The sequence below is a fragment of the Abramis brama genome, assembly GCF_963993115.1.
Source record: "Abramis brama genome assembly, chromosome: 9".
NCBI classification, from domain to species: Eukaryota; Metazoa; Chordata; class Actinopteri; order Cypriniformes; family Leuciscidae; genus Abramis; species Abramis brama.
Window position 1 is genome coordinate 3,167,501 of NC_139971.1, and position 56,346 is coordinate 3,223,846.

At 38.8% G+C, this 56,346-nt stretch overlaps 4 protein-coding genes across 6 annotated transcripts in view; 2 read left to right on the plus strand and 2 right to left on the minus strand.

Moving 5' to 3' along the window:
* The window catches only part of ltbp4 (latent transforming growth factor beta binding protein 4), a 93,849-nt gene extending 84,605 nt beyond the window's left edge, over window positions 1–9,244 (plus strand). For both annotated transcript variants that reach the window (XM_084124978.1, XM_084124979.1), the window contains 8 exons: window positions 1,158–1,229; window positions 1,323–1,451; window positions 1,528–1,671; window positions 4,265–4,417; window positions 4,534–4,813; window positions 5,555–5,808; window positions 6,614–6,763; window positions 8,489–9,244. In XM_084124978.1, the coding sequence (XP_083981104.1) occupies window positions 1,158–1,229; window positions 1,323–1,451; window positions 1,528–1,671; window positions 4,265–4,417; window positions 4,534–4,813; window positions 5,555–5,808; window positions 6,614–6,763; window positions 8,489–8,625 (1,319 nt within the window). In that variant the 3' untranslated portion in view covers window positions 8,626–9,244. The remainder of the gene's footprint in view (window positions 1–1,157; window positions 1,230–1,322; window positions 1,452–1,527; window positions 1,672–4,264; window positions 4,418–4,533; window positions 4,814–5,554; window positions 5,809–6,613; window positions 6,764–8,488) is intronic.
* Window positions 9,245–15,984: 6,740 nt separating this feature from the next.
* esrrd (estrogen-related receptor delta) lies at window positions 15,985–28,567 on the plus strand. The gene is made up of 7 exons (XM_084124503.1): window positions 15,985–16,113; window positions 17,425–17,816; window positions 20,525–20,641; window positions 21,911–22,021; window positions 22,168–22,329; window positions 23,158–23,427; window positions 26,145–28,567. Exons 1-7 carry the CDS (start codon window positions 16,058–16,060, stop codon window positions 26,387–26,389), a joined length of 1,353 nt encoding a protein of 450 aa, XP_083980629.1. The 5' UTR covers window positions 15,985–16,057; the 3' UTR covers window positions 26,390–28,567.
* Window positions 28,568–28,632: 65 nt separating this feature from the next.
* shkbp1 (SH3KBP1 binding protein 1) lies at window positions 28,633–48,018 on the minus strand. The gene is made up of 18 exons (XM_084124500.1): window positions 47,825–48,018; window positions 47,512–47,565; window positions 47,246–47,291; window positions 47,043–47,116; window positions 46,868–46,926; window positions 46,703–46,783; window positions 46,448–46,615; window positions 42,465–42,555; window positions 42,192–42,382; window positions 41,660–41,775; window positions 41,449–41,536; window positions 40,601–40,717; window positions 37,865–38,035; window positions 36,267–36,422; window positions 35,277–35,373; window positions 34,419–34,603; window positions 33,285–33,411; window positions 28,633–31,672 (listed from the first exon to the last, which is right to left on the minus strand). The coding sequence occupies exons 1-18, from the start codon at window positions 47,875–47,877 to the stop codon at window positions 31,045–31,047; spliced, it is 2,502 nt and encodes an 833-aa protein (XP_083980626.1). The 5' UTR covers window positions 47,878–48,018; the 3' UTR covers window positions 28,633–31,044.
* A 2,079-nt stretch (window positions 48,019–50,097) lies between these two features.
* LOC311089635 lies at window positions 50,098–53,895 on the minus strand. 2 transcript variants are annotated; one of them, XM_084124501.1, is made up of 3 exons: window positions 52,842–53,895; window positions 51,855–52,052; window positions 50,098–50,983 (listed from the first exon to the last, which is right to left on the minus strand). In XM_084124501.1, the coding sequence occupies exons 1-3, from the start codon at window positions 53,440–53,442 to the stop codon at window positions 50,271–50,273; spliced, it is 1,512 nt and encodes a 503-aa protein (XP_083980627.1). In that variant the 5' UTR covers window positions 53,443–53,895; the 3' UTR covers window positions 50,098–50,270. The 2 variants fall into 2 exon arrangements, with proteins under 2 accessions (XP_083980627.1, XP_083980628.1); XM_084124502.1 differs by lacking the exon at window positions 52,842–53,895 and having other exon boundaries at window positions 50,123–50,983; window positions 51,855–52,778.
* Window positions 53,896–56,346: the final 2,451 nt, after the last annotated feature.

Below are 56,346 nucleotides of genomic sequence, written 5' to 3' on the forward strand. Positions count from 1 at the left end.
AGCGCCTCTACTTTTAAACAAACAAACAAACAAAAAAACAAACATTTTATTCTAGATTTATGCATTCTTTTTTTCCACAACACTTGAATGTGGGCATCGTGTTTTTGTCAAAGACTACATCGAGATCGGATTGAGAACGATGATCCAAACACACAGATGGAGTAGATGGAGTCCATCAGCGCCACCAAAGCTTCACAGTCCTGTAGCTCGTCCTGGGTCAACATTTCATTCAGTAACATTAGGCAGTTTTGATTTAATGTTGATGATCGCGTTATTGTACAAATGCACCTCATTACATATGATATCGCTCTATATTGTTTCTTCTACTTCTCCTGAGTTTTGATCAGGAGATTCAGAACTCTATCAGTAGATGTGTAATAGCGCCCCCTACCCTATAACAGTGAAAACACGGAAATCCGGAAAATTCCACCAATGGCGGGGAAAGAGTTAAAAGAGTGCTTATGGAAATAATTTACATGAAAAGAGTATGCTTTAGTGTGAACTGAATGCAATGTTTTCAGACACTTAATTTCATATAATATACAATTAAATTCAAGGTTATTATGGTTTAAGTTTATAATAGTTGAACTTTAGAGTGCTTTTGACCCACTTAAGTTGAACTTAAGTACATCTTTATATGTAATTTCATAATTGTCTTGGTTGAATATGGTTTAAGTGTACTGAATGCACTGACAAGCATTTATGATAAACTAAAATATACTTTAATGCCATTTCTATTGAAACTTGTATGTCATATATTTGAAAATATATTTTATACATTTGTAATTTAGTCCATTTATAATATATTAACTTTAAATGTAAGTACTTCACATGTGTGTTAGTATGTTAGTCAACACATTAAAATAAGTGTACTTTAAAGCATGACAGAAGATTATTAAAACATAATGATTTAAAAACACTTTAAATGTTTAATTTGGCATTACTACAAAGTGCACTTTTTAATAAACAGTTATGAAAATGTATCTCTTTAAATGCACATAAGTGGGCATTTTTACTTCATTAAAATTATATTATCTGTACATATAAGGACCGTTTTTAAACATACTTTTAAGATTTGAAGTATACTCTACAATTGCACATTCAACACAATTAAGAACACTTCTTTTTCCCTCCATCATCAATAACTCTCCATTTAGCCGAATTCCAATCGCTGTGTCCCAGCGGAAAAGGGTACGTCACCATGGAAACGGGAGCATTCAGCTACAAGGGTAAAACAAAAAAAATGCCACACAACAAAAAAAAAGTCCCATAAGTCTCTCAGTGTGTGTTGTTTCTAATCTGAGTGTGGTTGTTCCGGACAGATGTGGACGAGTGTAAGCTGTTCGATACGGAGGTGTGTAAAGGCGGTGTGTGTGTGAACAACATTCCCGGCTACGCCTGTTACTGTCCCAGCGGATACTACTACGACATGGAGCTGCTGGAGTGCATCGGTCAGGACACACACTCATGCAGTGATGCTCGATGAGTAGAGCGTGATGTTGTGACACTGTGTCTGTGTCTCTGTAGATAATGATGAATGCCAGAGTGAGGACACCTGCACTGGCGGTGTGTGTGTGAACACACCGGGAATGTTTTACTGTACGTGCGAGTCGCCGCTAGTGCTGGATGACACGCGGCGCAAGTGTGTCAACGCAAGTGGCCTCGCGGAGGGTAAGAGATGCAAACACACACACACAACTTTTCAAATAGCCAGACAGCAACATAGTGTCGGCCCGATCCGGCCCACATCTGGAACAGGCGCGGTTCTGAGGTCAGTGGATATTCGGGGCTTTAGCCCAAACTAAAATTGGGTATTTTTATTTAAAATAATTAATTAATTATAAAAGCGATTTAAGGGAATAAAGAAAAATAAAGTTTTATTGTATTAGTGAAATAATTGTAACTATTTGCAAATAATATTTGGCTACACTTTATTTTAAGGAGTCATTGTTACAGTGTAATTATATATTTAAGTACTGAGTAATATTAAGCAACTACATGTACTTACTATAGGGTTAGGGTAGGATTTGGTTGAGGGTTAGTTGCATGTAATTATGCATAATTTACTGTTATTACTATGGTAAGTACATGTAACGTAACAAGGATACTGTAAAATAAAGTGTTAACATTAGATAATGCATTAGCTCACATGGACTAACAATATGCAATGTATATTTTTATAGCATTTATTAATCTTGTTTAATGTTAGTTAATAAAAAATACAGTTAATTGTTTGTTCATGTTAAAATAAAGTGTTACCTAATATTTTATTTTTAATTATGCATGCATTCTCTCTAAATGAATCAAGGATATTATAGCATATTTTCAATTCAAAAAGGCAAAATTGAATAAATAAATAAAGTTGAGTAATTTGCGTCACTGGATACTGTCAGTAGTTGAACATTTCTATTGTAAAACAGTCAAATATTAAATGTTTATCTGCTTACATTTTACCAGGCATTCGTTCACTTCTTTAATCACTCTGACACTGATGAGCGAGACCGCTGAACTTTTAGTCTTCCTAACAACAAACCGAGCGGTGCGTAATGGAGCGATCAGAGCAGCATCAAGAATATCAAGTATATTGCAGTGAATTTGCATCTTAAGTTTATTGCCAATAATAATGACAGGTTTGCGAAAGTGTAGAACTCGGTGAGCTCGTGCAAAACACATCTTCAGCACAGCGACTCATTTAAACGCCTCTGATTGGCCGATGCGTTCAACAGACATGTCTGTGATTGGCTACAATGCTCAACGCTGCGAAAGCACGTCGTAAGGACCTTTAATGCAAAGGGAAAAATATCAATAAAACTGTAATATGCACTTTTCATGATTAGGTAATCGTGGCTGCTGTAATCTTATTCACATTTGTTCTGATTCTGATTAATTGTTTTGCTCTATGAATCCACGCGGATCTGGGCCGACGCTATGTTGCTGTCTGGGTAGCATTTGATGCCGGCCCTGTAACTCTTTTTATTTTAAAATATATATTTGTCCTTTTGATAAGGGAATTATATTTTATTTTACTACTGTATATTTTTAAATAAATTATAGCCTATGTTAAGTTTCATTTTAAAGGGACTGTACAGCTCACTCGGGGGAGGAGCTAAGCTAAAAGGGCGGAGTCCTTCAGCGGTCGTGGGCGGGGCCTGTGTAATCACTATTTATGATTTATGGGGATTAAAAAAGAGGAGTGGGTGGATGTTTACCAGTATACGGTGGTTGTGTACACACACTGCAGACACACATTTATGTTCAAACACCACGTAAAAGTGTATTTAGCATATTAGGTCCCCTTTAAGAAATGTGCAATGTGCAATAAAGTTTAATTATAATATTTTTATCAGCAAGTCTCAAGCGATATGTCAGTAAATATGTTAATGGATTTGTAGTATACTCTGTATTTTAAATACATTTTGCTAGATTTCTTTTTTTTTTTTTTTACTATGGATGTCATTCCAAACACATGATAATTTCATTCATTTTTGAAACACAAATGAAGATATTGTTTATGAATCCTGAGAGATTTCTGGCCCTCCATTAAAAGTCTATTTAACCAAAACTTTTACAGTAAAAAAAAAAGACATTGAATAAGTAATCCATATGAATCGAGTTGTTTAATCCGTGTGTTATGAAGAAACACAATGGATTTACTTTAATTTAGGCTTTTATTCACCCATAATCATTGATCAACACATTATAGCACTTGAGATGTGTTGTTCAATGGAAGCTCAAGCATACTTGAGGTTTTAAAGGCTATTAATATTCAGTAATATTATCATTTAGATGCACTGGCACTATTGGGAGAGAACAAAATTTGAACTGAATTGAGATGAATAATTTTTCCTCTAAACAGCTGAAATTAAATTTGTTTCATAATTTTATAACATTACCATTATTTTCTGTTTATTAATGTGAAGCTGCTTTGAAACAATCTGTGTTGTATTAAGCACTATATAAATAAATATGACTTGCCTTGCGTGACCTGCAACAACAAACCTCATTAGTTCTTGCGGAAGCATAAACATGCTTGTGTCGTGCAAATTTAAGCTTCAGTTTCATTAAAAATATCTTCATATATGTATTGAAAATGAACTAAAGTCTAATCGGTTTGGAACGACATGAGGGTTTGTAAATGATGATGACAGAATGTTCATTTTTGGATGATCTATCCCTTTAAGAATGCAAAAAAAAATGTTACTAGATGTGTTAAAGGACAACTTTTAATGTGTATCTGCCGTCTTTCTTTCTCTGCTTTTCTCAGACGAGAACTTGAACTTCTGTTGGCGTCACGTCACGGCTAGTCTGGTGTGTCAGAGTCCTTTGTTAGGATCTCAGCTGACCTTTACAGAGTGCTGTTGTTTGTTTGGTGAGGCTTGGGGTCTGCAGTGTGCCCTCTGCCCCCGCAGAGATGAAGGTACACACACACACACACACACACACACACACACACACACACATGTGCCCAACCGTGATGCACACATTCAGTTTCACAGTTTAACTCCGTCATATGTGTGTTTGCCTCCTGATTAGAGGCGTACGAGGCTCTGTGTAATGAGCTGGGTCCTCCTCCTTACTCCCCGCGTTATTATGAGCGCTTCAGCCCGGGAGGAGGAGGAGGAAGAGGAGGAGGAGGAGGAGGAGGAGGAGGAGGGTACCTGCCACCGTACGTGTACCCCGAAGCCCAGCCGGGACGCCCTGACTACATGCCCACTGATTACGAGGACTACAGCACAGGTGGAAGGAGGTCCGGGCTGAGAGAAAGACCCCCCGGTTCATACGGGCTCCCAGACGCCCCCTACAGGCCCGCCGGGTGAGGCTCTGCAACAATACTCTACTGACAGCACTGCAACTTTATGTTAAAGACAATAGCAATTACAAATAAAGATGTATTGAAGTCCTACTTAGGCTCAAACAATTGCATTTAATATCATATATTTTAATATGTAATTTATACTATAATATAATACAATTTAATTCGGCAGACATGCAATTAAGTGTCTGGAAACATTGCATTCGGTTCACACTTAAAGTCCCCCTGCAGTCAATAATTTTATCCCTTAAAACTCATCTTTGATAACCAAAATTACATATTTAAAAGTTTTTTTCTTTGAAAAAAAATTTGTCATGCGTTAAAATAGCTTGAATGTTACTCATCGACACCCTTGCCTCATTTAGTATGCGTGGCTCTATGAATATGCAAATGAGCCCCGCCTCCACTCTCTCACTCAGCTCAGAGATCCACTGGTTGACGATCACACGTTGATCTGATTGGTTACAAGGTCGATTTCAAAGCGTGTTTTTGAGACTGTCTTTGGTTCACTGCAGTTTTAAGGAGAAAATACTCAGCAATGGAGTCGACTTATGAATTTACACATGATGTGTCTTAAAGCAGATTAAAAACACCACATAGACATATAAACAACATTAAAAGCTTGATTCTCACCACAGGGGGACTTTAAGTATATTATTTTATTTCCGTAGTAAGTACTTTTTAAAAGTATGCTGCTACTTTTTCACAATTTGTGTGTAATTCTACTCAACTCGTTTCCAGTGGGAGTCGTTACTATGAGGAGGAGGATTATGAAAGCGCTCCCGGCCCTCCCTTCGGCCTCCCGGATCCTCGCGGCGAGCGAACGTTTGATGCCCGACCCCTGCCGCCCCGTCCTGACGGGCTTCCACTGAGTCTGGCTCCTCTTCCCGAAAACTCCCGGTACCACGAGGGCGAGGGGGAGGAGTCATGGAGAGCCCCGCCCCCTTTCCCAATGTTTCCTGACAGGCGGGAGGGGCCACAAAGAGTCTATGAGCGTGAGTCTGAGTGATTGAAACTGAATGCCTCTCTGCTGAGAAACACATCTGGTCTGTTGGCTGATTTTAGGAGGGTTTTTGGCCACGTAGATCATCTTAATCCTTGAAAATAAAAAATAAAAAATAGCACTTGATATACTTTGAAAGAATACACTTTTAAAGAACTGAATGTAATGTTTTCAGAAACTTCACTGCATCTTATTCACAATTACATGAAAATGTATAATATTTTAAAATGTATACCAAATGCAATTATCTGATGTTAAGTATGTTTTTGACTCAATTAAAGTACATATTTATGTGTAATTTATGATGAACTAAAATATACTTACAAGTTTCAATAGAAATGGCATTAATTTAAATATATTTGTATTTACACATTAGTAATGATGAAGTTGCAATTTAGTACATTTTAAATACAATAACTTTAAATGTAATATCAAATTACACAGTTACAGTAATTACAGTTAAAATTATAATGCTTTATATGTGCTTTAGTATGTTAGTCAACACATCAAAATGAGTGTACTTCTTTAAATCATGACAAAAGATTATTAAAACAATTTTTTTGGACATTATTACAGTGTACTTAAGTGTGTTGAAAACAGTCATGAACGTGCTTTTTATTTCATTATTCATTATATCAAATCATATTATTATATGCAAGTACAGTTTTAAATATAGCTACAGCTTTTAAGATTTGAAGTGCACTACATGTACACATTCAGTACAATTAAGCACACTTCTTTTTCACAAGGAAAGCATCTTGTAGCAAAGCAGAACCTGCGGCTCTTGTGTGTTTCAGGGAGATATGATTCATACGGCAGTCTGAGTTCAGAGGAGTGTGGGATCGTCCAGGGCTGTGAGAACGGGCGCTGTATTCGAGTCGAGGAAGGTTACACCTGCGACTGTTACGACGGATACCAGCTCGACATCACCACCATGACATGCATAGGTATCGCTCCCTCCTTATTCCCATGTTTTTCTCTTTCTTAAAGGGGTGGTTGATTATGATTTGACTTTTCTAACTTTAGTTAGTGTGTAATGTTGCTGTTTGAGCATAAACAACATCTGCAAAGTTACAACGCTCAAAGTTCAAAGCAAAGGGAGATATTTGCTTTTAAAGAAATCGCTTTTTAAGTACTACAACAAACGGCTGGTAGAGACTACACGGGTTATTGACATCACCAACCCTAGAATTTACATAAACCCCGCCCCCGGAACACGATTTATAGATTATCAAGACAGAATATGCTAATCAATGACTAGAAGATAACTACACATCAGCTTCATAAATTCATCAACTAACCATTCAAAAATGTCCTGTTGCTTCTACATGTTGTCACTTCTTCTCGAGTCTCTCCATCTTTGTCTGACTCCGGTTTGAACATAAAGGCTAAAAGTTGAAGAAATTTTCAGTGCATGTGTGTGTGAGGTAAAGGGACACAAGCTGTTGAAGCTCCGCCCCCTGTGCCGGGAGCAGCAGCTTATTTGCATTTAAAGGGACAGACACAAAACGGTGCGTTTTTGCTCACCCTCAAAAAGTGACAATTTTAACATGCTATATAAAAATATCTGTGGGGTATTTTGAGCTAAAACTTCACACACACACTCTGGGGACATCAGAGACTTATTTTACATCTTGTGAAAAGGGCATTACACCACCCCTTTAAAGGAGTAGTTCACTTCAGAATTAGAATTTTTTGATAATTTACTTAACCCCACATCATCCAAGATGTTCATGTCTTTCTTTCTTCAGTGGAAGAGAAATGAAGGTTTTTGAGGAAAACATTCCAGGATTTTTCTCCATATAGTGACTTCAATGGGGTCCAACTGCTTCAGTGAAGCTTCAAAGTCTCGACACGATCCCAGCCGAGGATTCGAGGAATAAGAGTCTTATCTAGACAAACCATTGGCCATTTTCTAAAAATAATATACACATAAACATAAAATAAACATTTATATACTTTTGAACCACAAATGCTCGTCTTGCACGTCCACGACTTCACACATTACGTAATCACGTTGAAAGGTCACGTATGGCATGAGCAGAAGTACAGATCTAGTGTTTACAAAGCGAACGTGCAAAGACCAAGTCAAACGCCCTTAACAAGAAAAATAAATAAAAATAAAAGGTGAAACAAAGATGTCGGACGATTTTGAAGTTGGAGGAGAAAATGAGATTTTCGCCCTACTCTACATTTTCCGCCTACGTCACGCTTGACCTTTCAACATGATTACGTAATGCGTGGCGCATCACAGCTAGTGCAAGACGAGCATTTGTGGTTCAAAAGTTATATTCATGTTTATTTTTCTAAAAAAAATGAGAGATGGTTTGGCTAGATAAGACTCTTATTCCTCGGCTGGATCGTGTCGAGACTTTGAAGCTGCACTGAAACTCACATCTGGACCTTCGACCCGTTGATAATCATTGAAGTCACTATATGGAGAAAAATCCTGGAATGTTTTCCTCAAAAACCTTCATTTCTTTTTGACTGAAGAAAGAAAGACACGAACATCTTGGATTACGTGGGGGAGAGTCAATTGTCAGGAAATGTTTATTCTGAAGTGAACTAATCCTTTATTAACCAATCACATGTGCTGTTGTATTAAAAAACAGAGCTGTTTAATTTTCCACACAAGCGATTAACGATGCAGCTGTGTGTGTGTTTGCCTGTAGATGTGGATGAGTGTGAGGAGGAAGACACACTCGACTGCATCAACGCTCGCTGCGTGAACACCGAGGGCTCGTACAGGTGTGTGTGTCTCAGGGGTTTCATCATGTCCCGAAGACCCAACCACTGCATCCTCGCTTGATCTCCATCGGTTCAGAGACTGAGAGACTTTTCCCGCCACATTGCTGTAAATTGTTGATTTCATGACTTTATTGACAATACCTGTGTGTATATCCAAAAGTCTAATACTGAAGCTTTACATGCTACACACACAAGACTCAATAATGTTGTACTAAAACGAAAAACGATATGCTAACTGAACATGACCTGGTGTTTGTCATTGTTTGGACTCGAACACAGGCCAGATGAGCTCGAGTGTCCGTCATAAAGATCCACGAAACCACATAAACTAGTGCTTATTTTTTATTTTTTTAAATCTTCATATTTATACATCCATATCAATGAAGGCAACTCCATGTATACTATATATGAATATATTTACATGAATAACTTTTTGTCATATAAATGTCAGAGAATCTCACCATGTTACTATTTGATACTGTAAAATCTCTTTTCCTGCCGTTTGTCTGTCACGTAACAAAATGCACTGTATCTGTGGGGGAAATGCGGTCCTGTGGGGTTTACACAACTGCTATTGTACAGTTTTAAGACATCTCAGATGTTTGTTACATATTTGTATGTGTACGTTTTTGATATCTTCTCTGACGAAGCTGTTTGAAAATATATTTGCACACATTCCATTTTAAGTGTTTCTTTGTTGCTAAGCTTCATCAGACTTGTATTTCGTTTGATTTTAAAGAGGATCTATTATGCTTTTTTTCCATGTTCATCTTTCTTTAGTGTGTAATGTTGTGTTTGAGCAATGTCCCTCCAGCGGGAGTTCTTCTTTATATCAGTGTCAGTGTTTCTGAACTCCTGAAACGCCTCCATTGTAGTCTTGAGTTTCTTCCGGGAAACAATATTCCTCATTTAAATAATTAATGCGCAGAATAAAGGGGCGGGGCCTGGTTGAGTTAGTTAGTAGTGTGTTAAACTGGCGGTTATGGTAAGGGGCGGGACATTTCCCAAACACACTCAAAGCGCTCGACCAATCACAACACACTGCTCCAGCCGACCAATCAGAGCACAGTGTGCTTTTCAGAAGGAGGGGCTTCATAGAGACAGGAACTGAGCGTTACTGACAAACTGGGAAGAGAGGAGCCACAACAATGGAGAATTTAGGGAAATAATCAACATTTAAGCATGAAAAGATTTTGTAGAAGGACATAATATGGCCTCTTTAATTTCCAGCTGGAGGAAGATCAGTTTTCCTTGTCCAAGATTGCACCCTAAACATGTCTGACCCATTGTTGTAATTTCTCAGGCAGTTTCTCTCTGCCTCCTCACGTGCTTTGTTTGAGTAGGTTTGTAACCAGCTTATCTCTGCGTGGTCCTAATATGCCTTGTGTTTATATGAATCCAGCTCATAAGTCCTTTTATAGGCCAATCCGCCCACATCACACACCCAAGCCGATTAAAAGGGTTCACTTCGCTCCTAATGTACTTCGGTGGATTGCACTGACCAGCGGAATATCAGCTTTCACTTCTCAGTGGCTCATGTTACAGCCAACAGTGTAGTGGAGGATTGCAGTTTTCCCCGTAAACTTCCTCTGATCCTCCTTTGTTGATAGTACTCCACTGTGTTCACTTTAAACACAGCCTGAACTGGACTGACATGAGTGCAAATCACTCACACACACAGATGCCAAATCTGAATTAGCTGCCGAATGTTTATAGTGGGAATTTTAGGTCAAAGTTCTTGGATTCAGTTAAGTTTCCACTGACGTCACCAAGTTGTGACACATCGATTTACAAGCTGTGGTTTACTGTGATGGATATATCTGATACGGGAGAATATTTAAGAAATGTCTGGGTCATAAGTAGTAATAAAATAAAACACATATATACATATAGGTATATATTCTATGTATGTATGTATATATATTTATATATATATATTTTAAATCATGCTACCATGAAAATACCATTACCATTAAAAAACACTACCATGATGGGACAGTACTTCAATGTAAATAGTATCACTTTTTCTATATTTTTCAACAAAATTATGAAGCAGCACAAAAAAAAAAAAAAAAAAACTATATAGGCATAATTTTAAAAAGTAATACAAACTAATAAACTAAATAAAATTAACTACTAAACTAAAGCTTAATCAGAAATAAATATTTCTTGAGCATCAACTCATCATATTAGAGTGATTTCTGAAGGATCATGTGACACTGAAGACTGGAGTAATGATGCTGGAATACTGGATTCAATTTTAAAACTAGAAAGTTTGTTGGGACAAACTCTTATGTTGGCTTGACAAAAGCCTTGTCTGAAAGTTTGAGAGTTTTATAAGCTTCCTTCCTAGACAGCAACATAGTGTCGGCCCAGATCCGGCCCACATCTGGGACATGTAATCCACATCTGGGCCACATCTGTGTCTGTCTGGGTGGCATGTTTATCATGTTGCACATCTTAGCATGTTTTAGCTTATTTTCTAGAATGATTTTGCAAGCATGTTTTTAGCATGTTGTTCGTTTTTTGCTAGCATGTTTAGCACATTGCTAGAATGATATTACCCAGATATTATGTTACTATCTGGGTAATAATATTACCCAGATAGTAACATAGTGTCGGCCCACATTTGGGACGTGTGGATTTTTTGATCAATTTAATACAGCCTTGGTGAGCAGAAGAGATTTCCTTCCAAAAAGTTAAAACGTTGTATGATATGGTATTGTATATTATATCATATTTTTATCCTAAATATATCACATTATCGACACACTGGCACAGCCTGATCTCACACACACTGCCACGCTTCATCAACTGGAGACAGAAGCGCCGCGTCATTGATCCCATGCATGTGTGTGTGTGTGTGTGTGTGAAAACACTCACACTATAGATGTTTGGAGACAGAAGTGCCGCGTCATTGATCTCGTACATGTGCATGATGTGCTATGGAAAGCGATCATGCCGTGCGTGTGTGTGTGTGTGTGTGTGTGTGAAAACACTCGCACTATAGATGTTTGCCCAAACGGCTGGTCTCCAATAGTTGCTGAGGAGGCCTTCCCTGGATTAAGGCCTGTGGGGAACGAGACAGGTGTTCCTCGCCGGCCTAGACGCTAATCCTCTCACCTGAGATGGACACCAGGCTTGCACTGGGTCAGAAATGGGTCAGTGTTCTGTAACACAGTGAAACAGGGTCAACACCTCATGCTCATACAGGGTCAACACCTCACTGCGTCTCACAGCTCAATATTTCTAGGAAGCGTTCTAATCCTCCTCAGCAAATGGATATGAGTTATGAAAGTATAAAGATCACGGTCCTAGATGTTGTCGAAAGGACATGAAAATGCTGTAATCATTATGTAATGCATAATGTGCAGCTGTTCATGTCGTGTTTATTCTGCGATAATGACCATCTGACTGTATATTATCCCATGCTACTTAATAAATAATAATAATACATATTTAAATAATAATAAATAATATACATGGAAGGAAAATATTGACTGCCAACAAATAAGATAAGAGCTATGCATAGTATAAGTGAGATACTGTTATAGTTTATATTAATATTTTCAAAATAATTTTATCTTTTTTTAATTATTTTTAATTAGATTTTAATATGTCTATGTAGTTTTTATTAATTTTAGTTCAGTTTTAGATATTTTAGTACATAAAGTTAAACTAAATTAAAATGAGAAATGTTTCCTTGGCAACTATTACATACATAAAAAGTTTAGGTTACACTTTATTTTAAGGTGTCTGTGTTGTTATTATACATTTAAGTGCTGAGTAATAATAATTAACTTAATGTACTTACTATAGAGTTATGGTTAAGGTATGATTTAGGGTTAGTTATGCATGTAATTATGCTTAATTTATTTACTATGTAAAATGTAACAATGACACTGTGAAATAAAGTGTTACCAAAGTTTTTTATATTTTATTTTGATGAAAGTTTTTGTTTTCGTTAACTATAAGTGGTCAGTTATACATTGTTGCCCGGGACAGTGGTCATTGTATTAATGTTTATATTATTTATTTGTTGTATAGCATATTTTAACTTGTATAACATTTTTATTTCATTGCTAGCATGTTTCTAGAATGTTTTAGCATTTTTCTACCATGATTTAACATGTTTTAACACATTGTTTACATTATTTTACATTTTGCTAGCATGTTGTAACACATTGCTAGCCTTATAATAGCATGTTGCTAGCACATTTCAAGCATGTTGCTAGCACATTTAGCATGTTTTAGCATTATCATAGCATGTTTTAACATGTTGCTAACATGAATTAGCATTGTAACACATTAGCAATGTAAAACATTGGTAACACATATTAGCATGTTGTTAGCACATTTCTAGCATGTTATTACACATTGTTAGCATGAATTAGCATGTTGCTAATACATTTTATTATGTTTTTAACACATTGAGAGAGAGAGAGATTTTCATTGAGTTTATTTTTCCAATTTATCCTAGTGTTTATTTGATTTATTTATTGAATTTTTAATGAATACATTTAAAACAAAGAAACATTATGCATCTTTTTTCTATGAAGATTACAATGAATGATAAACATTTGCGATTCTAGGTCACTAATCAAATTGATGGCATTGATCATGTGACTCTGCGCGATCGTCAGCTTGTACACAAACGTGTGAAGTTAAATATTTCAACTTGTGCTGATATTATCATTTGAATATGGTAATGACATTTGAAGAAAGGATCTCTAATAATGGAGTAATAGTGTTCCTCAGACGCGAGTCTATTGCATCACAGAGACAGTAATAACACTCACAGTAGGTCAGTGTGTGCGGTGTGCGGTGTGTGTGCAGTGTGTGTAGCTGAACACTGAAGCTCAGCACTTTTACAGCATCAGTAATCGCCACAAATCCTGACCTACTGACTGAACATCCCACAGCTGCACTCAAACACACACACGCACACGCATATCTGGAGAAATATCACACTGCACTCAAACACACACGCATATCTGGAGAAATATCACACTGCACTCAAACACACACGCATATCTGGAGAAATATCACACTGCACTCAAACACACACACGCATATCTGGAGAAATATCACACTGCACTCAAACACACACGCATATCTGGAGAAATATCACACTGCACTCAAACACACACACGCATATCTGGAGAAATATCACACTGCACTCAAACACACACGCATATCTGGAGAAATATCACACTGCACTCAAACACACACGCATATCTGGAGAAATATCACACAGCACTCAAACACACACGCATATCTGGAGAAATATCACACAGCACTCAAACACACACGCATATCTGGAGAAATATCACACTGCACTCAAACACACACACGCATATCTGGAGAAATATCACACTGCACTCAAACACACACGCATATCTGGAGAAATATCACACTGCACTCAAACACACACGCATATCTGGAGAAATATCACACTGCACTCAAACACACACGCATATCTGGAGAAATATCACACTGCACTCAAACACACACGAATATCTGGAGAAATATCACACAGCACTCAAACACACACACACATATCTGGAGAAATATCACACTGCACTCAAACACACACACACATATCTGGAGAAATATCACACTGCACTCAAACACACACACATATCTGGAGAAATATCACACAGCACTCAAACACACACACATATCTGGAGAAATATCACATGTGTTCCTGTGGATTTAACAGTGAGAGATTGATTGACTCTCAGCTCTGACCAGAATGCAACAGATTAGCCATTATCTGGCAACACTTTACAATAAGGTTTCATTTGTTAATAATGCACAATACGTCTACAGTACTAATGTTCATTTTAATATTTAATAATACATTTTTACATTTTTTAAAAACTTAATTTTTAAAACTTAATCAACATTAGCAGTGTTATTTTAGTTTTATTACTATTTTGAAATAGCTTTTATTTTTAGTTAATTTTTAGACATTATTTTATGTGCATTTTATTATTATTATTATTATTATTTAATATTGCTGTTTGGCTTTCATTTATTTCCATTTTAGGTAGTTTTAGTCTTTCTTTTTTTCGGTTAAGAATTTTAGTGCTTTTCTAAGTTTTTCAACTGATATTTATATTTTTATTTACTTCAGCTTTATAAATGTTTTTAATCTTTTTAGTTAACGATAATAACCCAGCACATTAGTTAATGCACTGTGAACTAACAAGAACAAACAATTAACTGTATTTTTTATTAACTAACATTAAAAAAGATGAATAAATGCTATAAAAATATACATTGCATATTGTTAGTCCATGTGAGCTAATGCATTATCTAATGTTAGGGTAACACTTTATTTTACAGTGTCCTTGTTACATTATGTAACATGTAATTACCATAGTAATAACAGTAAATTATGCATAATTACATGCAACTAACCCTCAACCAAACCCTTATCCTACCCTAACCCTATAGTAAGTACATGTAGTTGCTTAATATTACTCAGTACTTAAATATATAATTACACTGTAACAATGACACCTTAAAATAAAGTGTAACCTTTGTATTAAAGTGTAATTATGCATTTAAGTAATAATAATTAACTGCATGTACTTACCATAGAGTTAGAGTTAGGATTAGGGTTTGTTTTAAGGTTAGTTGCATGTAATTATGCATAATTTATAGTTATTACTACAGTAACTACATGTACTGTAACAATGACACTGTAAAATAAAGTGTTACCGGGTTTGGTTTAGAGTTAGTTGCATGTAATTACGCATAATTTATATGTATTACTACAGTAACTACATTTAACATGTGTAACTGCAAAACAAAGTGTTACCAATAATTGAACTTAAAGGTTTTATTGCAGTAGCTGAATTAGCTGAAATATTCTCTCCTTAACTTCACACCGACGTGGACTGAATTCAATCAATGAATGGAGTGGCGTGTGATTGGACTAAACCCCTCAGAGATCCTGTAATTCCAGTCGGAGAGCTCACATTAGCGGCTGTTTTGAGGGTCAACAGTGGAAACAGGGAAATGAAGCAGACTTGATGTTGCGGGAGTGGTTTGTTGGTGTTTGCAGTCAACTGCAGAGAAGGAATGTCTTTATATGTATTTACACACAACACTGAGTATCTGAAAACTTCAGTGGACTAAAAATGATGAAAATGTGCAATCACTGCTTTCATGATTGCATCTAAAGAACTCTCCGTTAGAAGGCATCCTGTACATATGTTGTTTTGCAGAACAACTGGCCTTGATGGAGTGATTTGCAGTTGGCCTGCTTGTCGTTTTCGAGGATTTGACCTGTCAGTTATGAGAACCCATCAATAGGGTTTTAATCAGCATGCATCTGGATTAGACAGCTTGACTCCTCCCAGCCCGAGCATCACTTAAATAAACCTGCTCCCCCTGAGGTCCTGTTCAGTCTCTCTCAGTCTCATCCGGTTCAGATCTCGCTCACAGACGCTTCAAACGCACAATCCCTGGGGAAAATAGTGATGGACCTGAAGGAGTTTTGCCTGAGTGAGAACTTCCAGTTTCTAAACCAGCACAAGTAAGTGTGGGACTATCATTGTTCCAAACTGAAATGTCTCTTTAAACCTGCGACACTGTAGAAAATGTTTCATTATTATCTTTGTTTACGTGTGATTTACGTCACAGTAATAATGCTTATAACTGTCACCATCATTTCAGCATAAGTTGAGTTTCATCTACATTTCTTCTTTTTAGCATTTTCATAGTAATTTCAAGTGAAATTAACGTGCAGCTTTACCACTTTTGCAACTCTGATTTAACTGTAAAATGGCAGTAATTAAGCTTCAGTTTACTGTTTTAATGGGCTGAAATGTTTGTGGTGTGCCGTTTGAACATTGCATGTCATTACAAATATGTAAATAAAGCTTCATTTGTCATTAGGTATCATACAATCACTATGCAATGCTTATGACAATTATTTGCTGTGAAATGTATCGTTACTGTATACTGGCATGATGATGTTAGCTGTGCAATAATTCATTTCTAATAATTTTGTACTGACTAGAATTGATGCATCCTTTATGCATGTTTTGGCATAATTCAGTTGTTTAATTAATTCAGTTGGCATAATTCCTTATTCATTTACACACTGTTGTGCCAGTCTGATATATATATATATACAAAGTGGCACAACATTCATTTACGAAGTGTGTCATGATAGTCAATGATGACTAATACTGTAAAATATTTTGGTTACACTTTAGTAACACTATTTTACAGTGTACTTGTTGCACATGTTGCATGTAGTTACTGTAGTAATTAATGATGCATAATACAATTAACTCTAAACCAAACCCTAATCCTAACTCTATAGTAAGTACATGTAGTTAATTATTAATATTCAGACCTTAAATCTATAATCACAAAGTAACTTGAACACCTTAAAATAAAGTGTAACCGTGTCCTTGTTACACTGTAATTATACATTTAAGTGTCCTTACTCTAGGGTTAGGGTTTTGTTTTAGGGTTAGTTGCATATACGTATGCATAATTTGTAGTTATTACTATAGTATGTAACGTGCAACAAGGACACTAAAATAAAGTGTTACCAATATTCTATACCTCTCTAGCCTCGGTCATTTATCTGACGGTAACACTTTATTTTACAGTGTCATTGTTACATATTGTAGTAATAACAGTAAATTATGCATAATTACATGCAACTAACCCTCAACCAAATCTTGATCCTACCCTAACCCTACAGTATGTAGTTGCTTAATATTACTGAGTGCTTAAATATATAATTACACTGTAACAATGACACCTTAAAATAAAGTGTAACCAAATGTAGTTCCAAACTAACACTTTAAACTCACTCCATCCTTGTCAGCCTCTTGGATCCGTCCACCTCTGATGACCCGCCATCCCCGACCGATGCGCCGCTCAAAGCCGACCCGCTGAGCCCCTCGTTCGGCCTGGACAGCAGCGCGACCCCGTTCAGCCCCGGGAGCGCGTCGGACAGCAGCGGCTACAGCGTGTTCTCCCGCAACCCGTCTCTGCACCCGGACTCCCCGGTGAGCTCCAGCTCCATCTCCAGCACCAGCGCCCCGGCTCTCTTCCACCCGACGGGACACACAGAGTCTCTCCTCAGCGACTTCATCCCCTCGCTGAACCCCGGGCCCAAGCGCCTGTGTCTGGTGTGCGGAGACTTCGCGTCCGGGTACCACTACGGCGTGGCGTCGTGCGAGGCGTGCAAGGCCTTCTTCAAAAGAACCATTCAAGGTGAGCACAACCGCCACAAAACATTATCATATTCACAAGACTAATAAAAGTCAGTATGAACTTATATGAGTGTGCATAATGTTAATTCTTCTTCAAAAGAACCATTCAAACACAGCTGTCACAAAAAAAAAAAAAAAAAACATTTTGGTTGCACTTTATTTTACAGTGTCATTGTTACATATGTTACATGTAGGCCTATGCAACATAAATAAAAGTAAATTATGCATAATTACATGCAACTAACCCTCAACCAAATCCTAATCCGGGTTAGTTGCATGTAATTATGCATAATTTATAGTTATTACTATAGTAACTACATGTAACATGTAACAATGACACTGTAAAATAAAGTGTTACTAACATTTTACTATATTCACAAAACCATAAAAGTCAGTATGAACTTATATGAGAATGCATGATGTTAATAACTTAATAATGAAAATGAGTGCTGGAGTGTGTGAGAGAGGGGCTTATGCTGTTAATGAATACATGCAATGATCAATATCACACGAGTTAACTATCTGTCTGACATTGATTGGTGTGTGAAGACTCAGTGTGCTGTTTTAATCAAAGCACCTCAGACGCCGTGCTCAACACATTTGACATGGTTTTGGTTATTTAGGATGGTTTTAAATAAGGTAACATTTTATTTTACAGTGAGTAAAGCTCAAAATCCTTATAATAGCTTTTATTTCAATACACGCAAATGCATTGGGAACACTTCACTTCTATTTTGAAATCAAAAAATGAAGAAAAAATTATCAAATTTGTTATTACTTAATAGAAAGGGAAGAAAAGGGAATATTAGGCTGTTCAAAAAAAAAAAAAAATAGCAGTGTCTGCATTTTTCTTTACCAAGTCAAACATTTACTGTATAAATTGAAAATGCTTGAAGATTTAGCTTTCTTGTGAATCCCTGAACTAATGTTTAGTTGTGTAAGCTCAGTTTCTGCTCTCTGCTCCTCATGGAGTCGGCCAGCTCCTGTATTCCAGCCCAGGACGACTGCATTAGACCACAGTTCCTCTGCATTTCATGGTTTTGCCTTAAAAAACATAATTTGTGATGTCACTCCACAAGTCCTCTACTGGATTAGGGTCCGGGATTGGGCTGGCCACTCCATAACGTTACTCTCGTTGGTCTGGAACGAGATGCTGCGCTCTTATGGTGTGTTTGGGGTCGTTGTCTTGTGGAAACTCCCGTCTCAAGGGCATTTCCTCTTCGGCATAAGGCAACATGACGTCTTTCAGTATGTTGATGTACTCATCGCGTTGTATACGATAAATAGGCCCAACAGTAAGAGAAGCATCCCCATATGATGATGCTCGTGCCACCATGCGTCACTCTTCAGTGTACTGTGGCTGGACATCAGTGTTTGGGGTCGTCTGAACAACAGTCTTGCTTTCATCAGTCCACAAAACTCTTTAGGCCAGTCAGTGTGTTCTTTGGCAAACTGTCCCCTCTTCAGCACGTCGTATTTCCAACAATGGGACTTCTTGCCGATAGCTTGGCTTCACAGATGCGTCTTCTCGTTGTTCCAGTGCTCACGGGTCAGATCTCCTTCGCTCACCCTGGAGCTGATCATTGTCCAAGTCTTTGCCACTTTGGCTATTCTTCGATCCAGTTTTCTTCCACGTCTTTCTGGTTTTGGGTTGCCATTTCAAAGCACATGATATCATTTTAGCTGAGCCGCCTAGCATTTTCTGCACTACTTTATATGTTTTCCCCTCTCCAGTCAACTTTATAATCGCTGTTCTTCTGAACAATGTCTGGAACGGCCCATTTTACTCAGATTTTCAGAGAGAAATGCACTATAACCAGCATGTCCAGTCCAGTACGGCCTTCGTCCTGAAATAAGGGCCACTTGTTTGACACCAGTTTGAATAACCTCACTAATTGAACTCCACACTGCGACCCTTTCAATGAATGATTCAGTTACACAGAATCAGCATTATGCATGTCATGGCTGTCGTGACTGTTGTTTTTCTATTACTCTACTACACCTACTAATACATAATTTGCCATGTAGAAATATAATTTCTACCAACAACAGTGATTGATCCGGTTGGTGATGTTGGACTGCTATTATTTTGAACACAACTGTATATAATTAGGCTTCTGACAGATGGATGATTGTATTGGCTTTGGCCTTGGGCAGACAGAGCACAAGTGTAAGCAGTGTGTGTGTGTGTGTGTTAACATATCAATATATTGATAAAGTGTTCAATCACATAATGGATGCTCTAATCACACAGAGTCTTGTCCAGTGTTGTGTTTTACACACATCTATTGATCATACTTAACTGTGGAAATGGGGGGAAAAAATGCAGGATTTGCTTCTCTGGCTTTAATGGGTGTTGATCAGTCGTCAATACACTCGCCTCTGGGAAAACACAAACTTTCTACTTCTTGCTATGATTATTAAATTATGAGGCAGTGCAAATCAATAGTTGAGCTCTGTCTGGACTCCTATGGATTTCTGTGTGAAAGCTCAGCTTGTGAAGCGTGGACTTTATGTTTGATTAAACAAATATATATAATCTCACTCAGCGAGTGTTACAGCTCTCAGTGTTGTGCTTTTTATTGACGATCCACTAACGGCGTGTCCTGAAGAGAAGTAGATTGCTGTAGAAGTATTCAGAGCCACAGAAGAAAGCTTTGTCCAGCACTATGCAGAATATAACGAGAGTTTGATGTGTTGTTGTTTCAGGAAACATCGAGTACAGTTGTCCTGTGGTGAATGACTGTGAGATCACCAAGAGACGGAGGAAGTCTTGCCAAGCCTGTCGTTTCCAGAAGTGCCTGCGTGCCGGCATGATGAGAGAGGGTCAGTCCAACATGAGTCGGATAGATTTGAACAATGACTTTTATTTTAGCTTTAGATGTGTGCTTTGCATTTACATTTACATTTATGCATTTGGCAGACGCTTTTATCCAAACATCGACATTCTTAACAATTCTTGCTTTCCCTGGGAATCGAACCCATGACCTTGGCGTTGCAAGAAAGCTCATTTTGTTATGCAATATTTCAAAAGATATTTGCAGCAAAATAACCTGAGTGAATATTTAGCAAATGTGCTTATATGAAAATATTTTACATTAAGGCTCCATTAGTTAACATTAACTACATTAGTTACAGTATTTAATAATTATTCACGTTGGTAAATTAAATACAGCTGTTGATTGTTTGTTCATATTAGCTCAGGTTCATTAAATAATGTTAACAAATGCAACTTTGGATTTTAATAATAAATAAATATTAACTAAGATTAATAAATGCTTTATAAGTCATTTTCATTGTTTTTCATGTCAACTAATGCAGTTGTTAATAAATAAAGTGTTACTGCTCATATTGAAATTGAACACAATCTTAAATTATTCTTCATTTTATGGAATGAGGTTTCTTTGTTTTGCATATGCAATTTTTTTTTTCAGATTAAAATTTGATGTTCACTCCCAGATTTGTATGTTTCTGTCCACCTATTTATATTTGCATTTTGGGATATCGCATAAACAAACTCTGGATGCATAAATTCAGAAAATGCGCATAAAAAACGCAAGGCACATAAACACATTTACCGAATAAATCCCTGGATGCGCAACACAAACTCCCGTGACTTTGCCTCAGCAGAGGCTGTGATTGGATAACCGGACGAACCAGCGGACCAATCGCATCGCAGCATCTCAGATGTTGGTTTGGTGGTTCTGAAACGCCGGAGTCGAAGTGTGTGATCAGGATGATTCGGTTTAATTCCCTCCAGAAGCGTCTCACACGATTGTGTTCCCGAACACCAGCATCCGGACGCTAGAGACCATGACAGCTTTATTGCGATATCATGCAGATCTTGCCCGATTGCAGCAAACATTTTCATTCCAGATATTTTGTGCCAATTTCACAGGACGGTTTTTGTTCTCTTGAACACATGAGATGGAAACGCTGCTTTAATCGCAAATGTTTTATGTAATATTTAAATTTGCAACTTTTGATGGAAGCATGTCTTTTTATTTTTTAGCAAAGGTGTCTTGACAAGAATAATAAACAAGTAGAACTATTGATTTGGCTTAAACAGGGTGTTGTTTGCCCGTACCTGTTCAGGTGTGCGCATGGACCGCGTGAGAGGAGGCCGACAGAAGTACAAGCGCAGAGCCGACTCAGCACTTTCTCTCTTCACCAAAACACCTTACACACATCCGAGCAAACCAATCAGTGAGTCTCAACATTCATTACAATAGCCTTTGCTAACCACTTTTACATCTTTAACATTAACAACGTCAGTGGATTATGTGTGGTTGAGGATTGAACATGATTAAGGGTTTAACTTCATCAATAAAGCATCATCTTTTCCTTTCCAGGAAACAAAGTGATCTCTCAGCTTCTGGTGTGTGAGCCGGCTCCTCTGCGAGCCACCCCTGACCCCGCGACCCCTGACAGTGACCTTAAAACACTGATGACCTTATGTGACCTTTTAAACAGGGAGCTCCTGGTGATGATTGGCTGGGCTAAACACATACCAGGTACACATTTAGATGTTGTTGAGCTCAATATATCAGGGTTCGTACAAGGTTTCTTAAAGGGCTTGAGTTTGGCTTTTATGAAATTTAAGTCCTGGAAAATCCTTGAAAACAGTCATATTTACTTAGAAGGTACTTTAAAAGTGCTTGAATTATTGAAAGAATATATATTGATATATAGAGCCATTTCACATGTCTATGAGTGTGATGTTGCTCATATAAATATCCAAGTATATGATACAGCTTTTCATTCTTCAGGTCAATCATATATTCATGAGAAAATAAAGCAATAATCCCCGCAAATCCGTGTTTTACAGTGAATTTAGAACAGCTAAAACAAGGCTTCATGCTTTTATAAAACGGTTACTCCATTTATTTTATTCATAAAATAAACACCAGCAACAAAAAATATCACGTTATAACACATTTATTCCTCCGCCAAGAAATGTAGTTCCAAAGAGGTTGCTAAGCAACACATGCGGTCACAGGTGTGTGTGTTTGTTGAGTAATTTACAACGGCTTCGAACGTGGCTCAACCAATCAGAATCAAGGACCGGAACTATCCGTTTTATAAAAAATCAGTTTGAATAAGAAAGCGATATCTTTGTCATAGTGTCCTTTCAATGGTTAAAGTTACCACAGTCATTGCATCCGCTGCACTTTATTTGTTATTTTTATTTATCCATTCACCATTTTTAGAATTTGAAAGATAATAAAGATATTATTTAACAAGAAGTCCTTTAAACCCAAGAAAGTAGTGCTTGAATTGTATGTGGCAGTGTCTGTCTGAAGCCGGATACACCCCTGTAAAGCCAGCTCTCTCCGCTCCAGGGTTCTCCGGCCTGTCTCTGGTGGATCAGATGGCTTTGCTCCAGAGCGGCTGGATGGAGACGCTGGTCCTGAACGTGGTTTGGAGATCTCAGGCCTCGGCCGACGAGCTTCAGTTCGCGGAGAACCTCCGCCTGAGCGAGAGCCAGAGCCGAGCCGCGGGACTGCAGGATCTCTACACGGCTCTCAGACACCTGACCCTCAGGTACCAGCAGATGAGCCTGAGCCAGGAGGAGATGCTCGCGCTCAAAGCCATGGCTCTGGCCAACTCAGGTATACAGCACCAATAACACACACACTTCAACAGATGCTTCCGATATAAAGCGATTTAATCGATAAAGCGATATTGAATTTCCGATATAATTTCAACTTAAAAGGTGAAACTAATATATTATATAGACTCATTACATGCAAAGTGAGATATTTCAAGCCTATAATTTTTATGGTTATTATGGCTTACAGCTTATGAACATTTTCAAAATTTCTGAGATTTTGAATTTGGGGTTTTCATAAGCTGTAAGCCATAATCATCAAAATTATAACAAATAAAGGCTTGAAATATCTCACTTTGCATGTAATGAGTCTATATAATATACTAGTTTCACCTTTTAAGTTGAATTACTGAAATAAATGAACTTTTGCACGATATTCTAATTTTTTGAGTTTCACCTGTATATAAATTCAATATTATAAAATATAATACAAAGCTAATTATAGATAAAACATAATTCAAGTAAAGTTATATACAATACAAAAATATTAATTACATTATTATGTATTATCATAAAATAATGCTATACTATGTTATATTATATTATATATAAAATACATAAATATTAATTATATTATTAAACTCAACTAAATAATTTTATAAAAAATATATATATTTTATTACATTAAGTTTTATATATACATATATAATAGAAATCTCTCTCTCGCTATACATATATATATTAATAGAAATGCATTATTATAATTTTATATCATTATACAAAGCTAATTATCTAATTATAGATAAATAATAAAACTGTTATATTTTATTTTATTATGTTATATATAAAAATACACAAAAATGATATACTATTATAATATTTATATTATTATACATGTTATAAAAGTATTATAATAGTTATACGAAACTACATTTCTATATTCATAGAAAAGCGTTATAATATAACATTATTTTACAAAACTATTTTCAAGCACTGAAGCGAAGTCTGTAGATCAGAAGGTTATATATACAGTTATAAGTTCTGTATAAACAAATTCAGCACGTCAGAAGTGTGACTAGTGGATATATGAAGAGGTTATGTGTTCATTACCTGTGTGTGTGTGTGTGTGTGTGTGTGTGTGTGTGTGTGTGTGTGTGTGTGTGTGTGTGTGTGTGTGTGTGTTTATGGTTGTATTGATGCTGCTTAAGAAGCGTTCAGGGATTGCTTAAACTCTCTAAATCTGCAAGTTTGTTTGATAGCAATTCATTCTACTTCATTTTAGTTCCCATTTCCAGTCTCAGACTCAAAAACAATCAATAGGGATCTAGCCGTGCGGAGCGCAGATCAATAAACCATTAGCCGTGTCTCCCAGCTTGCCTCTGACCACAGGGCAGATTCGAGTCGGACAACACTGGGAAACTATTTTGCTCTCGACACAGAAAGATCTGGAGAGCGTACGCAGATCGACGTGCTCTGTGTTCTGCTAGTCCATCAACAATAGGAGTCGCCACCGTGTCATCGGCACTGAACCAGACTTCTGACCTATAATGCTGCCTGAATAATCATAATCATAATCATACTCTGTTTGCTCGTTGGCCAGAGGAGAACTGAGTCTGGTTTCTCCAAAGGTTTTTTGTTTTCCTCCATTCTGTCACTTCTTTCACTTTTGTCTTTTGGTTTGCTTAATTGGGGACATTTAATTTAATATTAAACAATATTATTGATGTGCCTGCATTGACACTATTATATGAGAACTGAACTGAGCTGGACGATGAGAGCGGCTATAAATATATAAATGAACTAAATTAATAACTTTTTTACAACAAAAATGAACCATCACTGAGCTTACTTAAGCTGTGACGCTATTTTCTTCTGGAAACAAATTGTGTTGCATTATTTTCCTGTTATCTCTGTAAAGCTGCTTTAAAACACTCTGTATTGTAAAAAGCGCTATATAAATAAAGGTGACTTGACTTTAACACTCAATCGGATGTCGTACATGACCTTGCCGATGGTTTGGCAAATAGATGTGACTGGGAAAACTATTGTTTTTGCTCTCGACACAGAAGGATCTGAAGAGCGTAATAGTCCAGTCATTTTATGAAAAAAGGTTGAACAAATTGCAACAGAAGCAAACTCAACTGATTTTGTATCCTCAATATGTCCCTAGTAAGGAAAAAAAGTCCCGAAGAATCCCATTAGGGGAAGTTTTGAAAAAGACCCAAATATAGCCTATTCACACGCCTATTCATTATTTTTCATGTGAATAGGGTAAACATTTTAACCTTTAGATATCACCATGAAAATTAGTGAGTTGATTACTTACATCAAGACAAACAAAAAATGTATTACAAGTTTTTTTAAATGGTTTGTTAACATGGACAAACGGTGCATAATCTAATTACGTATGTGCTAATTTGCATAAATACCACAACAGATCTATGCACCGTTTAGATCAGGGGTGGGCAAACTTTTTGGCTCAAGGGCCACACTGGGTTTTAAAATTTGACAGAGGGCCGGTGTTGTGCCGAATTTCGACCCCCTGCCAAATTATTACCCCCCTAGTATTGGTAGGTTTAGGATTAGTTGTGGGGGAGGGGTAGGATTAGGGGTTCAAGGTTGACCCCCATTTTGGCTTAAAATGACTGGACTAATAGCCGTGCTCTGCTAGTCCATTAAGCATTAACAATGGGAGTCGCGCAGATTTAAGCAAACACAACAGAGTGTTTAACACTCAATCGGATGTGGTATGTGACCTTGCCGATGGTTGTCTTCCAGACGCGGAGAACGTGGAGTGCGCAGACGCAGTGCAGTGTTTCCAGGACGGGCTCCACGAGGCGCTTCAGGAGTACGAGAGCGCGCAGAGACCGGCGGAGCCGCACCGGGCCGGGAGACTCCTCATGACGCTCCCGCTGCTCCGACAGACGGCTCACCGATCCGCTCGCTGCTTCAGCCGGATACACACGCAGGGACGCGTGCCCATGCACAAACTCTTCCTGGAGATGCTGGACGCCAACATCTAGACTCGCACACTGTGGACTGAGAAGGGGCGCTGACAGACAGTTTGGGCCTTATGAAAGAATATGAGGATGGGCTCGTTACACCCGTTCCAGTAATAAAGCCGCGTTTCCACCCGGAACAATTTGTCCCAGGGACTTATTCCCCCAGACCTGTTGCTGTCTGTGTTTCCACCGCGATCTAAAGTACCGTGAAGATTAGGCAAATTAGTCCGGTGACGTAGGACTGCGCGCGACTTCACAGTTCGCGCTTAATTTAAAGGTGCTGTATGTAACTTTCTAACTCTATTAAAGCATAACAATACCTCAATATGTTTGCATATATTGAGGAAACATGCTAAGTTCACACACTCGTTTATCTGAAAAACACTTCTACAGCCAGTTATTTTACTTTGAAACGTGCGTTTCCGGGCTGGAATGTTTGTTTTTGTTTTGGTCAGTGTGATGCTGAACATTGCCAATTTTCATTGTCCAATGCGCTCGTTCCTATTGCGTGTGCTCAAACTGGCGACCCGCCGTCAAGTCTGTGGAGGCGGGAGAAACAACGATCTCAGATATTTAGAATTTGGACTGCAGTACCTATTTCGACCACTAGTTGTTATTCTTACAGACTGCACCTTTAAGCTTAATAAAGCCTGAACCTCGTCATCGGTCCATCGGTCGTATTTTTTAAACTCTATTGCTGATTCGAATAGCAAACAACTGTTACTGCACGAAACCAAACCAATCAAAATGCGGCATGAACTCGACCAATCAGCATGTTCAGTGGGTGGGACTTGGGCACTGAACATGCTGATTTTGATTGGTTGGTCGAGTTCATTCCGCATTTTGATTGGTTGGTCGAGTTCATGCCGCAATTTGGTTGGTCGAGTTCATGCCGCATGTTGATTGGTTGGTCGAGTTCATTCCGCATTTTGATTGGTCGGTCGAGTTCATTCCACATTTTAATTGGTCGGTCGAGTTCATGCCGCAATTTGATTGGTTGGTCGAGTTCATGCCGCATGTTGATTGGTTGACTACACGCAGCATTTTATTTCCACCTTCTGTTGCGTTGCGTGCAATAACAGTTGTCTGCTATAGACCTTATTCACAACAGCGCCATCTTTGATTTTAAATGGGAATGACAGCGAGGCTGTGAGGGACAGACATGCATCTCTTCAATGGGTTGTACTGTTATTTCATGTGTTTTGGGATTGTTCTGATCATGAAACACTGGAAAAATATCTTTCCAAGAAATTTCAGTTGACAGAAAACTCCCGACAATATAAGCCGTGGAAAATTGCAAGTAATCTAGGAGCTTTATACCGCTTTTTACAGCGGATGCCATTGGAAACACGGCAAGTCTATCCCTCACAGCCTCGCTTTCGTGGCGCTGCTCTGAATAAGGTCTATTCAAATCAACGATGGAGTTTAAAAAATACGACTTATGGGCCGACGACGAGGTTCAGGCTTAATTAAGCGGATGAAATCCAGCGGGAACTGTAAAGTCGCGCTCAGTCCTACATCACTAGACTAACTGCCTAATCTTCACGGCAACAGGTCTGCGAGGAAAACAGTTCCTGGGACAAATTGTTCCGGGTAATTTCGGTGAAAACGCGGCTAAAATCGATCTCTGGGGGCCAAAAGTGCGAAGGCCCTTAGAATAATCCTAACTTCCCTTGGCGGCGCTCCTGATAAGGCTCTGGGATGCTGTTATAAAGCAGAAGAACCTTCACACAGAGGTCAAGGGTCACGTTTAACACAACAAAGCAGCTCTTCGGAGTTTGGCAGCTAAACTGCACTTGAAGACGAGAGGTTAATATCTCTCTCTGTCTCGCTGAAGCACAATCTTTTACTATTTATTTGATATGAAATTCATGGAGATTATCGTTTTATAAGGTGTTGGCGATAGTTTAGATGAAGCAATTTCGTTTTTTAGCATTTTACATGATATATCAATTTTTTTTTATATATATATATAATTCTGTAGTTTTTTTTTTTTTTTTTCAGTCTAGATTTGGGAATTTGGTTAATATTGAAGACGTTATACAACAGTTCCAGCGCTCAGCATCATAAACTCTCAGCGTAACACAAGTATAGTCGGCAGGACATCGTCAAGCTATGGAGCCTTTCTATTTATTGTCTAATTTATTACAAGTACCATCTGCTGTTATTTATATGAAAATAAATTATTTTTGGGGGGAATTTTCAAGAGTGCTTTTTTCCTGATATTGCTAACTGAATGAATGCATTCACATACAATAACACAATAACATAAAAAGAGTTTTATTCAGTGTTCTAGAAGGAATACAGTAAAAAAATAATAACTTATCAAATGGTTCATGTTCAACACAACAAGATTCGTTGAATTCACAGCGTCCGAGTGTCACAATCATCACCATTCAGTTTACAGATCACAACTATAGCAGAATTATATCTGGCATTGATACCACATTTTCAAGCATAACCATAAATGGGGTAAAATATATTTTTTTTTTAGGTTTTAAGGTTTTTAACAAAAAAAAAAAATCTGATAATATGAACACTGATCATTCAGGACTGCAGCTTTCTGCATGTTTGAGGTTCATATTCGGCCACAATCAAATTCAAGCCGACTTTAAGGAGTAATTGAGGATTTTACTATAGTAACAGCCCATTTCATAGGCAGACTGAGCCTATACAGCAGTGAAGACTGTTCACATTCACCCAGAACACACTCTCCGGTGTGACACAAGCTGCCAGATCTACTGGATCAAGAGTCGGACTGGTGGGAATTGCACTGAATGTTTGCTGAAAATATATATGAATATATATTATATTACTGTCCTCATTAACTCACGTCTACACTGGCTTACACATGGTTTTGTTAGTTATTGACATAAATGCATTTTTGTGGTAACACTTTACAATAAGGTTTCATTTGTTCACTACTTTAGTTAAAATTAATTAAGAATGAACAATACTTCTACAGCATTTATTAATATAAATTAATATTAATTTCAACATTTACTAATACATTGTTGAAATTAGGGCTGCATGATATTGAAGAAAATTGTGATATGCGATGACTCATCGATATTCAATATGATAATGCTTAAAGTGTGTAAAATAAACTTAAATTATCTTTAAAATATATTTTAAATTATATAACCTACATACGTGTTTCACAGTCTTTATGTGACAAGAAAACATTATTGTTATTTTAACATCAGTGTAAACCTCGGGGTTCAGGTTATCCTACATTAGGGTTATTAAACAACAGAAACTCAATAATCAAATGTAAAAATAAAAAACTGCTTAGTTTTCACTGTATGAATTGAATATATCCTGATTCTTATTAAAGCTACAAAAGTGATTTTCTCTTCGTCTTTAGTTCATGTTATTGTAAGCGGTTGCGATATGCATATCACGATACACACATTTGCGATATTTCGATATATTGTGCAGCCCTAATTGAAATCAAAAGTTGTGTTTGTTAACATTAGTCAATGCACTGGTAACTAACAAACATGAACAAACAACTGTATTTATATGAACTATTAACAAAGATGAATAAATACTGTACAAATGTTTTGCTCATTGTTAGTTTGTTAGTTAACAAATGAAACCTCATTGTAAAGTGTTACTATTGTTTTTACATATTCAAATAAATATGTATATATAATTTTTTTTTAGAAGAACTACTTATTCCAGACATCAACAAATTGTTTGATATTTTATGATTATCGTCATTAGACAATATAGTGTCTGTTCCAAATTTGACCAGTGGGACTTTTTTGTTTACAGATACTTTTAGTGAATTTTGAGTAAGTATTACATAAAATAAGTATTCATTTAAATTCATCTATGTTTTGTACATCTTATTTGCCACCACTAAATATATATATATATATATATATATATATATATATATATATATATATATATATATATATATATATATATATATGTCCACCCTGCTCTATAGATATCAGTATTAGCACTGACTATTAAAAACAAAATTAGCAGTCGAGCACAATTGAATAACCCTGTTAATCTGAACAATGTTCACAGATATTTGCGTTATATTATATTTGATATAACAAAATAAGATATTTGAGAGCTCATGCTGTAATATTAACCAGAGCTCAACTAACCAGCATGACGTACTAAACAACAAAGCCTTGAGAAGCTGAAGTGTGTAATCACCAGATGGAACTGATAAAGCAATCAATAATTCAGAGGCTGAATAGACACACCCCTGATCTGCCATTGGCTGGCTAAACACACAGTCCCGCCCCCAAACTCACTCGATTGGTTGAGCCAGTGTTGCTGATGCTCAAGGAAACGGGCCAATGTTTTGAGAGCTCTAGAGCCACAGTGTTCCTACGTTTCAGTGATTTTCAGTTGTCTTCGCATATTACGCTTGGGAAGTACATACTCACGCAAAAACATAATCAGCTTTAAAGCTAGTCCATTTTTGTATAACAAGATTAAACAATCCTGCCTTCACATTAACATGACCAAAAAGTGTCAGGAGTAAATATAAATCACTTCCATGTTTCTTTGTTCAAAAGAAAAAGTTACGGAATGTGAATATTCCCCTCATTTACATGCGATATACATAATCTCATAACTCCACATTAAATATTATAAGGCACCCTGTGATACTGATATTTTGTGAAGTATAATACATCTCCCTCTCAGAAGCTGGTTTCATTCATGTGAGGTTTAGGGCTGGTGGAAGGAGGAGAGGCGGGGCTTTCTGGCCCGGGTGCGTTCTCATTGGACGGGCTCTCGCTGGTCGGAGAGGTCAGAGGTCGCCTGGGAGACGTGGGCGTTTGTGATCTAACTGGACTGAGGGATGAAGGAGACGCGTTTGGTGCCGCAGGAGCTGGTCTTCTCATGCATGGAGCTGATGATGATGAAGATGATGATGATGGTGGTGTTGAGGATAAACATGGCGCTGGCAGGGCTGAGAACGACGACGGTATTCTGAGTCCGAGCCGAGCCTCGAGCTCGCTGCACGCCGCTAAGCTCCGCCTCCCCGGGTCCAGGCCGCCCACGTCCGAGCACTTGGCTCGTTCCTGACAGCGCTCCACGAAGCTGCCTCTCCGGATGGCGCCGAGGCCGTCCCGGTCCCGGCCCGGATGAGGGCTGCTGCTGGCGCTGCTGGCCAGAGAGGACTGGCTGAGGCCGAGGTGGGCCGGCAGCTCGCGGGGTTTACTGAAGGGAACCAGAGGGACCTGACGAGGAAGACTGCCGGAAAGAGGAATCGGACCCCGGAAACCAGCGCCAGCTCGAGTGCTTTCACTTAACTGAGACTGGAGGCTGTGGGAAACACAGAGAGGTATATTACTGATGCCGGCATTATAAACGGTTCATTGGTTAATGGAAAGTTCCTTAAAAAACTGTAATAGATCTAATGGGATATTTTAAGTAATTCTACAGCAAATATTATTAAATGCATAGACTTTGGAAGCAAAAACGAATGATTATCGTATAATTTACAACAAAAAATTAAAATACCCTAACTGTATCCACATGCTTGCTTATTTGGGGACACTTAATATTCAACAGTATTATTGATCTATTGCATTGACACCATTATATGAGAACTGAACTGAGCTGGACGATGACATCACGGTTTTCTCCAGAGCGGCTTATAAATTAACTAAATTAATAACTCTTTTACAACAAAAATGAACCATCACTGAACTTAAGCGTGACTGTGACGCTATTTTCTTCTGGAAACAAACTTTGTTGCATTATTTTCCTGTTATCTCTGTAAAGCTGCTTTAAAACAAAGTAAAAAGCGCTATATAAATAAAGCTGACTTGACATACAGGACATGCAGAGAATATACACGTTTAATAATAGAACTTCACTCTGTGTAAAATTGTTCAATTGTTTCTGCAGGTTTTATGAAGGTAAATTTAAGACTTTTTAAAGACCCTTTTAAGACTAAGTAAAGAAAAGGCAAGGAATAATTGAAGGCAACAATTACATCAATATGTTCTCTGAAGAGTTGCTACTACATCTCAATGTGTTTCTCCGGCAGAGTTTGAAAATACAACTTCCTACAGATATGCATTCACTCATTTTACAAACTAGCAGCTTGAATCACTCTATTCACAACCAACAGAATATGGAAATAACTTTTACTCTGATCACTCAGCAGAAAAATGTTTTCCATCCTCCAGTGTGTTTCCCAGTGCAAATTTCTAAAGATTCTGAAATCAATACACATTTACTGGAGATAAAATATGAAGTCTTGTTTTATGCTTAATTGATCAAAATGAAGCACGTTTATGATTAAAACAAGAACAAATATCTATCAAATATCAAAAATCTATTAATATCAAACATCTATTTCTAAAAATCTAAAAAAGTATCTTGATTTAAAGTTGTATTGGAAAACAGGACAAAAATACTGAGGAAGATATATTTTTATTTGCAATCTATGCAACATTTAATGCCATTTAATGACATTCTGCTCTTATTTAAGACCTTTTTAACACCCGCAGAAACCCTGAATTATAATATACCCTATAATCTGGGAAAAAGTCACACCTGAATATAAGTTGCAACGAGTCAAAACTGCATTGTTGGAGAGAGAGAAAACCCCAGATAAGTTGCATTCTATTATTACATTCAGAGTAAAATACCAGTATGTAAAATACTGATGAATAAAACAAAACATTTGCACATTTTTAATGTTTAGGTTAGTTCCCCTAACTCTACAAAAATCCTTTAAATTTAACAGAATACAGAATAAGAATGAAAAATGTAAGTATAAATTAAATGGTTAGCTCACTTAAAAATGAAAGTTCTGTCATCATTTTCTCATCCTCAAGTTGTTTCAAACATGTATGAATTTCACAAAGGAAGACATTTTGAAGAATGTCAGTAAGTGTGGGAAGGTGTGTGTGTGTGTGTGTACCTGCACATAGAGTTGCGAGAGGAGTGTGTGAGAGAGGCTGCGGGACTCATGTCTGGCGTTCGGGTCAGAGCCAGATCACACTGGTCCAGAAGCTCCAGAAGCTCCTCTTCAGTGGGACCGCCCAGAGCTTCAACACACACAAACACACACTTATGATTACAGCACATACACTGCATTTCACATTCATTATTACAGGCTCTGTGGAACACTTGATTCTGATTGGTCAGTCGCTCCATCCAGCGGTGTGTTATTCCTCTATAACAGCCGCTGAGAACAGAAGCACAGGCTCATCCGGGTCACTGGAGTCAGCAGCGCTACACACTCGCTACACACTCGCTACACACTCGCTACACACTCGCTAGGAACGGGTTTACTTCATGGAAGTTTTGCTTTTGGTGAGCTAATAAAATATTCAAACTCAGTCGAATCAATATTTTGTGTACAGTTATTTAATTATGCCATGCAGTATCATGGACTCGCTCTCTCTCGTTTCATACAAACGCAGCGGCGGCCATTTTATGACTATTGTTTTGTTCACTGTTGGATTATAAGATACAAACAGGAACGATTTTAAAACAGTTTAATCTGAAATCATTATCTCTGATCTCCATAATTATGCGTGATAGTGTACATCCAGCCGGTTGTTATCTCAGAATAAACCCCTTCAGGTGTGTGTGTGTGTGTGTGTGTGTGTGTGTTTGTGTTTGTGTTTGTGTGTGTGTGTTCTCAGAATAAACCCCTTCAGGTGTGGGTGTGTGTGTGTGTGTGTGTGTGATCTCAGAATAAACCCCTTCAGGTGTGTGTGTGTGTGTGTGTGTGTGTGAGATCTCAGAATAAACCCCTTCAGGTGTGTGTGTGTGTGTGTGTGTGTTTGTGTGTGTGTGTTCTCAGAATAAACCCCTTCAGGTGTGTGTGTGTGTGTGTGTGTGTTTGTGTGTGTGTGTTCTCAGAATAAACCCCTTCAGGTGTGTGTGTGTGTGTGTGTGTGTGTGTGTGTGTGTGTGTGTGTGTGTGTGTGTGTGTGTGTGTGTGTGAGAGATCTCAGAAGGCTGATGAAGACCCCGTGGATCACCCTGTCAGGGTTTATTCTGAGATAACAACCGGCTGGATGTCCATTAACGCTCCCATGCTCACCTTTGATATCCACTTTCCCTGCGATCTCCATTGCCGTGGTGAGGTCCCACATCTGGATGCTGCCGTTGCTGTGTCCGCTGAAGAGATACCGACGGGGCCTGGAGCCGATGCGACTCGATCCCTCACACTCATGCACCACAAACGCTGTGATGGACGTCCCGTCAACTGAGCGCACCTCACACACCCTTCAAAGGGGAGATCACGTTTAGCACCTCCCACAAGTGTTGCTCAATATGCAGTCCAAGGATGTTTTCTAATCAGTTCATTTAAAGCGTAACTCTCGCCAAAATCGAATCTAGGCTCTTTTTGTGAATCTACCCGAGGCAAACTTTCGTGTAAAAGCATAATTAGGATGGAAACGCCACTTTTAAGTTTGACCGTATTTTCGTTTTCGGTCAAATTGCCTTTTGAATGGGAGTGTTTGGGGCACGACTATGATAGCATCAAAAATCGCTATTTTTAAAACACTAAGAAGGCTCGACACAACATGAAACTGTGCTGGAAGTGTCACCAGGGGCTCTACACATGAACTCCAGCATTGAGAACAGTGTGTGTGTACACAGAGTTCACTAAAGAGAAAGGTTTTGTATGACTCACTTTATCAGTTTGTGTTTCCGGTGGCTGGAATTTTGTCAGTCAAAAGTAGTCGATCTCCGAATGCAACGTAAGATGCTCCTAAAGCTTGTTTCCATATAAATTCACAGATATTTTTTAATCTAAAAATCATGCTTTTCATTGAGATTACAAGTTCATGACATTTCCTCATAGGGAGTCGGTTCATTACATTGCATTCGGAGATCGACACGTACCGGTAGTTTGTGTAGAACAACAGTTTAATGGTGGTTATATTACACTGACCTCTTCCCATTGGAGGAGAGCCTTACGTAGAGTTTATCAGTGTCAGGAACCACACGCTGGATGAACACCTGCTGCTCGTCGCGCTCCCCGTACGGCCCTGCAGGAACAAGCGGCAGGCACACATCTGACCCATGACCAGTGCAGCACATAAATACACATCACTACCAGTCAACATCTGGGAATAATACGTCTTTGAAAGTGTCTTCTGCTCACCAAGACTGCATTTACTTGATCAAAAATAGAGAAATCAATAATAGTGGGAATTCGTTTTATATTAGTTATTTTAATATATTGTAAAGTGTAATTTATTCCTGTGATCAAAGCTGAATGTTCAGCATCATTACTCCAGTCTTCAGTGTCACATGATCCTTCAGAAATCACTCTAATGATGATTTGATGATCAAGAAACATTTATGATTATTATCAATGTTGAAAACAGTTTCTGCTTCATATTTGTATGAACTGTGATGCACTATACAATTTAAAAGTTTGATATAAGATGTTTTGTATAGGAAATGAACACTTTTATTCAGCAGGGACACATTAAATAGATCAAAAGTGACAGTAAAGATTTTAATGTTACAGAGGATTTTGTGTTATTAAATAGATGCCGTTCATGCAACTTTCTATTCTATATATATATATAAAAAAAAAAATGCAAAACCGGTTTGTAACATTGATAATAATAAGAACCATTATTAATAATCGAGTACTGATCATAATTGATAACTGAGAAGCAAATCATCATATTAGAATGATTTCTGAAGGATCATGTGACACTGAAGACTGGAGAAAATGCAGCTTTGATCACAGGAATAAATTACATTTCACTATACATCACAATATAAAACAGTTGTTCTAAATTATATGAAATAATCAAATAAATCCAGCCTTGGTGAGCATAAGAAACTTCTCCTGAAAGATCTTAATTATTCCACACGTTTGGTCCTAAAGGAATGAGGCCGTTTGAGAATGGTCACTTCATCGTACCGATTTCAGTCCCAGCAGCGCAGCCTCCATGGCCGTCGATGTCGTCCAGTGAGAGGATCTTGAAGGAGGTGAGAGGAGTGGAGCCAGGCTGGGTGGAGATCATGCCTCGGAAGCGCGTCACCGTCCACGTCCGCACGTGATTGTTGTCTGCACACACTGCATGGAGGAAGACATATTTAGGGGTTCAAGCATGAAGTGCTGAAACCCTATTGTAATTGTAAGGATTTGTAAAACGCATCGTGCAGGCCAAACCGTAAGGCCTAGAGACTTGAAACCTGGCCAGATGGTAGGCCTCAATTTGGGGAGAACCTATCAGAGTATGACCCCGATTGGCCCATAGGTGGCACTACAGCAACCAAAAGTCGCTCATAACTCTTAGACCGTTTGTCCCAGGATCAAGTGTCTTATATCGTTGGAATCCTTGGCTCAAGTCGGACAGAATGGCTATTCTTATAAATTTTCTGTTATGTCGAATTTTGTCCAAAACCTACTTTTGCGAACTAGTCCCTGGTTTTTCGCCCGATCGGAACCAAACCAGTCTAGGACAATTCTCTGGACTCTCTAGATCAATAATTATCAAAAAAAAGTTGAACTTTGGCATTTGGGTGGCTGTAACAGGGTCATTTAGAAAAGGGGCGTGGCAAAATACACTCAAAAGCCTATAAATCCCAAAGGAAAACTCAGACCTTCACAAAAATTGACGAGCATATGTGTCAGAACACGGTGAGGAGGCATGCAGAGTTTCATGGAGATCGGACAATAGGTGGCGCTATAACTGGCAAAAAGCCTTCATTCTTATTAGGGGTTCAAGCATGAAGTGCTGAAACCCTATTGTAATTGTAAGGATTTGTAAAACGCATCGTGCAGGACAAACCGTAAGGCCTAGAGACTTGAAACCTGGCCAGATGGTAGGCCTCAATTTGGGGAGAACCTATCAGAGTATGACTCCGATTGGCCCATAGGTGGCGCTACAGGAACCAAAAGTCGCTCATAACTCTTAGACCGTTTGTCCTAGACTCTAGTGTCGTACACCACTGTGATCCCTGGTGATTCAAGGCGGACAAAATGTGTATCTCCAATTTCGATTTAGAAAAATTTTCTGCTATGTCGAATTTTGTCCAAAACCTACTTTTGCGAACTAGTCCCTGGGTTTTCACCCGATCGGAACCAAACCAGTCAGAGTGTCTGGACTCTCTAGATCAATAATTATAGAAAAAAAGTTGAACTTTTGCATTTGGGTGGCTAACATTTTATGGAGATCGGACCATAGATGGCGCTTTAAAAACCACATATTTCATTACATGCTTGAACCCCTAATAAGAATGAAGGCTTTTTGCCAGTTATAGCGCCACCTATGGTCCGATCTCCATGAAACTCTCCATGCTTCCTCACCATGTTCTGACACATATGCTCATCAATTTTTGTGAAGTTCTGAGTTTTCCTTTGTCTCGCCTTAATATCCTAATGATTTTTGGCATAAAAGAAAATCAATAATTTTGACCCATACACTGTATTGTTGGCTATTGCCACAGATAAACCCGTGTGACTCGTGACTGGTTCTGTGGTCCAGGGTCATGATCGAGGCATGGCCTCCTCACCAGAGATGAGGTGTTTCTCAGACAGCATGATCTTGGTGACAGGACTGCGGTGAACGGAGAAGGTCTGGAAGAGCTGTGGACCGGATCCCACCGTCTCCGGATGCTGGACTATGACACGCACTGAGCCTGAACTGGTGCCGTACGCGATCTCGATCCAGTTCCCGCTGTCACCTGAACACACACATTCAGCACACACATGAAACAGCACTGTGAAGAAGAAGTGTGCTTAATTGTGCTGAATGTGCTTGTGCTTCAAATCTTAAAAGTTTATATCTAAAAAAAACTGTTCTTGCAGATAATATAGTATTAATGAAATCACTTTAGTACACTTAACTACAATGATAAAGATAGTTCTACAAATCGTTCTAAATATAAAAGAATAGCAGAGTCCACAGCACAACTATAACGATAATTCCCAGATAAAAACGTTGACAGCCAATCAGAATCCATCTGGCTTTAAAGAGCTCGAGCATTTAAAGCGGCAGACGACAAAACTGGTGTGGACGCTAATATACCTATCAACTTGGTGTGAACGGGCCTCTGAGGCTGGTGTGTGTGTGTGTGTGTGTGTGTGTGTGTGTGTGTGTGTGTGTGTGTGTGTGAGGATATCTGAGGCTGGTGTGTGTGTGTGAGGATATCTGAGGCTGATGTGTGTGTGAGAGTGTGTGTGTGTGTGTGTGGATATCTGAGGCTGGTGTGTGTGTGAGAGAGTGTGTGTGGATATCTGAGGCTGGTGTGTGTGTGAGAGAGTGTGTGTGGATATCTGAGGCTGGTGTGTGTGCGTGTGGATATCTGAGGCTGGTGTGTGTGTGAGAGTGTGTATGTGTGTGTGGATATCTGAGGCTGGTGTGTGCGTGTGGATATCTGAGGCTGGTGTGTGTGTGAGAGTGTGTATGTGTGTGTGGATATCTGAGGCTGGTGTGTGCGCGCGTGTGTGTGGATATCTGAGGCTGGTGTGTGTGCGTGTGGATATCTGAGGCTGGTGTGTGTGTGAGAGTGTGTATGTGTGTGTGGATATCTGAGGCTGATGTGTGTGTGAGAGTGTGTGTGTGTGTGTGTGTGGATATCTGAGGCTGGTGTGTGTGTGAGAGAGTGTGTGTGGATATCTGAGGCTGGTGTGTGAGAGAGTGTGTGTGTGCGTGTGGATATCTGAGGCTGGTGTGAGTGTGTATGTGTGTGTGGATATCTGAGGCTGGTGTGTGTGCGTGTGGATATCTGAGGCTGGTGTGTGTGAGAGTGTGTATGTGTGTGTGGATATCTGAGGCTGGTGTGTGCGCGCGTGTGTGTGGATATCTGAGGCTGGTGTGTGTGCGTGTGGATATCTGAGGCTGGTGTGTGTGTGAGAGTGTGTATGTGTGTGTGGATATCTGAGGCTGGTGTGTGCGCGTGTGTGTGTGGATATCTGAGGCTGGTGTGTGTGTGTGTGGATATCTGAGGCTGGTGTGTGTGCGTGTGTGTGTGTGTGTGGATATCTGAGGCTGGTGTGAGTGCGTGTGTGTGGATATCTGAGGCTGGTGTGTGTGCGTGTGTGGATATCTGAGGCTGGTGTGTGCGTGTGTGTGGATATCTGAGGCTGGTGTGTGTGCGTGTGTGTGGATATCTGAGGCTGGTGTGTGTGCGTGTGTGTGTGTGTGGATATCTGAGGCTGGTGTGTGTGCGTATGTGTATGTGGATATCTGAGGCTGGTATGTGTGTGTGTGTGTGTGTGTGTGTGTGTGTGTGTGTGTGTGTGCGCGTGTGTGTGTGTGTGTGTGTGTGGAGATCTGAGGCTGGTGTGTGTGCGTGCGTGTGTGTGTGAGTGTGAGTGTGAGTGAGGATATCTGAGGCTGGTGTGTGTGTGAGTGTGTGTGGATATCTGAGGCTGGTGTGTGTGTGCGTGTGTGTGTGTGTGCGTGTGTGAGTGTGTGAGGATAGCTGAGGCTGGTGTGTGTGTGAGTGTGTGTGGATATCTGAGGCTGGTGTGTGTGTGTGCGTGTGTGAGTGTGTGTGAGGATAGCTGAGGCTGGTGTGTGTGTGTGCGCGCGTGCGTGCGTGTGTGTGTGTGTATGTGGATATCTGAGGCTGGTGTGTGTGTGTGTGTGTGTGTGCGCGCGTGCGTGCGTGTGTGTGTGGAGATCTGAGGCTGGTGTGTGTGTGCGTGTGTGTGAGGATAGCTGAGGCTGGTGTGTGTGTGTGTGTGTGCGCGCGTGCGTGCGTGTGTGTGTGGAGATCTGAGGCTGGTGTGTGTGCGTGTGTGTGCGTGCGTGTGTGTGTGTGAGTGTGTGAGTGTGAGTGTGAGTGTGGATATCTGAGGCTGGTGTGTGTGTGAGTGTGTGTGGATATCTGAGGCTGGTGTGTGTGTGCGTGTTTGTGTGTGTGTGTATATCTGAGGCTGGTGTGTGTGTGTGCGCGTGTGTGAGTGTGTGTGAGGATAGCTGAGGCTGGTGTGTGTGTGTGCGTGTGTGTGAGGATAGCTGAGGCTGGTGTGTGTGTGAGTGTGTGTGGATATCTGAGGCTGGTGTGTGTGTGTGCGTGTGTGAGTGTGTGTGTGTATATCTGAGGCTGGTGTGTGTGTGTGTGTGTGTGTGCGTGTGTGTGCGCGCGTGTGTGTGTGTGAGTGTGTGTGAGGATAGCTGAGGCTGGTGTGTGTGTGTGTGAGTGTGTGTGTGTATATCTGAGGCTGGTGTGTGTGTGTGTGTGTGTGTGTGTGTGTGTCTGTGTGAGTGTGTGTGAGGATAGCTGAGGCTGGTGTGTTACTTGTTTTGGGCGTCAGGTAGACACTCAGAGCAGTTATAGCATCTTCAGTGGGATCTCGGTACAACTCAGTCACCAGCAAATCATTATCCTTCATCCGCAGCGGAAACTTCTGGACATCTGAAAGATGACGGATGATGATGTCAGTGATCAGCGTGATCATGAACACACAGTGACAGTAGAGCTGGATGCTATTCTTTAATGTATCCCAATAAACGACAGCTTAAGCAAGTATAAATCAAGCTAACGGCATCCAGTACATCACAATATTACTGTTTTAGCTTCACATTCAACAATAAACTGTTTATATTTTTTATATTTTATAACCCTGTAGAAATGCCTTTATTAATGATTACATGTGAATAAAAGCCTAAATTAAACATGTTAATCATATAAAGCGATCGTGTCTCTTCAGAAGGCTTGAATTGAACCGTCATAATTCATATGGATTTATTTATTACAAATAATGGACTGTCAGTGGAGGGACAGAAACCTCTCAGATTTCATTTAACATATCTATGTGTAAGATGCTAATCAGGGCATGGCCTTGTTTTATATGATCTTGTTTTATATTGTTAGTTGTATTATTTGTGTTTTCTGGTCTTTTACTCTGTTAGCGCTTCGGGTGTGAGAAAAGCGCATAATAAAATAAAATGTATTATTATTATCTTCATTTGTGTTCTGAAGATGAACGAAAGTCTTACGGGTTTGGAATAACATTACGGTGAGTAATTAATGACACAATTTACATTTTTAACCCTTTAAATAGTGTTTGATTATTTGATCTGATTATGCATCAAAACTTGATAAACAAAAAACAATAGATTATTCCGGTTTGATCGTCACTTTACCTATATAGTAAATAGATCCATTATTACATCCCAAAATGAGGAAAGATCCGGCTGTGTCACAACTGTTGATGGGAACAACATCCTGGTTCTGCACAGAATGGTGAAGACATCATGAAGTGAGCACTTCCCTTAGTTTAGATGCATCAGACGTAATGTGAACAAATGCAGAAAACATCTACTGAATCCCGAACGGTCCTGGAGCTCGACGTACCTGCCAGTGTTTGGTGACGGCGTTCCAGACTCCCACTTTACCCGTGTGACTGGTGGCAATCAGCTGATTCCCCACGAAGAACAAAGCCTCAACCGGCACATTCAAGCTGAACACACCTGTGGATCAGGACACACACACACAGATCAGGAACTCTGCTTCACAAACATTTACACAAAAAATAAAATAAAAATATGCATTTATTTGATTTAATTGAAGTTTATTTCTAGCAATAAAAATAAATAAAAATTATATATATATATATATATATATATATATATATTTTAACACAATATATATATAAAAAAAAAAACCATAGCACAGTTTATCTCCCATATGCATATATAAATACATACACACATATACATTACAAATAATAACTATACACATACACATATATATACATATACACGTGTACCTGTACACACACACACATTACAATTTTGATACACATATCCACATACATTATTTACACTAATAATTATTGCTCGAAAGGGAGTGGAAAAAAGTATAACTGAATGAAATAAGAACATACCAATTTCATTGCCATTGCCATCAGGGCAGATCGCCCACAGAATGATCTCAGTGCCCGACGCCACAGCAACCATCTTATCGTTGTCTCCCAGTGACCCGCCCATGACCTTGGCATTCAGAGCCACCCTGTCAATCACCCAGTCCAGTCGAGGGCTGGTGAAGACCTGCTGCCATCCAGTGGACTCTTTAACCCTGAGCGTGAGGGAGGCCGTATTTCAATGTGTGCATCCAAATCATTTCTATTGGTGACGTGTCGTTCACATAGAAACCCTACCTGTAACAGACCACAAACTGGGCATAGCCCACAGCGATCCAGTTATGATGACCGCATATGATCCTGACCATGCCTGGATCCGAGACCGGACCTGAACAAGAGCACACGAGGACAGAGATGAGCATTTTAAACTGATATGAACTAACGGTGCACACCTTAAAGGAACACTCCACTGTTTTTTGAAATAGGGCTTATTCACATTCTTTCATACATTTAGATAGGTGGGCAAATGCATTTTTGTCTCAGTGCATGCATTGTTTTAGTTTGACAGGGTCGGCGCTAGCTTAGCTTAGCATAATGAATGGAATCCTTTGTTGCCAGCTAGCATGGCCCGAGTAAAAGTGATAAAAAAAATATAAAAAAACCCCACCTAATTACTTCTTCTGTAATATGCGTATTCACAACGAGTACAAATAGCGATGCAGATTAACACTAGGCGATTTCCTAGGCAGATATTGACTTGGGACTATATTATGGGGAAGCACAGGCGAAGCACGGCTACTTGGGCGCAGAGATATCACGCAACACATGAAATCCCACGACTTCCGTCAACATACCGGTGTGCAGCACGCCAAAAAAACGGAAGAACATCATACCGGCGTGACCTGCACCGAGTGTCTTCGCTTTTGGATTGTTTTTTTTGAGAAGTTACAGCTATAGTTACAGCAAACATGATAATTACCTGCGTAGCAAAAGGTTGTGAGAACAAGCAAAGGACATACACGAATGTAATGTTTCACAGAATTCCATCGAATGTGGAACTGAGAAATAAATGGCTAGCAGCTCTGGAGATCTGTACTTCAACGCCTCTTTACAAAATTAAACAGTATCGTGTTTGTGAAGAGCATTTTGCACCGGAGGACTACTTTGAAAAAATGGAATATGGGTCCAGAAAGACGGTACTAAGTCTGAAAGATACGGCCGTCCCCATCCATTTTCAAAGCACAGGCAGAACAAAGTGCACATGTAAGTTGTCTTTTATTACTCTTCCTTATGTTAATCTGTGTCTTTATTCGGTTGTAAGATAGATGCTGAGAAGTAGGGCTGAACGATATTCTGTTTTAACATCGACATCGCGATGTGCGAATGAGCGATAGTCACATCGCCGGAACATGCGATGTGAAGGGTAACGTTACGTTAGTAGCACCCATACTGTAAGAGAACGGTAGCACCAGGGTAGCACACAGTAAACACAAGTTTGTTGTATGGCTTTTTGCTGGGGTGACGTACGCGTTCCGCGTGCCTGCACAGTGAGGATCTGACAGGAACGCGCTCACCGCTCACAGCCAACATTCACTGGCAATCCTATAGCTAAAAATGCGCGACGAGGATCCGCCGCAAAAAAGTCAAAATCCGCTATTTGGGACTAGCCTATTTCGTCTACAAAAAGGAGGATGTTGACCAAAAAGAGGTAGGCTACTTTGTAGGCTAAAAAGTCGTTTCGTGTTCGCATTTATGAGGAAAAAACAATGTTACGTGACATTACGGACTCGTCACGCGACCGTTATGAAAGCTGCACTAAAAGACTGCTTTAAAACTTTCACAGAGACCTCAAACAGAAAGCACAAAGCCTTTCTTTAAAACGAATTTCGTTTTGTATTAATTGTATCTTAATTTTAATCAGCATTTCATTATCCAATTTCCTGGATTTAATAAATAGCCTAAAAATTAAATATAGCAGCCAGCGCCTGAACTGGAGATTAAGCTATCATCCATGAACCGAAACTCAGCATAAAAGGTAGCCTACTCGCCTCACACACCTAAAAATAACAATAATAATAAAAAAATAGAAATAACTATTATCTACAGAAGAACCATTAAAAAAAATTAAAAATGAATCTGTATGAAAAGTGCATTTCTCCCGATTACTGCTGCGAAGATCGCGAGTCATTGTCAACTTCATCTTTACAGAAAACACTTGTTTATTAATAAACAATTAAAATGTCTCATTATAATATTTTACATACTATTAATCATTACTTTTGCTGGTTCTAGGTGCCGTTTACATGAACGCGTCACTGAATCAGAACAGAAAACATAATTTTTCGGGTCCTAGAACCTGAAGAACGTTAGGTCCTGTGTACGTTCACCGAATTCTGAGAGAAATATGTTTCTGGAATAAAATATTAAGTGGCCTTTTTGTCACTTGTAATGAAGCTTGCTTATTAGTGAAATTATTAATAACATGGAATGGTAATTATTGACTTTAGCCTGGATTGATGGGTCGCAATATCGCGATATATATCGTTGGGAAAAAAATATCGCAATGTAATTTTTTTTCCAATATCGTGCAGCCCTACTGAGAAGCTGTATATAGACTACGGTTCAAATAGCCTCCTCTAGTATAACCTCATGTTGAATTCAACCTGTTTAGCATGAACAACCAAGCTACTATTCACGCTGGTATGTTGACGGAAGTCGTGGGATTTCATGTGTTGCGTGATATCTCTGCGCCCAAGTAGCAGTGCTTCGCCTAAGTAGCCGTGCTTCGCCTGTGCTTCCCCATAATATAGTCCCAAGTCAATATCTGCCTAGGAAATCGCCTAGTGTTAATCTGCATCGCTATTTGTACTCGTTGTGAATACGCAGGCCACAAGAAGTAATTAGGTGGTTTTTTTATATTTTTTTATCACTTTTACTCAGGACATGCTAGCTGGCAACAAAGGATTCCATTCATTGTGCTAAGCTAAGCTAGCGCCGACCCTGTCAAACTAAAACAATGCATGCACTGAGACAAAAATGCATTTGCCCACCTATCTAAATGTAGGAAAGAAGGTGAATAAGCCCTATTTCAAAAAACGGTGGAGTGTTCCTTTAAATGAGTAAATGAGTCAAATATAATGGATTAAACCACAAATGAGTAGAGTAAATCAGAGTAGAATAAACTAGGGTACAAATTATTTGAGTAAAAAAGAATAGAATAAACCAGAGCTGAGTATATAAGAATGACTAATTGAGTAGAAATTTGTAAAATATAACAGAACTGAATACAATAAAATAGAATAGAACAAATCTGAGTAGAAATTTGGAGAGTAAAATAGAACCAACCAGTAGAATAAAACAGAATAAAATAAAGCATAGTAGAAATGAGAAGAACAGAGTATAATGGAATAGAACTGATTAGAGCAGAACTGAGTAAAATAGAATAGAATAAACCAGAGATGTAGGACTGAAGAGTAGAAATGTGTAAAGTAAAATAGAAATGAGTTGAGAATAAAGCAAATCAGAGTAGAAATTAGGAGAATGAAATATAAAAGAATTGAATAAACTAAACCAGCATAAAAATGAGAAGAACAGAGTATAATGGAATAGAACTGATTAGAGCAGAACTGAGTAAAATAGAATAGAATAAACCAGAGATGTAGGACTGAAGAGTAGAAATGTGTAAAGTAAAATAGAAATGAGTTGAGAATAAAGCAAATCAGAGTAGAAATTAGGAGAATGAAATAGAACAGAATTGAATAAACTAAACCAGCATAAAAATGAGAAGAACTGAGTATAATGTTACAAAACTGTTCAGAGTAGAATAAAAACAAATAGAATAGAGCAAATCAGAGAAGAGCTGAACTGAGAAGAGAAAAACAGACTAAAAAAAGAATAGCCAGAACAAAGTAAAATAGAATAAAACAGAACAGCATAGACCATGCATAGAAATTAGTAGGATAGAATGAAAGTGAGTAGAGTTAACCTGAGTAATAGAATAAAATAGAATGACAGAATAGAAATGAGTAGAATCGAGCAAAATAGAATTGAACCGAGCAGAATAAAGTAAAATAAAATAGAATAAACCACAGAATAGAGTAAATCAGAGGTGGAAAAGAACAAAATAGAGCTGAGTCGACCACAGTTAATCAGTAGAATAGAAAATAGAATAGCTAAACGTAAACAGAATAGAACAAAGCATGTCAGAGTAGAAGGGAATATAACGTTATGTGGAACAGAATTGAATAGAGAAGTGGAGAATGTTGCAGTAGAACAAACACCTGGCACTCGCTCCTCGATGACCGCTTTACCCAGAATGCCAGAGTTGCCCAGGTTCGGTGGCATTGTGTTGCTCCTCCTCACAGGGGCTCTTTCCACCGGCGCCGAACGGCCACCCATGAACTGGGGTCCTGCCACGCTGTGCCTGTTCCTGCGCTTCACTGGGTACACTGTAACACACACACACACACACACACGTCTTCACGACTGAAAGATGCTGTCCTGTTATAGGACCTCAGGGTTGGTGTGTTCTGTACCTGGAGGCGGCAGGTATCCATTAAACAACACGTTCCCACAGGAGGAGCGATCCAACTCATCACACAACTGCAGCTTTCTCACTGAGGACGAAAACACACACACTAACCTTCATTTCCTTTCATAAACATATGAATAAAACCATGAGAATGATGGCCTGATCTTACCCAGCGGCGTGATCCCATAGAACTCTGCCTCGTGCATTAATAAGTGAACCTCTATGGACCTGCCATAAAAACAGTTTCTATAATAAGAGACTTCATTTCATAGTGTTAAATAATCCATATCACCGTTAACAGACTATCTGACACATTTATAAAATATACAGACTATATGTTTTACCTGGGGTGAAGCTCTTTTGTGCGCAGGAAGTTGAGAATGGGCGCAAACAGAGATGGATCTCTGTCAATGAAAATCTGAAAAGACACATTTTACATAATAAACGTTTAAATGGCTCAAACAGAATAATATTTGTAAAGACAGACTGATCTGCAACATGTATTATTATTATTAGCATATGAACGGAAGAGAGTAATAAACCTTACCGCTCCAGTCTCATCTTTCAGTGTTGATATCCGTCCACTTAATAAACTAGACAGAAAATAACAATAATCAAAAAAAGCTGTCATATTATCATTATTATTTTTAATTGTCCTAATGAGGCCTATGACAAAATAAAAAAATCAGTAAATCAGTGTGGTCAGTTGTTATTATTATAAAACCTAATTTACGTTATAAAATCCCTTACATGCTCAGTATTCATAGAGGAAGGAAGGGTTTGATCAGTTTTAGCTTGATCTGACACACAAACCTTGAGAAAAAGGAGTCCGGAACCCACGTCAGAGTCTGTCTGGAGGTGCTGAACCTGAGTTTGTATATTCACACAGAAACAGAAAAAGAAAAGCGGTTTCAGGGTTACAGATCAGGCCTTTCTGCTGCTTCTGTGGGTGTGCAGATGTTCATCACTGTCTCTGTGAGCGGGATAGTGCTGAAACGCTACTGCAGACTAGGCCTAGTTGTTATGAAGACTACACTAAAGTGTCTAACAGTTCTTAAGTGTGTTAATGAAGTGTGTGTGGCTTGTTTCGAGCAGGATATACAGTTGCTTCATTCAGTACACAAACCTTTTGCCCCCGACGTTAAGATGAATAATTTCTCCAATCCTCGCCATGATCATCAGTTTCAAGGCAACACATTCATATTGTATTGGATATTTAGCAGCTAAGTAGGTATTTATAATGTCTTCATGGTAAAAGCTATTTACTTGTACTAGCCGTTGTAAGGAAACAGCGAAAGAGCGGATGTTGCAAATTACTTGCGGAAGTGGAAAGGCGCTGTATGCATTTCAAAATAAAAGTCATTGACTTTATAATATAAACCTCATAAATGCCTTCAAAGAGACTGATCTGCAACATTTATTATTATTAGCATATAAACAGAAGAGACAAAAGGTATAACAAAATGTAAGTAAATATAATTATATATGATCAACTAAAAAAAAATATATATATATATATTAACCTAAATATTACATGGCATGAGTTACTTTGTTTGCAGCTAGAGTCTGAACAAGGGCTCTCGGCTTTTGCAAACTTGTAGCATCAGTAAAATGGTATTTTATGTCTGCTTTCCTTTAAAGAATTATATTTTTGCCCCCAAAATTTTTTGCATGACTTCAGAGGGGCAATAATATTCATCCAGGTCTAAAAGTACACTCTTCTGTATGTGAGTTATATGTTCATGTGTGTTATCAATTGCTCACAGATCACATTTCTCATGCAGAATAAAACAAAGCACTGCTCTTTGGGCATTCGGGTTTTCACATCTTTTTTTTTTTTTTTTTTTTTTTTTTGTGTGTGTGTTTTCAAAGAACTTCGTGAAGAAATGAATGCATGCAGGTGTATTAAAATGCAATTTATTAGAATCAAAAGATGATGCATGGAATTTATTACATTTACTTTGCGTAGTGTTTCAAACTCCACAAGAGTGTAAATGGTGCAAAAGTAAAGTCACGTGAGCTACATAGTAACTGAGAATGTGAGAGACTTGTATGTAGGCCTACATTTTATTTTCAATACTTGCTTAATTTCAAGGGGCAGTTTTGTTTATGAGGAGATTTCTTATATAACAACACATGCCATCCATTTATGCAAAATACAAACCCATACTAAACTTGATAAAATGCAATATATTGAAACATTTTAACTCTGTAAAATGACAAATGCTAATATTTATGACCAAAAAGTAAGATGAAGTTCTGATGCTTGCAATGTGAATCTTTATAACAGTATAGCAGCAACATTAAGTAAGCTAGCTGAAGGGAGTTATAGGCACGACACGAAGCAGAGCGATGGATATAAATATCAGTCGTCACTCTATATCTCTCAATATATATATATAGGCTATATATATATTTTTTTTTACATGATTAGTTTTATGATCAAAGCTCTGTAGTTTCAAAACATATAATGCAATGCAAAACAATGATTAAGAGATGAAGAAATAAACCTTCCTCAAAAGCCTGATGATCATATTTGAAACATATTTTAAAATGATTTTTAACGAAAGCTGTGCAGAGAACAATAGGGTTATAGACGATGAAGGTGTCTTGACAAGGACTGCTTGTTTCCAGAATTGTAGGAGTCCAGAGTGAACCTCTGCGGTTTGCTTTTATTAAGGCAGTTCAGGAAGGAGAAAAAGCCTGTTACGAGTTAACAGCACGTTTATGAATTAAAGTTTGTTAAAGCTGTGGTTGTTGTTAAAGGGTAACTCTCGCCAAAATGCAACCTAGGGTTTTTTTTTATCTTCCCGAGGCAAACTTTAGTTTAAAAGCATATGGAAACGCCACTTTTAACTTTTAAGTTTGACCGTATTTTCGTTTTCGGTCAAATTGCCTTTTGAATGGGAGTGAATGGGGCACGACTATAGCATCAAAAATCGCTATTTTTAAAACACTAAGAAGACTCTAGTTCTAATTATGCTTTTAAACGAAAGTTCGCCTCGGGTACATTAACAAAAATACCCTAGGTTGCATTTTGGCGAGAGTTACCCTTTAAGTAAACTGAACTACAATATTGTATTATCTGTCTGATGATGTTCAGTTATCCATCCATAACCAAGAGAATTACTAACTTAAGAAGATTTTACTATTCTACATGAATCAAGGTGATTTGTGGTCTTTTATCATAGATTTTTCACTGTCCGACATTAGGAAGCTGCTGATTGTCTCAGACGACTTGAAGAGCACTAATATATCTATAATTCCTCTTATGAATGTGTTATCTGAATTTTCTCTTTTGATTTGATTAGGACACATCCTGGGGTTTTTAAATGGGTGTGGATTTAATGTTTTGGCTACACATCGCAATATGTCACAGAAGTCTGAAATGCAAAAAATGTCCCTCATCACTCTATAGTAAAAAGCGCTATAAACAAAGGTGACTTGACTTGAGCCTCCGTAGTGATAAACTCAACTATTTTTGCATATATTAAAAGTTTATTGCTGGAGTCTCCATCATTTACAGTACAACAACGCTGTAAGTTCACAAAAATACCAACAACCTTGTTAAATCACAGGTATGTGTTCTCAATCACCACATCTCTGATCATCTCCTCTTCACTCTGAGGCGCTGGAGAGCAGGGGTTCCTCTCCTGGACACACACGGGACTCTGCGCCTCGGGAATGTGGGAATCATCACCCGCCGGTTGTTGGGAACAGCAGAGCTTCTCCACACACTCGTTCCCGCAGCGCAGACTGCAGCCTGACCCGCCGGAGGGTCTCCCGGGCCCGGAGAGGAGCTCGGGCTGCACGGTGCAGTGCTCGATGCCAAACACACCCAGCACTTCTTTAATCTTCGCTATGAGATCGTCGCACTCCGTCGCGGTCAGCGCGTCGGGACAGTGCACGTGCAGCGACGCGACCAGCAGCGCGTCAGACATTTGCCACACGTGCAGCTCGTGAACCGACAACACACCGGGAACCGCGCTGACGCACCGACGCACCTGATCGACGCACACGTGCCGCGGCACCGCCTGGAGGACCAGAAGCCCGTAGCGGTGGAGCTTCGGCAGGGCCGCGGAGAGCAGCACCAGCACCCCGGCCGAGGAGAGGCCCGCGTCCAGGTACACCAGCAGGTGACAGTCCGAGTGAGGCCGGTGACAGTGCGCCTCGGACAGCCGGAGAACCAGCCCGGTGCACAGCACGAGGAGTGGACACAGCAGATCCTGGATCACACTGAGGATGATGCTTCGAAACCTGGACACTTCAGGAGAACACCGGGGAACTGGCAGGTTAAAAACAAACTAATTATAGTGTGTTATTATGGTCATTATATCATAAAAAGTTTGGAATAATGCATTTTTTGAAATAAGTATTTTCTGCTCATCAAGGCTGCATTTATGTGATTAAAAATGCTGTAATATTGTGAAATAGTATTACAGTTTAAAATAGCTGTTTTCTTTGTGAATATATTGTAAAAGTTTAATTTATTCCTGTGATCAAAGCTGGATTTCCAGCATCATTACTCCAGTCTTCAGTGTCACATGATCCTTCAGAAATCACTCTAATATGATGATTTGATGATCAAGAAACATTTATGATTATTATCAATGTTGACATTTTTTTGATGCGTAAAATGTATTGGAAACCATGATACACTACCATTTAAAAGTTTGGGGTAAGAAATGAATGCTTTTATTCAGCAAGGACACGTTAACTTGATCAGAAGAGACAGTAAATACATTTTTAATGTTACAAAATGTTTCTATTTCAAATAAATGATGTTGTCTATTTTCTTTTCATCAAAGAAACCTGAAATTAAATGTAACATCATTTTCACAAAAATATAATTCAGCACTGATAATAATCATAAATGTTTCTTGAGCATCAAATCATCATATTATGCTGATTTCTGAAGGATCATGTGACACTGAAGACTGGAGTAATGATGCTGAAAATACAGCTTTGATCACAGGAATAAATTACACTTTACTATATATTCACATAGAAAACAGTTATTTTAAATTTTAATATTTCACAATATTTTGGTTAAATAAATGCAGCCTTGGAGAGCAGAAAAGACTTCTTTCAAAAACACAAATCTCTTCTTAAACTAGCATGACATAAGATCCAGTGCTGTTGTTCCTCTCTCTCACCGGTGGGTTCGGCGCCGGTCGGGTGACGAGGCTCTTCTGGAAGTTTCTGAATGATTTCCTCAGGTCTTTCACCGATACTGGACTCAGGAACTGGTTTAGTGGCGCTGAGGTTTGGAGACTCAGAAGAGCCTCGATCTGGATCCAGAACACTGGAAGCTTCAGGGTTGCAGAACATCAGTGCGTCATCCCGAAGACCATCTACAACACAACCATCATCATCATCATCATCATCATCACAGACATTACAGCAGACCTGATGGATCATAATACAATACAGAGGCACGAACATCAGCTCACAGAAAGTGGAACTGATCCTGTAATCACTGTATCACTAAAGAAATGTGAAATTAAATTATCAATATATTCTCATCACTGCACAACTGATCATTTCTACCACTAAAGGTCCTTGCACATAGAGTCCGAAATATTTGCACGTCAAAAAACAAACAAAAAAACACCTCACGTTGTGTCAATCACGTTTACACACTGCCTCCGTCATTAAAAAAATTCAGACCGGGTTCAATTTCCTGCGTTTTTCGCATCCGTAGCAAGCATTTTAAGAGATGTTTTGACAATTCAGACCCACCCAATGACGAATACAAAAAAAAAAAGGTGCATTTTCAGATTGGGTTTCTGTGGTTTAGGGCTTTTGGTTTTGGATTTTGAGTGAATTTAGGGCCAACATGAAGACATTTAGCATGAAAATCTTGGCATCTTTCCAACTTTGGTTTTGCAGTGAAGACCTTCTTCCTCGATAATATTGAAACTGCATCTTGCTAAAGATGTGTTTCAGGTCTCTTTAACCTGGATGATCATTTTCACTTTTAATCATATGATTAAAAGCATCTTTGTTTAAGGGACGGCAAACAGAAAAACTGACCGGGATCTTGAGAAAGACATCAGAAATCCCTGTATTAGCTTTCCTCTCATGTTCTAGATTACTTCCTCAATCTCTGGTCATCAACACAAATATGTAATCAAAAACACCTTTGCTTTCTGATGGAGAATGACCTCCATCCATCCCTCCACTTCTCCATCTCCAGGCCAATGCGAGTATATTAAATATCAGACTGGCTGCTCCGACCACAACAGACAAGAGTGGGTGTTGAATGGCTTCTGGCTGCACGAGGTGTGTGAGGATCTCCAGACTGATGGACACACACTGAGACGCCATCAGAAGAGCTGAGATCAGGACGCCGAAGGGCTCGAGACGCTTCCTTCTGTCGAGATGCTCATCAGACGGAAGAGAGCTGGGATGATGCTTTAATGCCGACAGACACAACTGTAAGAAGACGTAGAGTGTGTGAAAGCTGTCCACCGCGATCAGGAGGGACCTGCAGATTCGGCCGACCACAATCTCACACACCAGGAGGATCGAGGTCAAGACCAGCACACACATATGAGTGGAGATCCTCGCCATTGACCTGCACAACACATATATACCAATAACAAATGATATGTGAACAAATGACACATTAGCATACATAAAATAAAAAGTAAATTTAATAATATACTTAAGTGCAAACTGAATGTTTCTGGACACTGTTAATTTAATGCAATTACATGAAAATGTGTTTAAATTTGCCATTAGTTAAAAATTCTTGTTATGACACACTTAAGAAGGACTTAAAGTCACCATGAAACAGATGTTGTGATGGTGGCTTCTGGAACAAGAGCAAATGTGGGCGGGGCTTGAGTTTGTCTGTGGGGAATTGATTGGCTGATTGGATGGTTGTGGTTTGCTATTGGTGGAGCTCATGTGAGTGACAGGTTGCCCCACCCTCATCATCAGAGAAGAGAAGTCGCTGTTATTCCGATTCAAGATTACCAGGAACATGAATTTAAAACAATAATTATGATGTGCACGGATAAATCATTTAGAAAAAGTACTGCAATATTCCATAAGAATATTGTTAATTGGGACTTTATATGTAATTTCCTAATTACTTCTATTGTCTTTGAAATGTGGTTGTTATAATAAATATATAATATACAAAATATGTAATAATAAATAAATGTAATAAAGTGTACTGCTGAATGACAAGCATTTATGGTAAAATAAAATATACTTTGTCATTTCTATTGAAACTTGTAGGCCTATATCATATTTTTACAGTTTTACATAATCAAATATCACACTACGTGTTGGAGCCATTCTGTGTATTGGGATGGGTTGGCGCTGTGTTCTGCCACAAGTCTACTTAAAGGGGTCATATAATGCCATTTTTGTACAAGCTAATATGATTCTTTAGGGTCTAAATTAAAAGTTTGTAATATACTTTAATTAAAAATTCTCATTAGTATTGTAAGAAAACACTCATTTTACCTGGTCAAAAACAGCTCTGTTTTCAGCACGCCGTTTCAGTGCATGTGTCTTTAAATTATAATGAGCTTTGCTCACCCCGCCCCTCTGTTCTGTGGGGCGTTTTGACACAACACACGTGGAGTGTTGCCTTGACAACAGATGAGGGTATATTTTGAAGAATGGCAGCGGGAGTCTCTGAGGACACTGTGCAACCGTATCAATTTGAACCGGAGTCGGAAAACAGGACATTTCTGAATGGTTGGTTAATGTAATGTCACTTTGATCTATATTTGTATGCACTGGCAGGGTAGAGTAGTGAGATACGAACGCTATGTGTTTACTGATGTATATGTTAGTTCATTGACAGATTGAAGTTACAGCTAATGGTCATGAAAAACTTTTTTTCGGTAAATGTAGGCTTGTCATTGATGCGTAACGTTATCTATGCAGTGTTAGGTACCATTGTCAGGGCTGAAGCACTAACATTTTACTGATCTGTGATTTACTGGTCTGTGAGACAGTCATTAGGCACATAAACAACACATACTCAGACAGGAGCTAATACCTTTTTCAATGTTCTCGTTTATAAAGCAGTCTGGTGAAATGATTCGCGCAAACATGAAAGCATTGACGTTGATCGTGGGGGATATTCCCTTCGAAAACAAAACTCAGCCACTGCGTCTTCAGCGGTTCGGATTTAGGAACATTAAAATGATGCTGTGTTCGTTATTACACCCAAGAACAGAACACCACAATCGCTTAGACGCCATTCTGCTCCAGCGTATCAACAATGCGGACTATGAACGGGTCTGTGTTGAAACGCTGCTGTCAATCAACAATCGTGGGAGGGGCGTCCGACCGTGTGACGTCACACGGTTGAACGGCTTGATTTGAGACAGGGGAAAACATACAAGAAGATTAAAAAAAAACACTGGATGGATTTTTATCATTTTATGATGGTTGTGTACAGGCACTGCCAACACACATTTCAGTACAATCAACTTGTAAAAGTGCATGTACCATTATACGACCCCTTTAAGACAGGGGCTAATTAGTGCAGGTGTGGCGCACAGCGAGGTGCATGGTTTTTGACCGTGAGGCACGGCGTGTAATCATGGAGACTGACTTGAGTTAAGTTTTATTTAAGAAATGTTTCATTTTTTCGTTATGTTAATAAATGGATTGGCATATCCGACTTTAAGTTCAGACTATGCATTATTTTTACGTGGATGCAATAATGCAATGTCAGATTTAGAGGACATGAAAGAGCTGGACATGTCTGCCAAACTCAAAATTATTGTTTCGAAACTTCCTTTTAAATTGAGGGAAAAATTTAGAAGTTCTGCATGTGATATTCGGGAGAGACACAACCGCAGACCTAACTTTAATGACGTTGTACACTTTGTGGAATATCAAGTCAAAATCTTGTCTGATCCTATTTTTGGTGATATTCAAACTACTGAAAGAGAAAAGCAGGTTAAAAGGGATGTGTATACAGCAAAGTCTAAGTTGAAGCGAGACAACTTTGCTACAAACGTCTGCGCTGTTAGCAAAGTACAACACATCAGCATCAGCATCTTGTCAACATCAGCATCAATTGTTTACTCTGTTTACAAGATCACAGTCTGGATGAATGTCAACGATTTGCCAAAAACAAACATTGTGAAAAGATCAACTTCTCAAAGGAAAAAGGAGAAAAAGGTGTCTCAACACTGGGCATTTGAGCAAAAATTGCGATAAGCGTAAAATCTGTGAAAAATGCAAACAGAGCCATCCAACAGCTTTACACATTCACGTCAAACAAGTGGACAAATCAATGGCCATCAGCGGCATCTACCCCAATGAACCTAATCCAGCTGTAAACCATACGCTTGCGTCAGCTCAGACATTTGGGAGCCAGACCGGGGCCGGTAGCAATGGAGCGCTCTCCATCCTGCCAGTTCAGGTAAAAGCACAAAAAGGCAACAAGATGATTCAGACCTACGCATTTCTGGACAATGGCTCAACATCCACATTCTGCTCTGAAGCTCTTATGCGTAGGCTTAATCTCACTGGGACAAAGTCAAAAATATGTTTGTTAACGATGAGCCCAAAGACATCAGTGTCAACATACATTGTGAATGGACTTGAAATAGCTAGCCTTAATGGAACAAGGTACTACAGTCTTCCAAATGTTTACACACAGAA

Coding starts and splice junctions, on each gene's coding strand:
- esrrd (XM_084124503.1), top strand. CDS start 16,058: ATGGACCTGAAGGAGTTTTGCCTGAGTGAGAACTTCCAGTTTCTAAAC. Junction 17,817..20,524: donor CTTCAAAAGAACCATTCAAG/GTGAGCACAACC, acceptor TTGTTGTTTCAG/GAAACATCGAGTACAGTTGT. Junction 20,642..21,910: donor TGCCGGCATGATGAGAGAGG/GTCAGTCCAACA, acceptor GTACCTGTTCAG/GTGTGCGCATGGACCGCGTG.
- shkbp1 (XM_084124500.1), bottom strand. CDS start 47,877: ATGATCATGGCGAGGATTGGAGAAATTATTCATCTTAACGTCGGGGGC. Junction 41,776..42,191: donor TGGCAATGGCAATGAAATTG/GTATGTTCTTAT, acceptor CCTGATCCACAG/GTGTGTTCAGCTTGAATGTG. Junction 34,604..35,276: donor CTCTCCTCCAATGGGAAGAG/GTCAGTGTAATA, acceptor TCCCCTTTGAAG/GGTGTGTGAGGTGCGCTCAG.
- LOC311089635 (XM_084124501.1), bottom strand. CDS start 53,442: ATGGCAAATTTAAACACATTTTCATGTAATTGCATTAAATTAACAGTG. Junction 52,053..52,841: donor TTCTCCATCAGAAAGCAAAG/GTGTTTTTGATT, acceptor GTTGTGTTGTAG/ATGGTCTTCGGGATGACGCA. Junction 50,984..51,854: donor GACCGGCGCCGAACCCACCG/GTGAGAGAGAGG, acceptor TTAACCTGCCAG/TTCCCCGGTGTTCTCCTGAA.